This window comes from Perissodus microlepis, chromosome 16, assembly GCF_051167445.1.
Source record: "Perissodus microlepis isolate ML-2025 ecotype Zambia chromosome 16, ASM5116744v1, whole genome shotgun sequence".
Classification (NCBI taxonomy): domain Eukaryota; kingdom Metazoa; phylum Chordata; class Actinopteri; order Cichliformes; family Cichlidae; genus Perissodus; species Perissodus microlepis.
In genome coordinates this window covers 5973876-6036550 of record NC_140476.1, presented here as the reverse complement: position 1 = coordinate 6036550, position 62675 = coordinate 5973876, and the positions used below count along the sequence as shown (strand labels likewise).

General features: G+C 40.6%; 1 long non-coding RNA gene across 1 annotated transcript; it reads right to left on the bottom strand.

Annotated features, from left to right (window-relative positions):
* Window positions 1–19571: 19571 nt before the first annotated feature.
* On the bottom strand, window positions 19572–26916 carry LOC146370273 (uncharacterized). Its single transcript, XR_014802887.1, has 4 exons — window positions 26774–26916; window positions 24684–24760; window positions 20197–20306; window positions 19572–19997 (listed from the first exon to the last, which is right to left on the bottom strand). It is a non-coding gene; the product is annotated as an uncharacterized LOC146370273 (long non-coding RNA).
* Window positions 26917–62675: the final 35759 nt, after the last annotated feature.

Here is a 62675-nt window from a genome sequence, read left to right as displayed (position 1 = left end):
TATTCTCTGTCTGTCACTCATGTCCAATATGGATACATCCGGCTTTTATAACATATGGCCATATAAACGCACAGTGTGTGTTTTTAAGCCTGCTGAAGCCGCTGATGTTGATCCACACAAAATCATTTCAATGCATGCAATGGGCGTACTGCTGCAGCCTCAATCGTGGCACATAAATGTATTTTTAGCTTGCGGTTTCACTAGCTCCATACAGCCTGTACTCCTGACCATCTTCTTGATAAAATGACATGAAATATGATGTGTCCCTAATGTGAAACATACTCTGTGGGCGTGCAGGGAGGAAGGTTCCCCCACCTCCCCCAAACCTCCTGCATGCTCTGTTCTTCAAGAGTAAAAACAGTTTCCAACTTAGAATGAACGGGTTCATCTGTCGGTGTCATGAAACATGCATCTTCAGTGAACTTCCCAGAGTTAATCTGGGGTTCAACAGTGTATTTATTAAGCCACATCTGGGACTGTCATTAGGAGCAAAGCACTGGCAAAAAAGCATGGTGTGGAAAGCACAACAGGGAACAAAGAGGTGCAAGGAGACAAAACAGAAGGAAAGACATATTCAGAGCATCTTGTTTTCATGTCATGGTGTAGACGGTAAAACATAACTTCTTTATTTTACTTCCTGCAAGAATTTTGGATTTGACTGTTACGCTTTTGTCTTTCTGCAAAACAAAATCAAAATTATTCTAAGCTACTGTATGAACACATGGCATATATAATTAGATTCTAGACGTGGTCAAAATATACAGCATTGAGGGCAACTAAAAGTTGCACTCCTCACCGACGCGGCACCAAAACAGTCAGAAAGCCACAGTGTTCACAGCTGCAGAGGTCAGAAATTCAAGCCGCCAAACACAGGTAATGAAATCTATCCTTGGAATCGGTTTTGCTCTATGGCTAGCTGCAACTCTTTTTTTTTTTTTTTTCTTTTTTTTCCCTATTTGCCTAGCCTTGTGTGTATGTGTGTGTGTGTTTGTGTGTCCTTCTTTCCCTGTTGTCTGGAATAACATGAAAGGTGCACACAAGAAGTTCAGCTTCCTGTGCTGGGTGAGGTCCAAGGACCCACTGAGCATATGAAAGGGCTGCAGAGGAAAAGACTAAATCAACTACAGAAGTTGTAACGCATTAATTCCTACACAGAGCCAGAGGTCTGTGATGATGCTTTGACCCGGAACAGTACGGCAGACAGTTAAGAAGGTACCCTTTGAAGCGCAGCCATCAGACAGTAAAGTGAAATTAACTGAACAGAAGTGAAAAAAATGCTACTCTGTAGAGAAGATTCATATCTACTAGTGGGTTTGTATTTTTCTGGTTTTTCAAAACATCCAAGACTGATGATGGAAAAAATACACTCGAGTACTTTTTCCACTGGCTTACATCGAGCAGGCCCTTTCATCGTTTCATGCGTAGAGCAGCGATGCTTCTGGTTGCCCCTCAATTCTGTCATGCGGTTGGGTGCAGAGGACTGTTGATTGACCTTCCATAAAAAGCTGGCAAACTGGCTGTGTTAGAGTTTGACGGAAGTCTGGAATAGAGGCCTGCTCACATATTACACCCAAGTTCATTCTTTAAAGTGAGGAACAAGCATAGCTCTACAGTTCCAAGAGAAAGCAGAACACTTAAACTTGTTTCACACTGCATGTGACAACGCAGGTATAAGCCATTCCAGAAGCACATTTTGAGATGCTTTTGGTCATTTTGAAGCCTCTATCTAAATGAATGACATTTTTAATTTCATTAAAAGCTTCTTGGGCTGAAAAATGTGCTACAAACTGCAGTTTATCTAGATTCAAGATTCTTTATTTGTCACATGCATACAAGTACAACACGCAGTGAAATGTGTCCAAAATAAAAGGCTGGGTCGGTATGCGAATTAGAGCAGATCTGTGGTGCTTGGGATGGAGGAGGAGATGTTGTTCTTCAGCAACCTCTCAAACACCATCATTACCACCAAAGTTACGCAACCGGTCGGTAGTCATTCAGGCATGAGGGCTTGTTGTTCTTGGGCACAGGGACGATGGTGGATCTCTTGAAGCATGTGGGGATCACAGACTTTGCCAGGGACTCATTGAAAATGGAAGCGAGCTAGCTCAGTGGTTCCCAAACTTTTTTTTGCTGGGCCCCCCTTTGTTTTACAAGAAAAATGTTCGGGGGGGACAAATCGTGGCAGGATCAGCCTGATATTATTTGTATCCCACTGTAACTTTACTGTATAAAGAATAGTATAGTATGTATATCTCCAAAATGTCAGGAGTAGTTAGTCATTACAAGAAGTGTTTGTGAACTAAAAATCACGAATGTGGGATACTGTTTGTCCGTGATTTAAACAGCCCAGCGCTGCTCCCGACGAAGGGAAAAGCAATTCTGCAGGGGAGACCTACCTTGGCACTTGTGCAGGTGAAGCCAAAAGGAAGATATGCTTCACCATATTTTCTAGTCTTTGGCTTAGAATGAAGTTGGTTTGGAAACATATTCAGCGATGCTTCATCTCCTGCTTTGTGTTCCTGTAGGCGCCCGTGCTAGCAGTGTCCAAGCGTTTTGTTTTTTTCCCCCACTTTTCATCCCGCGACCCCCCTGCCATGGCTCTGCGCCCCCCATAGGGGGCGGGCCCCACACTTTGGGAAGGTCTGCGCTAGCTGATCAGCACAGCAACGCAGCCTCTAGAGGCTGGATCCAAAAGTGAATCAGTCCCCATACGCTACCATGTTAAAAACCTCAAAATCCACAACAGAAACAAACATGTTTACTGCCTGATACAAAAAACTGTTACACTGAGTAGCGATACAGGAAGTTGTAGCCACTTTAGTATCAATGGATGATATTTATATTTCATATTCAGTATATGCTTTAATAGAGTTGGGGGGGATGGATACAGCATAGCAGTGCATTATCTTGTGTGGCATAAATTTCAAACAGAAATTGATTAATTAATGATTGTAGCGCGCACACAGAGCGATTATTAACATCTGTATGTTTTTGAAAAACAGTTCTTATGAATCCACGATCTTTTTGTTTTTGTATTCATCATCCTCCTGCAAATGTCTTGTTACATTCTCTGTTTCCATTTGTTTCATGTGTCACAGCCCAAATCACCAGTATGCAAATTAACAGTCACCACTAAATATGGAAGGAATAAATTACATGCTTTTTAAATTCACCAGATAGCGCTGATGAGGGGTTTTTTTCCTCTCCTAGTGAGGTGATCTGAGGTAACACACAGCCTGAATGAGAAGTTTAGAGGCATCAGAGAATCGGATTCCCAATCAATACTGTAACATGACTCACACAAATATAAGACCACTTATGTGATTATCAAGCAATCATTTAGTCATTTTATTTTTCAAAAGGGAGACATCTGCTGTAAAATAATCTCTTGAAATCACATCATGAGCTAAATTGGAAGGGGAATTCTTTTTTTCTTCCTGTTTCAGAGTTTTATTTTGACAACCCTGGAAATACATTTTCATATTAGTAATTGAGCCATTACACCACAGCTCACTGTTGTCATTAATGAGCACTGTTCCTTCCTTGTATTTGAAAATCCAATTTTGAAAGCTGAGTGATGTCATGAGATGAGATCAAACTGATATGCAAATAACGATAATTACATTTGTGCATGAGGCAGGTCGGCTCGGAGGACATTTTATAACGTGTGGTCATGCAGTGGTCAGACAAATACAAGAATGACGCCAGTGCAAACAAGCGTAAGAGAACGCAAAGAAATACTGCCTGCTCCAAAGGGAAATACCATTGAACCTAAAATATATATTAATCAACTCTTGAAACTAAGCTACAGCACACAAAGACCTATCAACACGTGAAATCTAAAATGATTTTATACAAGGGTTATTTCCTCAGACGCAGGTAGCTAGAAAACATAATCTGATATCGCCAATTTAATTGTTCTGACGTGTCTTTATTTTGGAAAAAGTGAGGCTTCTACTGAAAACTGGCCACATGGGCTGAACACCAACATAGCCCTAACACACACATACAACAATTTTGTGTGTGTGTGTTGCTCTTTTGCACAGCTGGAAACAGAAGCATTTGATCTGATGAGGGAACATGTTTTGCCTTTTGTTGACGCTCAGTGTGGACAAAACTGAGAAAAGAATTACGACTGTCTTATGGCTCTCTTACAGATAATACGTTTCGGATTTATGTCATTAGGGTATCAGGAGTTCACTGGGAGTGGGAAAAGACCTCCCAGAAACATAACACCAGAATTATTTGATGATATTACTGGAAAGTTAAAATGATTGTTTCACTCATTAGAAATCCCTCCCATATTTATTTGATTAAGTCATCATTCTGTCAACAGAAAATTAACACTGACACTTGAGATAATTTGATGCTCAAGCCATTATGTTTGGGAGCGGGTGTGGATTTATGATGAAACAAATGACAAAGAATGCTTTAAAAAAAGCAAATAAAAGCTTTTAATATGAATGTGCAAAGTTTCACGTTACAGCTTCACTAAAAACTCAACCCAGAGTCTTCAGATTCGTCTCCGACCCCAAGGTCAAATCTGCTCAAAACCTCTAATGGGAACAGACTTCAGTGAAAAATGTAATCAGCTAATACGTTTCCCGTTTAAGCTGTTGATGGTGAGTCTGAGTGTCATTTCTCTCTCTCATAATGTCCAAACTATGATCACTGTTGGGACTAACATCCAAATCCTCAAATTTAAAACCCAATACATTTCCTAATGAATAAACTTCCAAATAGACACGCAAGTATTTGTATGAAAATCTTTAGAGGAGGACACATTTCATGCGTTCATTTCTGAAAACGCCATGCATGTTTTGGCAAGCAGATAGACTTTGAACAATCATGTCAGTGACACAAAACAGTCTTTCAATCATAAAGGCTCTGCATAGGGCTTTCATTCATGTCTTACACGAACACTGAAGCTTGCTAGTATGCTGGTACCTTCATTCGACACGACAATCTAAATCTACTCCAACAATATTTACACAAGTCTTATCTGCTAGGCTGCCCTCTTTAAACAGATTATAGTGTAGTTTGGAGCTTTACAACTTCTGTAGTCGTGCTTCTCTACAAAAGATGGCTCTATGGAAATGTAGCAGACACCAAAAATCTTTCAGCTGTTGAGTCTGTCTAGTTCTTTTCACCTGAGATGTGTGGATAGATAAGCACGCTGTAGCTTAAAGTCAAGTACCTTTCTGTTAAAACTGTAAGAGAAAGTCACATGGGAACATGCTCGGTATGCTCAGCTGCCTTCCAGAAACCAAGTGTTAAGGTAGAGCCAAGGAAGTGCCAAAGAAAGGGCAGTCTAACTTTAGAGCAGGTGAAAGAAATTTAGCCTGGCAGGACAGTCCTCTGTAGGAGTCACACGGTTCAGAGCTTTAGGGCTGCCAGCAGACCATGTCTGGAACTGAGGAAGAGCTGGTCTTAGAGAGCCCATCTCAAAAGGTCAGGATCAATTGGATAATTTCTCAGCTTGTATTCAGAATGACTCAACGTATGTCAGTGCAGATCTGCAATTATTTTGTCTTGTACACAAGAATAAAACCTTAACTAAAGCCAAGATCTTGTTTTCCATTCAAAAAAACCAAAAAAAAACCAACCAAAAAACAAAACTGCCACGGAGACTAAACTATGTGCTAAAATCAAAGTAGACAGTCCTAAGTTTTTAATAACCTCGGGGCAAAAAGTTAACATTAATGGAAGATAATTGAAATAAGCCTGCTTAAGCCCCCTTTGGTGGTATTGGCAGAACAAGAGAAATTCATTTAGTTCTTGGGGGAACGTGTGGAGTCGGGTGTTAACCTTTTGGCATAGAAATCAAAACCAGCATCATAATGAGAATATGATTAGATTGTAAAAGTGGTCTGTGTAGGATGCTGAGACATGCTCTTTGGTAACCTTATAAAAGCTTTTATTACTTCAAGTTTTTCAGTTCCCACACAGATGTTCTGCATGGCCACAGAAACATAGGGAGCACGTTTCATGCAAAAACACACAAAACTCACAACCCACACGTAGAATAGGACAAATCAAAGCACATAAAGAGTTTAAAGAAAGAAATTAAAAAATGAAATCTTGCATGCTCTGGTATTTTGTAGGAGGATGCATCCAGTGAGAGTAATTAAAACATGATCTGAAAGGTTCTAGCAAATGCTCCACATCTAAATCAAAACCCACACATTTCTGATTAATAAAATCACTTTAATGTGCAGTCTAGAGTCCAGCTTGGATAAGGCAAAACACATTAATGCAAGTTGTAAATGCAGACACACTACATGTACACACTGTCATAGGAACGCGACTGCACCGGCCAGACCTGGAGGTAATCTGACTCACAATGTGAGCAGATCTCAGCTGTCGGGTTTATTAATACCAGGCGACCCCGTCTTTTAAAACTTATTCCCATTCAACTAAACTCCACATTCCTAAAGTTAAAAAGAAGAACAAAGTCAGCATAAGGAGGCAGATGGCTTGGCAGAGGCATAACTCCCAAGTGTTTTAACTGAAACTACAATTTTGAGGTGCTTATGTTTTACTTTTATGCCACTTTATTTCACAGTAAATGTTGCTGGATTCATTTTAGCTATTGTCATGTTCAGACTTCCTGGTGACAAAGCTACAACATGTGTACATATAAATACACCAACACAATACCACACCAGAAACATAAGACATGATTACAAAAACCTTACATAACAGTATTTAAAAAGTAGCATCTCACTGCTCAGAACACATAAGGACTGTCCGAATGACAACTGGGCCAATACAAATATCAACATATTCTCCCATCTTTATGTTGCACCACAGCATCAGTGGGACCCAACAGAAACACAGACCAATGGAAGCAGTGAATAACAATTTACTGATAGGGATATCGAACTCGACCATAGCAGTTAAATCTACCACATTAAATTATTGCTAACATATCAGCAGGTATCAGCCAATGATCATTCTGATTTATTACCATTACAACTTTTGATCATTTATGGCTCAGTCACACTAGAGTAAAAATAGGACAGCAAAGTCCTTGTGACAGGTTACAATCTATCTGGTTCAGTCTGTGTCTTTATGTGTCTCTTTGCAAGGGCCTCAGCTTAACTGTTTGCCTACATAAAAGCAAGGTACCAAGCTTCTGTCATTTGAGAGTTACGTTGCTGTCCTGCAGCAGCTTTAATTCTTCTTGAACATTACTAGTAACTAAGAAAACAATGTAACAATTAGATTAAATACAATAAAAAGACTTGTTTTATAAGTTAAATGTATCCCCCCTTTCTACAGAGCTCGGGGCTATGGTTAATGATGAGTGGACCCTCTCAGCACTTACCTTCATGGCTGAGTCATGTCTGTGTTGTAGTGTATCTAATCTGAACATTTTTCATTTATTGTTGATTTGTCTTTTTATTTATTGTGATACAGTTCAACCTTTGTTTAGTCCAGTTTTCACAGTGCCTGAAGCTCAGCCCGCTGCTGTCATTCTGTCGTGTTTGGATTCTTGCATCAGAGCAAATGATCCTTCGACGTTCTTCCACTCCTGCATCTGGGTCTTGTTGTGGCCTATATACTGTATGCGCGCACACACACACACACACACACACACACACACACACACACACACACACACACACACACACACACACAGCAGGGATTTGTGGCCATGGACATTTTTGTTAATATTTAGCTTTAGCTGCTTTCCATTTAAAGGCAACTGTCTGCTTTGGTAAGCATACTGGAATAGAAAGTCTTCCATCAGGTCATCTTCCCCGCTGTATTTTCACATTGGCAACTCTTCATGTCCCTGACATGTCTGAGTGTCCACATTCGTGCTCGCACCACTGTTTCACTGTTGTATGTTTGTTGGCGAAGGACTCTGCTGTGTCTATGTGTGTGTAGGGCTTTGAGAAGAGTGTAAACAGGCACGTAGTAGTAGTGACCACCCTGCAGTGACGATATTGGTTATTGTCAATGTCACAAAGGGAACAGGATCATCAGACTGTTCTGCAGATCACCCAACCCTAGAAGCTACTGGTTATGCTCAGGCAAAACTAGCACACATATCAATGAGATTCACAACCTCACGTGCTACTTCTCTGAGAGATGAATGAATGGATAAATTAGGTTATGAGCATGTGTTGTTTATCCAAATATAATGTAATATGTGCTGCATTAGTCACACAAATAAGATTTTACAGTGTTTCTGCAGACAAGCACGTTGACACATTTAAGAGCAAAACCACTCGCAGCCACTCACGCACACCAACTGAAATTAAAACAAATGGCTCATTTACAAAGTCCTAAAAGGTATGCTTTCACCATCTCTCATGCAAAGTAGCCATGTGAATTAAAACGGAACTGGCATGACTGTTGCCTTCTTACGAGAAAATCAACAAACTCAAGCTCTGGTTTAAATCTGAGGGCTGGCAGGGCACTCGGTCGTCTCCTCCTCCTCCTCCTCGACTGCATGTTCACTGCTCGCCTCATGAAGTTTGGTCATGGCGCTTGTTTTCTTAGTGCTGCAGCGGTGCTGGCACAGTGCACTCGCTGTGCCCTTGTGTTCCTGCTGCCCTCTTCCCTTACCGTCCTCCACTTACTTGATCCGTTTTGCCAGAGGTGTCTTTCTTCGTTAAGAGTGAATGCCCTCAGAAACAGTAACACACACAGCTGGCCTCTCCAACCTCCCGTGAACCCCTCACTGCATGTTAGGATACGGGGCTTGTGTCTGCCGGCTGTCCCTGTGCCAACCTACAATGTGGCTGGCTGTGCAGTGGTGTGCTTTGCGGTGGACCACGCCTATGTAGCCTGATTTACACTCCTTTCTTCCTGGGCAGCCACGAGACAGCAGCCAGCTCCTGGAGGGACCAACGGCGGCTTCAGCTAAGGGGCCAAGCCCGGAGCCCATTTGGTTTTGGTTTCCTTTCGCCTGCCACTGTGCCACACCTAGCATGAGTTGGGCTAAATGAAACCAGTGTGCAGATTCGGAGACCGGCTTAAAGTGAAACCAATAAAAGGCGAGGCTGTACAAACGACTCCACAGCTACTCGCAGGTCATATGTCTGTCTGTCTGTCAATTTATTCATGTTGTACCCGACCCGCCCTGTCTCTAACTCAGTTATGCATAAATTCTTTATGCACGCTATCGCACTTAAGCATCGAGTACCAGGAGCCACGGTCCATGGGCAGATGCTAGCATTCATTCCTTTCCTCGCATTTTACATCTCCACTATATGCAGAAACCTACACATTCATTCCAGTGTACCTTCATTTTTCCATGTGTCAGCTCCCAGAGAGAGGAGAGGCCCATCTCTAGACTCTCGAGCTCAGTTCAAAGTACAAACGACCCTGTCAGCTTGTTAGACGTCTCAATCTTGTTTGGAACGACAGGGACGCTCTATGAGACGGTAATTAAGACAAGCCGTGTTTGACGAGCTGAATTCAACAGCAGTTTGCACAAAAAGACAGTTCAGCTTGGCTTAAGTGCAGTTTACACAAGTGCCTGGGGGCATAAAGCTTGCAACCAAACCAAGCACTTAGAATATTTTCTGTTTTACTGTTATATTATCATTTATATTTACATATACACTGTTCACAGAAAACACACTACAGATACATCAAACTTTATCAAGCCCAAGGTAACATATTTTCCATTCCCTGGCCAGCTTAAAAAGGACATGTTAGCATCCAGCTCCTCATCGTTGGGGTCCATTAGTAACTTATACTGGTCTTTGTTTAGCCCCTCACTTCATCCTCCGTCTAAAAAAAGCAGTTTTAGCTCATCCCTCTTTAAGGTCTTCCCATTAAGCCGACTCTCTTCTGACTGGATGCACTGCATAATCACAAGGTTTAAGTACAAATGTATTCAAACAATACTCAACACAGATGGTTAGACTAGACAGAAGCCCGAATTCCTCACACGGATTACCTGCACATACACCAACCTAAATATTTGAACCTTTGGTCATGTCTAGCCCTACCATCCTTTACCATGATGACAAATAAAAACTTTATTTTAACCATTTAATGAACTACTAAAACCGTTGCCAATTTGTTTTCTCATTACAAAACCCATACTTTGTTTCAGCATACTTTATAGCCGATGGACAAACTGGAAAGAAATATGATATGTGTAAAACTGATTACAGCTCTGTAAGGTGGCATGATTTACTGCAAGTATATAAATACAAAAATTCAAGCTTATGAAAACATCTGCTGTAAGCTTTCGGTTTATATTAATCCCAGAAATAAGCGATGTGATATTGTAAAGGTTAAAAATGTACCTCCTCCCATTCTGATTGCAACAGCTGGCAATATTTCTGCTCCTTTTAGGTTTGCCTTCTGGCACTGAAGGACGTTTTAAGAGTTCCACTATGCATTCCAAGGACTGCTTGATCATTTTATGACCTGCGGGTAAAAAACCCCCAAAAAAAACCTCAAAGCCAAAAACAATCCCCCTCATCATTTTCATGCGGCATGTTGATTCTTTTTGCTAATTGATAACCAGCCAGCACATCGAGACTCGAATGGGGGTACTTTTATGAATGGTATGATGCTTTTACAACTACATTGGCATAACTAATAATGCAAAAAGAAACTGTCAACTACAATCAGAGGCGCTACAGTTAATATCTTTAAAAACTGATGGGAGGGATGATGGGATAATGATTAATGACGTTTGGTGTGCGTGCTTCAGTAGATACTCATTTGAACTACTTATTTGGAGTGCAAATAGGACAATGCCATATACAATGCCAACCACATGTAAGCACATGCAAGCCCAAATACAAGTTGCAAGTTGCATGGAGCACACACAGAGATTTGAGAGTTTCCATGAAACTGCATAACAGACAGTTGAAACCGGCCCCAAACTTTTCCAAGAAATGTATTAATTTGGGTAAGAATGGTGCTGCAAGGTACAGGCCTATTAATTACTGCGTGGTCCAAAGGGATAATCCTCAGAAAATTGTGCTCACAATAACATTATAGGAAGGCATCACTGTGTGAAGGCTTGTGTAAAATTTGCTCTGACTTTGAATCTCTCCAACAGTCAAATAATAACAGAACTATGACAATGAGCTAAAGCAAACAAGAAACCCAACACAGCAGTCTTTACAGGAGTGAAGAGGGTGCTGTTAGGTTAAAAATTCAGAGCCCTACCCACAAGTTTAGGCCCTAATCACACTACCAAGACACTTGTCAACAACCCCCCCGTCAACCACCCGTGGAGAAAAGAAATGTATTCCCTGACAAGTAGCTTCACTGAAAAGTGTGACACAAAAGAGAAATGTGGACTGTTTACCACGTGAATGTGAAAATGTTTCAGTTTGCACTGCAGATTTTCTAGGTTTTACGGTTGCTGTACGAGTAGTTGGTTAGTGTTTGCAGAAAAGCACAGGTTAACAATCTGCTAGTGACTAAAGAAATCACAAAGAGATTTCACCTAGCTACAGCTAGCAACCTCTAGTAACCAGTCACCAACCAGTCAGGGAATAGACAATTTTCCATTGCGACCAGTGACTCCCATATGATTGCCAACTGGTCTCTTGAAGCGTGTGATTTGGGGCTGAAGGAGTCTCTTTATATGAAGTGATAATATCAAATATTTCATCTTTTCAGTTTTGCATAAATTTTCTTGTTTTTCTTTTCAGCATGGCCCTTTCATTTGACTCCCAGTATGACTGTGGCTAAATTAGTAAGTTCATATTTATTTTTCAAGGGAATTATAGTTAAAGTGCAAAGAAAGCCACATCAATGAAAAGATTTGGTTTTCCTGCACTTGAATCCACAATTATTTCAAAATCAATGAGTAATCATGTTGCTTTTCATGATCATGATTTTCCCTTTTTTGACCAGCCCCTCCAGAGAACCCGTCACCTTTTTGCCCTATGCATTCACACTTGAATGATTGTACAGGGTGGGCCATTTATATGGATACACTGTAATAAAATGGGAATGGTTGGTGATATTAAAGTCCTGTTTGTGGCACATTAGTATATGTGAGGGGGCAAACTCCTCAAGATGGGTGGTGACCATGGTGACCATTTAGAAGTCAGCCATCTTGGATACAACTTTTGTTTTTTCAATAGGAAGAGGGCCATGTGACACATCAAACTTATTGGTAATGTCACAAGAAAAACAATGGTGTGCTTGGTTTCAACGTAAATGTAATCTTTCATGAGTTATTTACAAGTTTCTGACCACTTATAAAATGTGTTCAATGTGCTGCCCATTGTGTTGGATTGTCAATACAACCCTCTTCTCCCACTCTTCACACACTGATAGCAACACCGCAGGAGGAATGCCAGCACAGGCATCCAGTATCCGTAGTTTCAGGTGCTGCACATCTCGTATCTTCACACCATAGACAATTGCCTTCAGATGACCCCAAAGATAAAAGTCTAAGGGGGTCAGATCGGGAGACCTTGGGGGCCATTCAACTGGCCCACGACGACCAATCCACTTTCCAGGAAACTGTTCATCTAGGAATGCTCAGACCTGGCACCCATAATGTGGTGGTGCACCATCTTGCTGAAAAAACTCAGGGAACATGCCAGCTTCAGTGCATAAAGAGGGAAACACATCATCATGTAGCAATTTCAAATATCCAGTGGCCTTGAGGTTTCCATTGATGAAGAATGGACCCAGTATCGTTGTACCCCATATACCACACCAAACCATCACTTTTGTTGTTCCAACAGTCTTGGAGGGATCCATCCAATGTGGGTTAGTGTCAGACCAATAGCGGTGGTTTTGTTTGTTAACTTCACCATTCACATAAAAGTTTGCCTCATCACCGAACAAAATCTTCTGCGTGAACTGAGGGTCCTGTTCCAATTTTTGTTTTGCCCATTCTGCAAATTCTGTGCACCGATCTGGGTCATCCTCGTTGAGATGCTGCAGTAGCTGGAGTTTGTAAGGGTGCCATTTGTGAGTAGCTAATATCCGCAGAAGGGATGTTCGACTAATGCCACTCTCCAGTGACATGCGGCGAGTGCTACGCTGTGGGCTCTTGCTGAACTAAGCTAGGACAGCCACTGATGTTTCTTCATTAGTGACAGTTTTCTTGCGTCCACATTTTGGCAAATCCAACACTGAACCAGTTTCACGAAACTTAGCAAGCAGTTTGCTAACTGTAGCATGGGAGATGGGTGGTCTCGTAGGGTGTCTTGCATTGAAATCTGCTGCAATGACCCGGTTACTGCGTTCACCAGATATCAACGCAATTTCGATCCGCTCTTCATGTGTTAACCTCTTCGACATGTCAATGGCTGTGAACAAAGAGAAACTTGTAAATAACTCATGAAAGAATAAATTTATGTTGAAACCAAGCACACCATTGTTTTTCTTGTGACATTACCAATAAGTTTGATGTGTCACATGGCCCTCTTCCTATTGAAAAAAAACAAAAGTTGTATCCAAGATGGCCGACTTCTAAATGGCCACCATGGTCACCACCCATCTTGAGGAGTTTGCCCCCTCACATATACTAATGTGCCACAAACAGGACTTTAATATCACCAACCATTCCCATTTTATTACAGTGTATCCATATAAATGGCCCACCCTTTAGATGTAGACTTATGACATGCTAACGTTGTCTTGCAGAGCTTACACTGGACCTCAATTTTTATGGAGTTTTTTTTTTTCCAAATCTTTTGAAGTTTGTACTAGTTGTAGGGTTTGCAGCAAAAAAAGCATGCCATGTTTAATCTCACCCACGCAGTCCGATATCAGTCTAATATCTGGTAGTTTACATGTTGTTCCTGCATTTTTGTTGCTTAATGGAATTTGACAAACAGCCTCTCAGTGAATGACTGCCTGCTTCTGACAGTATTATCTTGCATACCATTAAGCATCTGTAAGAACAAAAAGCATATTTATCCACTTGATAGAACAACAGAAGCAGGTTCTGCAGTAATGAAATCTGGAACACAAGTTACTGTGTGTTCTAAGGTGCTCAACTAACGTTTTAATATGAAACCAACATCATTTGCTCCAACTTATTATATCTGAGTTTTAATAAATAAAGTCTTCCACATAAGTGCCATCACTTCAGACCCCAGCACTGTTTTTTCACAGTATAGGCAAGAAGCAATTCCACCTCTTTCCACTTGCTGAGATAAAAAAAAAAAAAAAAACAGTGTGGGAAGCTTGAGATAAATAAATCAGAAAGAACATTTGCAGCACTAATGGCTTATCATCAAGACACAATAAAACTTACCTGTGTGATTTGAGTGGGTGGAGGTGTACGGTATATGCTTTGTGCACATCCATGCTCTGATCTACATCTCATGTGTTTGATCTTTCATGCCTGTTTTTGTGTGTGCATGTGTGCAAAAGCAAATCATGATAAGAGATCATCTCAGCCATGTGTGCAACAAAACAAAGTTGCTGGCAGTTTAGTTTGTACTTCTGTGTGCAGTCGTGTGTGTGTGTGTGTGTGTGTGTGTGTGCGTGCACGTGTGTGCGTGTGTGCGTGTGTTTGTATATGAGCTCTTCTGTGCACATCAGGTAAGAAGTGACATGACTGCTTCCAGTGGGGTTTTGAGTTAATCTGTAGTCTGACAGCTTCTGTCATCCCCCAGCTTTTATGACCACGGCACATTTATCACAGACAGCTCTGCTGCTCTTGGGCATAGTAAGGGAATGTGATGATGCTTTTGTGGATTTTTTTTTTTGGGGGGGGGGGGGGGGGGGGGGGGGGAGAGAGATTTGAAGGAAACAGGGAATTATTGTTCTCATGATTCAGCAAGTCAACTTTATATTGCTCTCTGCATCAGTAGCATTTAGATCTTTTCCCTATAAAAGTATTTAGGAAAAAAATAGAGGACTGATGGCCTGTGAAAAACTAAGTACAGGTTATTGTTTCCATAGTAATTAAGAGAGTAAGTCGCAGCCAAGTGCTGCTAATAAAATGGATGTGGTTAATTCATCATCAGCAAGCATGAGCATCTCTATAAAAGTAGAACTTTAAATAATTTGCTGATCTAGTGCATTCAGGCATGTGTTAACATAATGTAACATTTTTCCCAAGAGCTGATGGCCCAGTAATTTCACCTGAGGTCAGACTGTGCAATGACCTGAGAAACTGCAAGGCAGTTTCACAAACTGTGGGCCTGAAAAGAAGCTACAGTGGCAATTGGGCGTGTATATGTATATATAAGTTCTATTAATAAAATCAAGATCAAAATGCTATGATGTCCTTTGAACCTGCCACCTCAAAACCTGTTTATCAATACTCTATATGTCTGCTACTGCAATAGTTAAATTTAGCTGGTGTGCAAATGTCTCTAATCCTAGTCTTTGAATCAGGGGCTTGAAATCACTGGATCAGATCTCCATATTTCTTAGACTGTTGTCAACTGAGTGGCCGGGTGACAGCAGTCACCACTGCTTGTTCTATTCAGGGTGTACGTGACTACATGTATTTTATTTGGAAAGCTACTACTAAATTATGCAATATCCTGTAGTATATAAAGTAATTACAATAATTTCCTCCCTGGCTGGTAAAACTCTTATCTACTGGCATTTATTTAAAAAACAAAAAACAAAATGAGCAGTAAATGAGCCACAGGATGCTTTCAGATTGCCTCCAAGTAATCAGTGACGACAACAGGATAGTATGAAGATAGACAACTGTCTAACTACACAATCACATTTTTCCAAACCTCGCAAGCTTTTCTTTTTAGATAAGCCTTCCTTAAAGGGAACATCTAAGTTCAGTCTGTTGCTGTTATGTAGTTACATAAATCCTTCCACGGACTGCTTTTTTTGAGTCAGCAAAAGCCGGTCATATTAAAAGCCCCTGCTCTGTGACCCTTTGTAAAGCCACCGTCTTGGCCGCCAGCCCAGCACACAAAACATAGAAGGGAAAGTGCTCGTCTTAAGGAGGAAAGCACAGCACAGAAGGTATGTTGTGCTTGAGTGCCATGCCATTGGAACAGAGGAGTTTGATTCTAAAAATATCTACCTCCCACCACACTCACACTCCCAACACGCAACGCAGCCTTTGCACTGGAAGACCTAACAGCTTGATGGCAATTACTGCAAAATTGCTCTTATTTTCTCCAAGTCTTCATAATTTCCAGTCAACTTTCATCAGTTCATGTGTGTTTGTGAGTGAACCGGCAGAGGAAACGGGTAACGCCTCGTCGCTATTTAAAGCCCGGACTATTCCAGGTAGGCCCTGAAACTTTTCTTACTCTACCATGCCAAACATTTACCAAAAGTCTCTGCCTGACACCTGTGACCAAGTCATGCAAAAGCAATTACTGAAAACCAAACACAGACATTTCATGTGTGAGGCCCATCCCAAACCCATCAGTTATGCGGGACTAAGCAGTAAAACCATTACAAGACGATTAAAATTCACTCAGAGTAAATCACGTTTTTCCCTTTAACTTACATTGGTTAGCAATGATGGAGTAGGCACCAAAAAGCCTCCATGTGTGTGCTTAGTCTTCACAGACCACAGGGCTGACCACAGGCTCTGATGGATATCATCTATGTAAATCACTGTTCACCACCATCGTTACATCTCAGATAACCCTTTCTGGCAAAACTGAAATGGATGCGTGTGACAGTGGTTTGACCCCATCCAGGTGGTTTGTATTTGGAGGAAAGTCTATTTATAGGCCAGTTAAATACAAGCCAGGTGTTGTCATAAAGCCCAGGCAAAGCCGGTTGGTTCTCTGGTGTCATGAGTGGCATAAATAGAATACACAACTGAGACGTGGTTAGCAAAGGCAGCTGGGAAGAACATGTATGCAGTCTAGTGTAGTCAGGCTATCTAAGCTACAAATCAACTCATGAAAATTAGAATGAAAATATTTGACTACAGGGTAAATAAAAGGCCTGCGGCTGGTAGAAGAATAGCTACATTTACATGGCGCGTGGTATAATGATTCTAATCGCATTAAAAACCAAACACAAGATTATAAAAAAATGCTCCATATAAACACCTAAATCTGAATAAACAGCTGGGATTTCAATGCAACGGAGTAAATGTTTTCAAAAACAGATTAAAAGAAGAATACTACCACACAAGAGCTTTAATGTGATTCACTGCTGGCTGCATTGCCCCTTGCTCTGCATTCATGCAGCCCGTCTTGGCCTAAAATGCGTGGGGACGTATGCTTCTTTGCTTTCCAAGACTGATGGCTTCCAAGCTCAACTACTCTGTGAAGAGTTTGTTTTCAACGTAAAATCTTATATGTTGTGCTTTTCCTTTTGAGGGTGCTAACATGAACCCTGGGCAAAGTTTTAATAATGTAGCAGTGGTAGTTGGTGCTGTTCCCTCATAGCAAGACGTTTTTTAGTTGAGGATGCTTTCTTTATAGAGTTTCAATGTTCTCCCAATGCATGGGGGGGCTCTTTTCAGGCACTTTGGCTTCTTTTCTTTGCTTGTTAGGTTAATTAGAGAGTCTAAATTGCCCCTGACTCCCCACCTTGGTTGCCTCTTGCAATTAATCAGCACAAAGGTGGTTTAAAGGGAGAGGGGCCATAAAGGATAGGAGCTAAAACAGCTTATTTCAGACAGAATGAACTGAAGGACTGAAAAACAAGGATTATTTTGAACCATGAGTCATGCAAAGCATTTAACACTGTTCTGATTGAATGTGTTGTGACATTTAAACACAAGACTAGAATAAAATCACATCCCATGTAAACAGCTGACCTGAATTCTTTAGTCGGCAGGAAGCCGTTTGTATATTTTTAAGTTCCATCTTGTCTTTAGCTATTCAAAATTACATGTGACCCACAAGGGTACACATAACAAAAACTGTGGTTAAGAAATGGCTGCTCACTGGGAACATGGCAACAAAGCTGCATTTTTGTATGAAAGGTGCATTACAAATCAGATGTATTTTTATTATTCCAAGTTAAAAGCTGCCAAGTTAGAGTTTTAGAAAGCCTACTTTAAACAGACCGAGTCCTGGCTAACTTTGATCCAAGGAAATAAAGGCAATGCCTTGCTGACCACAGATGCCATCCGCTTGGCTGTCCTCTGGCAAAAATCTTTCACAACTCACAAAGTCTTCCAACCCACAGAGATCTGCCTGCTTCCATTCTCCACTCCATCACTTTGAATCTGATCCTTCGAAGCCCGATTCAAAGTGCGTATTGGTCAGTAGTCTGGGTTTTGGTCCACCACAATCAAACACAATCTCTCTCCTGCTGGTGTTTTGCCCCAGTGGCAGACAGGAACAGGAAAAAGGAGACAAAATGTTAAAATGTTAAAAATGAAATGTGAAAAAAGATGCTTATGTTCGCTCCAAGTCAAGATTTCCTGTTCAGTCGCTCAGGAACACATCTTGGAGCTGGAAGTTTCTGCACATGCAAATTCTTTGGATTGTTTTCTTTTAAGAACCGTGCGCCTTATCCCTGCTCACGATGGCAGATAATCCACGTTGTGTTTTCACAGTGCTGTTCTTACATTTTTTTGTTTTTCCTCTGAAGTTTAGACATCTCTTTAAAAATTCCTGGGAAAATCCCGAACTGACAAATGTGACAAATCTTAACATGAAGGACTGAGGTTGGGAAAGCTGTGGAATTTGGGATTTTTTATTTATTTTATTTTTTTGGCAGTACATCTCAACCGTTCAAAATGTCAACGAGCTCTTTAAAGCTTAAAATACCACAAATAGCAGTTGTGAACTATGCAAAGAATGAATGCCTAGCACTGACATCAACCAATTACATATTTCAAATATGATCCAATTACAAGAAAATAGTCCTTATTCACAGAAAAAAACATAAATAATGTCATTAGATCCGGTCAATTAAGAATAGCAGAAATGTGGAGAGCTTCAAACCCATTCTGCTCACACAAATATGATGACTGCCCCGAAAGAATCTCAACTGCATGGCTGTTCATCACAGCCAACCTTTGAAACAATTCTTAAAAGCTAAAAGAAATTAGAACCATTTCAAAAGCAGAACAATGCACAAACAATGTATGCTGATTATCTTTGCCACAAGCTAAAGCCCACTACATGTTCTGAGTCAGGAAAAAGTAATAGTGCTGGTATGTTGTGCTCAGCAGTCCAAAGACCTTGGCCGTGTTAAAGCAGTTAGCGAAAAACTAAAACAGAGCCAGTTATGAGTGTGTTGTCCAGCAATTGCGCCACTGGCGTGTTTTGTTTGGGGTGTTTGGGTTTTTTTTTGAATTCCAAGAATCTTTACTTTTCTGATTGCATGTGGAACTCAACTGCTCTAACTCTCACCATCTCAAAAGTGTTTCAGGAAATATCTTATAAGTTGCTTTAAAAAGTGTTAAATGGAAATGTTCCGTCTTGGAGAGAGTTCCTCATCATCACCATCAGCAGCAGCATATTGGCCGTAGTATTAACTTCACCCTTTCTACAAATAAAAAAAAATTCTGATTTGGAACTTGGCTTTGTAACTTGGGAATATTATTCTAAAGTTAGATGAAAATGTGTGTTTTTCCTACCACATTCAAACTTTAATATCTGTCAAACCAGTCACCTGATTTGGACTGTTATAAATAATATAATGTGCTATGTATATGAGAATATGCTAAAAAAAAAAAAAAAAAAAAAATCAGTCCCATACCTACAAAGCTGTGGTTTTTACAGGCCTCCAAATCTGCTGCCAGAGACTCTACATCTTTCAATCCATCATTCTGTGTTAACTTGAGCTACACTCCTGAGAGTCCATACATTTACCCTAAAACATTTCAAAGGTCTAGCACAACCACTTCTCCACAATGGGATATTAAAATGGACCCTGTAAAAACTGGTCAAGGAAGACAACTAGCAATAACCCTACTTTCATCAATTACACACACAAAAAATTAAATACTTTACATTTTACATCATTCCTATTAAAAAGTGCATCTAAACCTTGGAATGTTTTTTTCAGGCCAGGTGGGAAATCTTTTTTTTTTTCGTTACTTTAATTTGATGCATTGAGATAAACAAAGATGTTGTGAGGTCCATCTCCCTTTCATGCAGTGTATCTAACACTGTAAGGGAAACCTGGAAACAGACATAATAGGAAACTTTAATGCTAGTACATTCCATACTGCCATGTGCAGTTTAATTTGCTGTTGAAATGCGTGCTATTGCATCCATCAACACACATATTCATCAGGTCTGTTTATACATTTTGGGTGGTGCAGCTCAGCAGACGAGGAAATGGTAAGAAGTCTGCTTAACAGTATTTTTCTTTTTTTACCTCAAAGCATTCTCCGTCAGTGCCCCAGTCAGCTCTGATTTCCTCGGTTTTGCCTGCCCCAGGTTCAGGTCCAATGCATTTAAGGCGTGCTGGTCTTACGTCTGTGGCATCTGTTGAGGAATGTGATGAATGCTGTCTGTACCCTTCTGACAGCACTATACTCGCATGATTTAAGCCCAGACGATCTGCTCCACCCTGATGCCTGAGACTGAGGCTGATGTTTATACTTAGATGTCTGGTACTTCAAACATTTAAAACATCTAACACATTCACAGTATGGCCTTTGCATTCAAGTTTAAACAACTCGAAACGTAAAAAAAAAAAAAAAAGAAAAGAAAAAAACTAGTACATATGCACTTAGCTTAAAAAAAACCACACAACAGTAGTGAAGCTTCCATGGGAAGGCACATCTGAGTGATGTGCACCTCTTCTCACAAGAGAAGTCAACCATGCTGCTGCTATTACAGGTGCAACACACACAAATTTCCAAGACTGGCTGACAAGAGTCTGTTACTCTGATAAGAGTAACAGAGATTCATCATATGGTGGTGTTATCCCGTGGAAAAATCCAAATTAAAGACTCAAGGAATCTGCTTTAGCTATGACGGTGTTGCATTCGGTTTCTTCCCTATACGGGTTAGATTATTGGCACCTACCCAGAGCCATTTTTGCCATCATCAAAAGGGAGTGAGTGAGTGCACAGCGGACTAATAGCAATGTCCCCAGAGCAACACATGACTCACAGCCCACAACTCTCTGCTCTCGGCATTTTAATGCACAAAACTAATGTAAATTAGACTTCAGAACAAACCTCTAATCTCTTCATGCCTGATTAAAAATATAATCTGACAAAAAACCCTGTTCACATTAGGTAAAGTCTTGGCAGTTCTGTAAACTTAACTTATTAAATAACCCCTCTGAGAAAACATTTGAAGCAACATGTTGGTAAAGCTTGGATATAAAGGCCATGACAGACAACAGCTCTTTAGAGAACTGCACCAGTTCTGCGAGAAATCGGTAATCATTTTTAAATGCTAACTTCCAAGGAAGCAGGAGCAGAGGGTGAGATGATGTGCTGCTGTAATTTACAGTAAACGCACAATAAAAAGCATTTACTCTAATAGTCCCTGCAAAATATAATAAGCTAAATTCCCAGTTCAGCTGATGCCAGATATTAAAAACCCTCCAAGTTCAGAAAATTGGAAAGTTATTTGACAAGAAGGACTCTAAAACTTACAAAACTTTAACATTTTTAAATACAAACCGTAAATTTTGACCCTAAATCATGTCTAATACTGAGAGGGGGTCTGTGAACAGTCTTGGACTGTAGGATCTGTGAGCAATCGTTTTAGAAAGGTCACAAATAAAAAGGAAATACAACAATGTAGACTCGCAGGCCGACAGCGTTTCACCGGAGCGCTCCTCTCGACCAGCTCGTGTAACAAACAGCTTCTTTTCTTTGTCAAATTTAAGTTTCCTGATCTAAAGGCATTCATATGACCAAACTTTCGACTATCTCTGGAAAGAATTTCAGAAGGCGTTTATCCGTCAGGTGACCAAGTGGACTCACTTAGACACAAGCTGTATGTTTATTAGGGCTGCCACAAACGATTATTTTGATAGTCGACTAGTCACCGATTATTTTTGCGATTAGTCGACTAATCAGATCATCATCCATTGGACGTAAAACGTACAGCTTATTGTACCAGCAGCATCTGCTCTTATATAACTATCATTAGCTTACAGCTTAAAGTGTTTAAGGTATGTGCTAACTAAAAATAAAGACAAGATGATATTTTATTAAATTTTAATGAAATCTGCAGATTGTTTAGGTGAAGTTTAATAAACTCAGCCACCTGCTCCTTGCTATCTAAAATATAGCAGGACACCGGAGTATATTCTCGAGCATCTCAAACTTCTGATAATCAGCTGTCTGCTTGATGTTTATTCAGCTGTGTAAAAACTATAACTTTAATCTCAGCCAAACCGATTTACTCAGGAACAAATAAAATACTGAACAAAGCCAAACAATAACATTTTTAAGTTATCTAAGTTACTTATATATCATGTTTAACCTGAGTAGTGAAAGAAAGTGGTGGGTTTGAAAACGGGAGTCTGGTGTTCTCACAGGCTCTAGTGAGCCTTGAACCCCGGCTAGCTATCGAGCTGGTGGGTAACAGACGTCTCCGAAAACGTCGGAGCACTTTTGAAAATATGTGGTGTCTTGATAAACTGAGCAGATATTTGAGGTTTACACAGCTACATTCTCGCCTGAAAATATGTTAAATGTTTATTTTGTGACACAGAAAGAATAATAAGAGTAATAAAACTAACCAGCTGCCGCCATTGGTGGAAACTGAGCAGGGTCGCGCTATGAATTCTGGGATAGGTTGGGCCATGGAGTATACACCAGACCCATCCTTCAAATCTGGGGAAATGAAGCGCGCATTTGTCGGCCGCATTTGTCGGGATCTTCGAATTTGGGCAGTCTTCGTCGTGTGGTTGTAACATAATCGGCCTACAAATGCGGGCACAGGAGGATGCAGTTCCTGAATTTGGATACAGCTAAGATACCGGACACTGCTTCTTCTTCTTCGGGGTTTAACGGCAGCTGGCATCCTTGTACATGCAGTGCTGCCATCTTCTGTTTCAGTCCATTATTACACTCTTAAATCCTACTACTTATTCCTGCGTCTTTTGGGATCTTACAAAGCTTCAAACAACGTGTCGACTATTAAATTAGTCGTCGACGTAATCGTGACTAGTTGACTAATCATGGCAGCCCTAATATTTATATGCACAGTTGTGACCATTTTAATCAAAAGAGATCAAGATAGTGACTAAAAGACGCTAAATTAAGTGATGCTGAGCTCAGCATTAGAGGTAGGGTGCTCAGAGATCTGAAGTTAGCTGCATCTGACCAAGATATCTCCTGTGTGCATCCTTTGTGGGATTTTCAAAATACGGTAGACTCAGAATTCACTGGAGGGATTTGTTTTGTTTTTATTCCATCTAGACTTCCGGTGGGCAAAGCCTGAACAACACACTGTGAACAAAAGTTCTACTGTAGCCTTTGTGACTTTCAAGCAAATACCTCTGTATTAAAATGTCTCAATTCTGGGAACCTCATCTAACTTAATCTCTATGAATAAATCATGCTCGCATTGCAATTTCACTCGAGAGTTTCTGTCAAGTAAATCAGACCACAAAAAAGCTATGGTAAGGAAATGAGTTGTGAAGAGAAACTGATGGCTGTGAAAAAAAAAAAAAAAAAAAAAACCCAATTCAGTCAATAATGAAAATTCAGCTTTGGCTTCTGGACTGGATTTTTATGCATCACTTGGATTTATAATTAAAACGGGCAGGAAAAGAACAGCGTCAAAAGCAATATTAAGTTGTAGGCAGCTGTTGTGGCTTTGTGACATGCAAGTATTGCGCAAAAGCTGCTTTAAGACCAACATGACATCTTTCCAGAACGCAGTTAATCAAGAAACCAAGTCACCACGGGCTGTCACAGAGCAGCGCTTATTGAGTTTGTGGAATGCACTTTTCAGTTTGACCACAGTGAACCGACTACGCTGGACCATTTTCTTTCGCTTATGGTTTTAAGATGTTAGGATCTAATCTTGGCTCATTGCAAGTGGACATACTTATCAGATTAGTCAGTAGATCTCAGAGGGTTCATCACCCGACCCGCCAATAATTTTGCAGCAGGGAGCATGCAGCTCCAGTTGCCCTCCAGTTGAAGGCTTTATGGTCAAAAACACCCAATGTTTCGAGCCTAATGCCCCACCAGAGGACCCTGTGTCCCACACCACACTTCAGCTGTTTGGTTTTTGTTTAACTTGTATCAGAAGTTCAAGAAAATCTAAGGTGAAAAGAGAGAGTTTCATCTAAGAAATGCACAATGTTTCTCCATTTAATGAATAACCATGTCGCCATAAAGATCGCAATTCATGAGTAAAAATAGTAGCTATTATTAATTTACTCTATGAATCACTCTACATGATCACTGTGGAATTATGGACAACTTTTTCTGTGCCAGCCTAATCTGTGGAAATAGATATAGTCTGCTACAGAATCTATCTATCTATCTATCTATCTATCTATCTATCTATCTATCTATCTATCTATCTATCTATCTATCTATCTATCTATCTATCTATCTATCCACATATAACAAAATCAGGTGATGATTTTTCTACACAGCCACGTTTCACATATGCAGAAAACATCAGTTGTGAGCAAATATGGCAGATAACTCTGACACGTGTTCTATCCAACAGGTGACCTTTACAAGATGGGAAAACGGCACCAGCTCTTAAAGAGCTCTCTCCGGGGTGCTTCTGTGTAGGCACACGGCTTTACAACAAGCTCACACTTCAGACAAAAGCACTCCTCATTCAAACGCGTTCATATGCATAATACCAATCGAACGAAGCAAGGCCAGAAAATCAAACCCGACAAACAAGCTGTATGGGACTCACTCTGTTTGCAGGCTGTCTTCCTTTTCCCCATGAGCTGAATGTTTATTAACCTCACCCAGACATTTCCACTGGAGTTTCTGTGGTGGTAAATGTGCAGCTCAAAGGAGCTTGCAAAGAAAAGCGTCTGGACTTCTTTAAGTTACTTGAAGACGTTTCACCTCTCATCCGAGAAGCTTCTTCAGTTCTAAGGTCAAATGGTGGAGAGTCCCAGATATAAACCTAGTGGGAGTATCCCCCCACAGAGGGACAAAAGGACCCCCTGATGATCCTCTAATCGCCTGAGCCAAGGTGTGAAACTGGGTGTGGGTCCCAATCAGCCAGAGTTTCGGGTGTGTTCATTGTGAAACCTGGCCCCACCTTATCATGCGAATTCCTGAGGTCAGATGGCCCAGGATGTGAGTGGGCGTTAAGGCGTCTGGGAAGGGATCTCAAAACTGGATTATAGATGGCAGAGAGTTGGTGTCGTAAACCCCCGCCTCTGTTCAAAGATGGTCGCTCACAGTGGACATAGATGGCTTCTTTCACTCCTCTTTCAAACCATCTGTCCTCTCTGTCCAAAATGTGAACATTGGCATCCTCGAAAGAGTGTCCTTTATCCTTAAGATGTAGATGGACTGCTGAGTCTTGTCCTGTGGAGGTGGCTCTTCTGTGTTGTGCCATGCGCTTGTGAAGTGGCTGTTTGGTCTCTCCAATGTAGAGGTCTGGGCATTCCTCGCTGCACTGTACAGCATACACCACATTGTTAAGTCTGTGTTTTGGCGTTTTGTCTTTCGGGTGAACCAGTTTTTGTCTGAGCGTGTTGCTGGGTCTGAAATGCACCGGGATGTCATGCTTGGAGAAAACTCTCCTAAGTTTTTCTGATACACCGGCTACATAGGGGACGACAATGTTGTTGCGTCTGTCCTTCTTATCCTCCCTCGCTGGTGTCTGGTCTTCTTTTCTGTGTCTCTTTGCTGACTTTAAGAACGCCCATTTAGGATAGCCGCACGTTTTGAGTGCTTCCTTTACATGTGTGTGTTCCTTCTTTTTTCCTTCAGGCTTAGAGGGAACATGTTCTGCCCGGTGGTGTAGGGTCCTAATTACTCCAAGTTTGTGTTCCAAATGGGCGTTCTTAAAGTCAGCAAAGAGGCACAGAAAAAAGAAGACCAGACACCAGCGAGGGAGGATAAGAAGGACAGACGCAACAACATTGTCATCCCCTATGTAGCCGGTGTATCAGAAAAACTTAGGAGAGTTTTCTCCAAGCATGACATCCCGGTGCATTTCAGACCCAGCAACACGCTCAGACAAAAACTGGTTCACCCGAAAGACAAAACGCCAAAACACAGACTTAACAATGTGGTGTATGCTGTACAGTGCAGCGAGGAATGCCCAGACCTCTACATTGGAGAGACCAAACAGCCACTTCACAAGCGCATGGCACAACACAGAAGAGCCACCTCCACAGGACAAGACTCAGCAGTCCATCTGCATCTTAAGGATAAAGGACACTCTTTCGAGGATGCCAATGTTCACATTTTGGACAGAGAGGACAGATGGTTTGAAAGCGGAGTGAAAGAAGCCATCTATGTCCACTGTGAGCGACCATCTTTGAACAGAGGCGGGGGTTTACGACACCAACTCTCTGCCATCTATAATCCAGTTTTGAGATCCCTTCCCAGACGCCTTAACGCCCACTCACATCCTGGGCCATCTGACCTCAGGAATTCGCATGATAAGGTGGGGCCAGGTTTCACAATGAACACACCCGAAACTCTGGCTGATTGGGACCCACACCCAGTTTCACACCTTGGCTCAGGCGATTAGAGGATCATCAGGGGGTCCTTTTGTCCCTCTGTGGGGGGATACTCCCACTAGGTTTATATCTGGGACTCTCCACCATTTGACCTTAGAACTGAAGAAGCTTCTCGGATGAGAGGTGAAACGTCTTCAAGTAACTTAAAGAAGTCCAGACGCTTTTCTTTGCAAGCTCCTTTGACTACGATGACCTGGATGACTGAGAACCTTCACAGACTAAATGTGCAGCTGTTAGCACCAAAACAATCAACTTTCTAAGCCATCGAAGAAAAGCTTAACAGTGCTAAACTTACCTTCATTTGTTTAACTTCCCGTTATACGACGTCTGTTTTAATTCTTAATTAATTTCACTATCTGAAAACACGCGCTTGTTAGTTTATTAAACAATGCTAGCTCTTCTTTCTTCCTGTTAAGAGTTGAATATTTTACTGGTTAGGACAGCTGGCCTGTCCTCTCTTCTCTCTCCCACTGAGTTAGTGATACGCACTTACACAGCACCGTAAGGGGGCGCTATTTGACCAGTTGTTAATTGGAAGGTGCAAAGTATTTAGAAACATGTTTTTTAAGTAAATAAATACAGTTACACTGTGGTTGAAATGTAACATTGCAACTGCAACATAATATGGAACAGAAACACAAGATAACCTTTATCATGTTAAATACCTGACTGTTGTATATGTGGTTAAATCAGATATTTAACCAAACTGTAAATGTAAATATAATACAAAAATGACACAGAGGTTGCCCGTTGTTTGCAAGTGAATGTGTTGACCAACTGGTCACACTTTCAATCACAAGGCAGTCACAAAGGATACTTTCAGACTTGGACTGTCTGCAGTCCCGCTTAGACAGATTGGTGAAGGTTTGCAACTAATCACCATCCAATTCAAAAATGAAGACAGACTCCCAACATGACCCAATCAATCTGAGTCAGTCTGCACTGATGAGCACAACTTGTCTGCAACATGTCTTGCGAGTGGTTCCCAGCTGGTTATATTATGGTTACATAACTATATAAAGCAAGGCTGCCGAGCACCTGTGTCATTTTGCATGAATAGCTGCAACTATGACAACATAAACGGCAACTATGTCACCACTTGTGAAGGAATTTCTGTTTTAAATTCATGAGTTTATGTCTGGAGTCTGAATGTAAGTAGCAAATGTGAATTTCTGTGTATGCAGATAACAACCGACTGATTAATCACAGACTGAGTTCACTTTATTGCCATTTTATTGCATATTGAAGCACCAAACCTCCTTAGAATACAGCAACTGTCTGCAAGTGGTTGCAGAACTGGTCCTTGTCTTTGAAGCAAGTTTCAATTCAAGAAGACCGCAAGTTCATTGCATACAGTTGCAATTCTTTTCATCATGCGGTGGATTCAAACCTCTTTTTGGCTTTAGCAGAACAAGGAAGTATTCACTTAATACCTGAAATCTATTACTTTGGTGTCTTATTCTATCTTTTTGATCTATTTACTATTTAGCTCTCTGTTTGAATTTCCTTTCTGGGTATCCGCTTTTTCCTCATCACAATTTTACATTTGGACCTGAGGAACTAACTGGTGCAAACCTAAATTGAACATTCACACACTTGTAAGAATGAATGGGATATGGGAAAAGATTGTGATTTCAGTGTTTTACTTTTCTGTAACGGAGCACCATTATCATGTGTTACACAAATGTTCTGGCCAGAGCAGTGACCAATATATTTATGACTATGCAGCATAATATCTAGCTCCCCAAGGAGTGTTTACAAAAGGCAGGAAATTACACGAGTTTGGAGCTTGTATGGTTTCCCACGCTGACTGGGTGGCAGTGACAAAACGGAAAGATGTCCAATGGGAGCCCTGGATCTAATCTTAATTACTGAGAGGTCTTCATAGTTAATGTGCAAACTTGCTCCAGGTACATTCATACTCTGACTACACTTGCATATGTTTCTTTCATGCTGATGTGGAAAGTTTCCTCTGAGGTCTGTTTGAGTTGAGCTAAAAGAGTTTTAGAGTCAGACTTATGATTCATTTAGTTCTGTATGAACTGAGAATCACCAGTGTATTTCATCATCATTATTATTCATGAGAGAGTTGGAGCTGCACTGCCCTTAGTAATTTTCTTTATTGGGAAAATCCATCACAAACTCATTTAAGGATCTCTTAAGGCAAACCCATGATTTAGAATAAAAGGAAGGCTTCCTCTGGACAACATGACAAATTAATGACGTGTCTGCAGTTACTTTCATCTCCACTGGCAGCGCTGTGAATATTTCATCCCCTTGGGGAAACTCTTGACATACACTGGCAGCGCTAACTTATAGAACAGCTCTGCCTCTTTTTTCAGTCAGTTCTGGTTGGCATCCACTACAGACAACTTGGCCAGGGGCTTGAGAAGCCGGTCCAAAAGGCCCCTGCCATGTTTACTGTTCTGTACAAGCCTCAGCACGGCACAGCATGGGTGGCCCTGCTACGCAGTCGCCTTGAGTCTCATTGAAAATGCGGCAGTATTATGGAAACACCGCACCCGTCTGGCTCAGGTTTTACCCAGCACATAACAAGTCAGCCCTTATGCTTTACATGAACTATATGGATACTGTTCAGTGGAGGTTTGCTCATGTTCCTTTACATGGACGTGGGTGTACTTAAAGTGCTTGTGAATAAACATAATAATGTCTGACAAATAACATAAGTAGTGAGTTGCATAGCTTTGGAATCTGTACTCAATATTTACAAGGACCACAAAAATCAAATCTTCCATCTCAAAAAACTGAACTTAAGCTTCTTGTCTGTGTACACGTCATAGACTGTATGAAACAAAAAGACATGGCCACCGTAAAATTACTTGGCGAGTAATTTGTGAGTGTTTGCAGTCAGCATCCTCCATGTAAAACATAAGCGACTGCAGCAATTGACCAAAGTGATCACAAGGTCTCCTTGTGACCAGTTTCACCCTTCACCAGCCAGCAACTTCCAATAACCAACTGGTCAAAGAATACACATCAGAAAACTAAGGTTGTCCAATCTCTATGCCTGTGGACAATGCTTGTTGCTATGGTAGCAAAGTTTCAATCACAAAATTGCCTAAAACACACCTTGCTTTATTATATTGTATTAGATGAGGCCTGAAACGAATGATTAGGACCGTAAACTCATCAGTACATTGTTTGTCAAGGCCATGAGTGAGTTGAAGGGATTGTAGCGAAGTCATTTTCTTATAGACTTCCTCACTTATTGGCCAGTTGCAGTAGATGCAGAAGCTAACTTCTGCATTAGCATTTGTTCTTGTCAGTATGTAGTGGAACTGTTACTCATCGCAAGCTTTCACAGTGCCATTTTTTTAATAAAACATGTTCGTATTGACAGTATGCCAGGTGTGTGTATTTTTGGGTACAGCTCTGGCTGCTACAGAGGCAACACAGTCCAATAATTCTTGCTTTCCTTGGCTGTTTTATACTAAAATGGCTACAGGGAGCTGGACCCTATCCCGGGGGGAAAACAGGACGCATACTCAACAGGCCGCTACTCCTTCAAGAGCCTAAAGAGGCAGGCAACCAATCACTCACACATTCACACCTTTGCAGCCAGTTTAGAAACATCAGATAGTCTAATATGCATGTCACTGGAGTCTGAGAGGAAGCCACATGGAAAGACCCTATCAGAACAGCAGATTAGAGGGTAGAAGCTTCTTGTCACAATGCTAACCAATGCTGGATCTCCATGTCTTAACCTGATATATCGTAGCTATATGAACCAGAGCTAATCAAGCTCTTACGTAAAGGTCAGACACCCAAGAAGGTCCAGTTATTATGTAACTGTTCTACAATTAAAGCTGCTTGCCCTTCAGAGACCTTAACAGTGGCTCAACAAAACAATGTGTCTTATAGTCTTTGTTTGGTGTTCCTATCACCATGCATTTTGCATGTGTGCCCAAGGAAGTGTTTGCATTATAAATGTGACATGCTAGCCAACAGTGACGCACGACATAGCATATGGTGCTCCTCCAGTCTTAATAGTGCATTCCACGTGGACCTCAGACCTCAGTTACAGCATTTCTGCAAATGGCTGGCAGTCATTCCTGTGTCCTACTTCGGTTGGACTCTCGTGTACGTTAGGTCAGTTCAGGTAATGGGCTTTTTTGCGTTTTATCACTTCAGCTTTTCCGGAACGCTCCATGTTGCATCCCGGAGATGGTTTTCAGACTATAGTTTGGAACACAAGTGGGTTAACTCTGTGGAGTTTCAGACAAAATAAATCATTACAGTGTTACAACATTTGGATGAAAAATCGCAGACAAACATAAACGCACTCAAATATATGCACACACACGCTTTGAAAACAGTTTAACATGGTCAGTGTTTCTTGCTCCATTAAGAATTCAAGGGCCAAGATGACTCACAAGCGTTTCATCTGTTCTTGGTGTCCACTACAGCAGTGAATCCAGCAGCTTGCAAAATATGACCAACCGCTGAGCTGCTCCCTCATCCGCTCTGTCCTGTTTTTACAAGGGCCCGAAGCTTTCACTGACTCAAGCCCATCCTGTGACGGGTCATGGGTTACTGTAATTTAGCATGTGCGTTCAGATGGTAGTCATTCAATTTTCCTCTTCCTTTCATGTACTTTTCTGTATGTGTGGCACTTGCCGTTACTGCCATTTTCCAAGATAACAACTGTCAAACAAGACTAATTGAATTGGGAGTGGAGGGGTGTCCGCATACTGCTGGGGAGAAGGAACGACTGAAATGATTAATGGCGCAGTAATGGAAAAGTACGTTCCTGCAGCGCCAAGAATGTTTAATGAACTGAAGCTGAACAAAAAGGAAAAGTGAAGTGGGAACTTTAGGAAAAATGAAGAAAACAAACAGAGGATGAAAAATGAGTTTTCACAGGACACAACAAAAAAAGGGAGATAGTAGCACTGCAGAACATATAAAATGGATTATAACAGTGGGGCGTATGAGTGATGAGATTTTCAAAAGGAATATGTCAACATTTCTGTAAATATCCTTATTTGCTTTCTTGCTTTGCCAAGAGTTAAATGAGAAGCCTGAAACCGCTGTAACGTGAGAGACTGTTAGCCTAGCGCAAATACTGGAAGAGAAAAAACAGCTAGCCTGTCACATTTTCCACAATGAGAGCAGGAAGAAGGTGCAGATACAACCAGACAGGAAGAGGCAGTTTAGGTGGTTTATTTAAAAGGTGGAGTAGATGCTCAAAGACAGGTTGGCAGACAGGCAGGCATGCAGGAGACAGAAAATGGAAACAATCATAAATCAGACAACAAAGCAGAGCAGAACTTCTCGGCCAAGTTTGGGGAAAGGTGCGTGAGTGAGAACAATGGAAATATCGATGATTCTGGTGGATTGGGAACAGGTGCACCGGCTGTGAAAGTCATGTGACTGAAACCAGAAAGAGAGCATGAGGACATCTAAGTGGGTAGATGTGGCTTGACACGAGTTTGAAACACTCCCGATGGGAGATCGGATGAGGTCAAGGAAAGATGTGAAGGACAATTCTAAAGAGCTTAGGAATAAAAGGTGCTCTGACAATCCAAGGCGTCTCAATGGCTTATCATTCACAATCCCTTAGCTCCATCCTCATAGATTTCCTATAGAGATCTTTTTGCAACCACTGGTATCGCCCTCTGGTGCCCATTAAAAAGAATGCAGGTTTAGGGCACTTCAGCGTTCAATGTCTATGAATCTTCTAAACACAGGCTACAAAAACACATCTTAGATACTTTGCCTCATCTGTTCTTACTGTGTTGCTTCACACAGGCCGTATCAACCTGAATTCCCTTTTTGCTCTGTTCTTTCTCTTTTCATCACTGATAAGACTCCACTAATGTCTTCATCAACTCCCTAAATTCCTCCCCCCCATACATTTGGTGCTCCCTCACATTCTCCATAAAATTAACAGCTCCATATCTTAAACCTTTGGACCTGCATTTGCCTACTGGTTCCAAAAATATAAAACCAGAAGAGATGGACCTATGCTCCCAAATCAAACCTCAGAAATCGCAGGTGCGATAAGCCAGATGTTGCCTACTCATTTCAGTGTGTTGACTGGTAAAATCTGTCAAGGTGTCCCTGCTGAGATAATAAATCCATCACTGCACCCCTCCATCCATGGGTGTGAGCAAATATTTCGTTAGAGCAAAGGATGAATAACAAATGACGGCTCTTGTCTTGGAAAATATGCTTTTGCCTACAGTGAATATGGTGCGACACGGTTATTGATTCCCACATGATCCGAAGCTTCAAGGACAGGGAAAAAAATCACAGGCAAGAATCAAAATCGTTGCTGCCTGCATGTTATCATTACGCTGAAATTATGGTCATTATAAGACATATTGAATAATATTGACTTTCTGTTATGTGGTCACGTTGAAGGCTAAACAGATGCAAGCAGGGAGTCTGGAAAATTTGGAAAATAACTCTGCTTACATCAGCAGCACTGGGGAGTGATGTTGGCTATAACAAGCTACTCCCATGCACAGTTTGTTTACAGAGACGACACCCAGATCAGAGTCTCGCCTTCTCATTACATGAACTATGCAGCGGGGGAAAATGTCACGAGTTGTATTCAATCTGCTGAGTGTGACAAGGCAACAAAGCTCAGTGTGACAGAGACTAATAATGCTGAACTTTCACTGCGTGGGGATATTAATGACATTAGTAGAACTAACAACTGCGTGCCTGTGTGTGCATATACTGTCTTTGCATGTGGACACAAAATAATGAATTGACTCAGCATTTGAAGAGAATATTTGAGAGTGTGAGTGTTATTTTAGGCAGTCTCAGGGAAAAAAAACCTTTCACTGACTGATCTTTTTGAGCCTTAGATAAGAAAAAATAACAATCTGTAATATGTTTATTAAAGTTTCTGGCAGACGTAAGAAAGAAAAATGAATTCATATTTTCCCGAGACCAGAAATTATTCTTTGAGTCCTCCCAGTGTAGTCGATGTACTCTCAAGGTCGATAAAAAAGCCTCTGGAAAGCCTCAAAGAGTTTTTCTCTTAACAGTTTGTGCTTAGTTATTCAAAGAAAATACTTTGTAATCCAAAAGCATTTGGATATAATGTATCATTCTGTGAATTTGCTATTTATCTTTCAATTTTGATATTTTTGCATTTTTTCATTGTTTTCAGTTTTATCTGTATTTTCTGTTTTAATTGACCTGCTTTTTACCCACTTTTGGTTGTTCAAATACATCATGAATTCTGTTAACAAGCTTCAAGTGATTGATTTTTCAATTTATGTAAATTTTTTAATCGTCATAATGTTTTCTTCACTGAATTTGTCAAATTACTTCTCTTACAGCTTTTCATAGATTTTTAAAAAAAAAAAAAATTGTACATCCATCCATGTGGTTATCGAGACAACAGTTAAAGCAAAGACCTCCATCACTGCAGCTACCTGGCCTCTGCACAGTTTGATATGCCTGAAATGACTCATCTATGTTGGGGCGACCGTGGCTCAGGGGGTTGGGAAGCGTATCTGTAACCGGAAGGTCGCCGGTTCGATCCCCGAGCTCTCTGTCCTGGTCGTTGTGTCCTTGGGCAAGACACTTTACCCTACCGCCTACTGGTGTTGGCCAGAGGGGCCGATGGCGCGATATGGCAGCCTCGCCTCTGCCCCAGGGCAGCTGTGGCTACAACCGTAGCTTGCCTCCACCAGTGTGTGAATGCGAGAGTGAATGAATAGTGGCATTGTAAAGTGCTTTGGGTGCCTTGAAAAGCGCAATCCATTATTATTATCTAGGAGGTGTCCAGGATGTCAGATGACAAAACACCTCAACTCACTCCTTCACTCACTAGAAGAGTAGCAGCTCTACTCAGAGTCCCTCACAAATGACCGAGCCCCTCATCCTATCTTTAAGGGAAAGCCCAGACATGCTTTGGAGAAAACTAATTTCATGCTTTTGTATATGCGATCTTATTGTTTTAGTGGCTACCCACATTACAGGCTTTGTATTTTAATTGTAAGTTATTTTAAATTTTCCACTTCTAAAGACTACACTGTAAAGTTTGGCTGTGAACCATTGCTAACAGGCCCAGTGTAGCAAGATTTACTGCTGCAGAAGCCTTGCTGTAGGCACTTAAAAAACAAATGACAATGTAAACAGCCAAATGGACCGAGACGTGTCAGCATCAGTTAATGAAGATCACATGTCTGAGATGGTAATTCATTCTGAAACACAATCTCTCTATGGGGGTTCCTACCATAGCAGTGGTTCCTCGAGGAGGTGATTAGGATGTGCATGAAACGGGAGTCAGAGGCCAGGCTGGTGGATGAACATGTGGATGAACCCAAGGCCAAAAGCTGCCACCAGCAGACTAACCACATAAACAGCATGTGGTAAACATTGGATCAACTGTTTTTGATATGACTGGCAGCTTATACACAGGCAAAAATTGAATAACAAGGGAATTTTGAAGAACCATAGCTTGCATGCACGGAGACAACCCCATTTAACGAATGCAGGCAGTGGACCGAACCACTGTGAAAGTGCATGAGGGGGAATCACTTTTGCAAATCTGACTATTTCATTGCTTAACACTATACAACGATGCATCATCCCTGAAAATCAGTACTTGGGGATCTTGACCAATATGTCCTCCTGTAATTTCTGGCTGCATGGAAAGCTCATGCCATGGTCAAGGGCACAGCAGCTAAATACCAAACCAACACGTAGTCCTCTCTTGCTCCATGCCTCTTTCATTACCCTATTCACTTTAGCTTTTTATTTAACCACTAAAATTGCACATTGTGACTGAAACCATCCATCAAGGAATAAAAAAACAAACCTAATCCAAAGGTCCAGCTCAACAGCTGACTTAATCCACCTGCTATTTAAAATCATTCAGATCTTAAAACCAGATAAACCTTTGACAAGGTGCTGATCCAAAGCCAGCTTAACTGCACAATCATCTCCTGAATCACTCAAATGTGAAAGCTGGTTGATGTCCCAGATATTACAGGAAATTCAGAGAGTATAAGTAGCTAAACATGAACTCCTAACAGAAGTGGGGCTGACTGAGTAGGAATGTGACATTTTTATAAGGAGGCCATCTGTCATTTTTATAGTATCATTAATAAAGTGTCTGGAAGGAGCTTTTAAGAGAGCATCTAGACAGAGACTCATCCTGAGACAGTTCAATATAAAAGCTCCATGGAGCGATTCCATTTTATCAGAGGGCAGTCCCTGGAGCAGCACACATTACTTCATAACACTGTCTCATAATATGCCCCATTTATCATATACTATAAATATGATATAAAGCACAATATTGCACTGGTCCGAGAACATTAGATAATTGTATAAAAGTTATACTTGACCCACTGCTTTCAAAAGATCAGGTACAAATTTATTAAAGGCATAAATCACTTAAAATGTTCTTTTTACCAGCTATCAGCTTATAAGTGGATTCTTCTCCTTGTCTGTGTAAAGCGAGAGTTGGGTGGAAGCTGGCAACAAGCCTAGCCCAGCAAAGAGACTGGCAGTGGTGGGAAGCAGCCAGCAGAGGAACACCTCACATTTAATAATTATCATATGATCGACTATTTGTGTGGTCCCTGAATAGGAGAAATGAAATTTTGTGGTTTTTAGAGACTGACTTGCTGTAACTAGCCCATTACATGTCTTAACAGCTGGACAGAGATAAACCTAGAGCCTGGTTTGCACAGAGGTTGCTCAGTCTGTACGCAAGCAACCTGAAAAACATATGCAGCTGTGTTGCATTCTGGTACTGATTCATCAACTCAAGCTAATGCTTTTGAGTCCACCTAAACACTCCATTTCCCAAAAGCACTCATTGTTACAGGTCACTAAAATACACATCAAATCTGTTTTTGAGGACATCAGGAGAAAGCAGGAAGTCATACACAAATATAGCAGAGAGATTCAGGAATTTTTTCAAAATAAGAGACCGTGTGAAAACTAACAACTGAACAGGGTCAGCGTGCTTTAAACCTGCATGAAGGTTTAAAGCACAACCAGTTCAGAGATGTGATATCACACCCAGTGTATTACTAGGCTAACGCCATCAATAAAATCACCTGCCTAATGTTATTGTCACACTACAGAAAGCAGTGGATCATAATTAGAGAGACTGTGTGCACTGAACTTGTGATCTCATTGTTTGTCTTTTTTTTTCTCTCTGTGGTCTTTTCTTTCCTCCTTCCTCCTTCCTACCGGGCTGTCCCTACCTGAGCCTGGTTCATCTGCAATTGTCTTCCTGTTAAAAAGCAGTTTCCTTTCCACTGTCACCATGTGCTTGCTCATGTGATGGGTCACTGGATTGTTGGGGTTTATTTCTAATACTGTAGGGTCTTTACCTTACAATAAAAAGCAACTTTAATGAATTGGTGCTATAAAGAATAAAACTGCTGAACTGAATTGCCTTTGAAATGGTTGGTTTGAAGATGGGGACCAGGTCTGCCACTTCTCACAGTTTCTGTCTTCAAAGAAATTTAGGGTTATTAAAGACAGAAATAAATTGGCAATAAGATGGTATCAGTCTACCATCAGTCTGCAGCTGAGAGTCAAGTTGGCAGTTTGTTATTTGTGATAATACAGCAATTATTTATTTATTTATTTATTTTTGCTTGTCCTGAAACAGTGAAGTTCCTTCACAAACAGTGACGTCGTTGCTGCAGGACAGCGATTTAACTGCAAAATGGCAGAGGCATTTGGTGACCATGCTTTTATAAATAGGAATATAATCAGAATACAAGCAGTGGCAATCAGCTGAGCCCCCTGCAAAGAGACGCACTGCAAATAAGGCGCAGACTGACTCAGATCAACTGCAACGTGTTGAGTGTTGTTTTACAAATTAGATGGCAATTATTCAAAACACCTTCACTAGTCTGTCTTAGAGTGACTGCAGTCAGTCAGTATCTGGTGAATGGAATGCTGCCTGACTTAACTGGCATTGAGACGGCCAGTCTAAAAACAAATGTAAATTTTTTAAATTTAAGTTTAAATATGCAAAGCACAAAGACGCTTAATTAACTTCTGTAGTAGCACGCAGAGAGATGTGATAGCAGGGGGTTAACAAACCCACAGGGATGACTTGATGAGCCACAAGTGTGCATACCATGAGCACAACTCACAAACGTAATGACACTAATAAAGGCGGGGAAAAAATAGAAGACCAGGGAGAACACAAAGGACGCAGACGATTGGAAATTTGAATCAGGCTAAATGAGAAAATATCACACACCTGTTAAAAACATAACAACAATAAAATCTCACTTCAGTTCCATTTTGGCTTCAGGATTTTGGCTTCCTGACATTTTGGATCCCATTCTGGGAGAGCTACCCAATCACAAGCTCCAAAACAGTCCAACTTTTTGAAAAATGGCCTTTTCTATTGATGGGACAAGCTCTGGAGTTGGCTGAGCTAATTGTTGTGACTTATTTGGCCTCACAGTGGACCAAGCAGAATATTACAGTTAAAAACATGCAGGGGTTTGACATGAGACTTGGCAATCCTTAATACATCCCAACATATTTTATCACCCAGGTAGTCTCCTGTGAAGCATTGTCTCACAGCTACTTGGAAACTTGAAATGTGATGGATGCTACATTTTTTAAAGTTTGTTGTCAGCCTGGATTCGAACCAGAAAGTCTTTTCCAAGTTTCACTGGGAAAAGGATGCTTTTGTCATTATACACTATTCTACAAATGGCTTTAAGGGAAAAGCCCTGCAAAAAAATGTGTATCTATATTAAGTTCTGACATGTGTTTGTCAGGGAAGAAGCTTTACTACCTTAACAAAGACCTTTTAGCAAAACGTATCCTCGTTTTTTATTCTTATGCTTAAAAATGTCTCCTACTCCCACAAACCGGTTTTTCCTATACTCTCGGGCATGACTGACCACCATAGCTTTAATTATAAAAGAAAGCAGAGACCTTGGACAAGTTTCAAGTCACAAAGCACATCACTTGAGTTTTTAAGCAAGGATTTCTGTCTAGGGCAGCCTTGTGCTATACTGCACATTATATATCCTCCCTCATTTTCTCCTCTCTCTTTTCTCTTTCTCTATAATCACGGAGTGATGTTTTGACTGGCCAAATCCCCACCATTTCTTCCGAGGTTAGCGCACAGTCAATCTTAAAGGCTCGGGCCGATCTTTTTTAAACGAACCTCTAGATCATGTTACCTCCACCCAACAGGCAGCTCCATTGATCTTGTTGGGCTCGTTGTGGCCTCCACCAAGTGCGCACTGTTCGTGCAGATTTTGCTTCTCATGCACTCCCTGTCATGCTGCTCTCTCTTTTAAGTGACATGTTTAAGGTTGGTAATTAAGCCCAGATCAAAGTGCTTCTACTTCTTAGGTGTGTGAAAAGGCAAGGAGTCAAAAGCTAGTAGTTAGTAAACCTAACAGCCAAGGTATTACTAAGAAAAAGGAAAAGAGGTAAGATGCACCAACACTTTATTCTTTGCTGGAAACATGTAATCATTTGAAAGAGGATAAGTTTGAAGTTCGCACATTACTAAAGCCACACCTTATCAAAACAGTACCTAACTGAGACACTGGTGCCCAAACAAACTTTCCCCAGATGAAAAGAAAATGGCCTGGAAAAAAACCCTGTTCTTAAATGAAGTTTTGCACTGTATGTCTTTAAAGCAGGCTTTGGTATTTGTCCATCAGGGTAGTGAACACCCATGGACGTACAGTACAAACAACATTACTCAGTATTTCCAGCAATGTTAGGTATGTGCCTTACATTTCCCTCTTCATGCAACACAGATCTGAGAACATTGTGTCCTTATATCAGTGTTAATAACCGTGAAGCGATACCAGTCTGCACGTGAGGGGAAGTGCGTCCAAATCCTGGGACATGACGAGTTCCTCCTCTGGTTCATCATCAGTGTCCCCTCTAACCCAAACATAACATTTACAAAAGGGAAAAAGAAGCACATGACCCACTATGGACTGATGTAAATATTATTGGGAAAAAGTTTGCCCAAGCAGGGAAGAGATAAGCAATAAAACCGCAATGTATCAGAATGGAAATCGGCACAGAGCAGCTTCGGCATTGCACGGACTGTAATTTATGACTTTCAACTTGGCAAGATTTTGAACTTGGCGTCCGCTTCTGCTGACTGCCTCTTATGAACCCAGAGAGCATCCAGCACACACGGGTACAAACAATCTCGCCCTAATACTCAGGGTAAAATAAACATGGATTAGATTTCTGCTGAGCCAGCAGATTGTTGGAGATAAGAGTAAGAAGACACTGGAAAAAAGGGGTAGAAAAAAATACTCATGAACACTTTATTTCTTCTAAATAATATTTATTATATTTGGCTCCATCTCTAATTGAAAAAACAAGATAGGTATGACACCATCAAAGAAGAGCACCGTCAAGATGCCTCATGCTTGCCTATGCTTACTGTTTTAGGTTGTATGTTAATATAGTTGAAAGAGTCTTCTAGAGACTGATAAGAAAATGAGCTCAAACACTGCCACGTGTTACACTTAGAGAGCAAAACGGTACTCACATGCACAAATAACACTGGGTGTCTGGGTGTTATCAGATATAATTCTCAAGCATCCTTGTAGCAAAGCCTGGGTACTAATGCAATCCTAAAGGACTCAATAAAAATATATGCACTTTACTCAAGCCCTTTCTTAAGTAGGCTAAAGGTGCAACATGAAGTTTGATGACTGCACCCATAAAACTCAAAAACCATAATTGATTTAAAGTTGACAGATCTCCCCCTCTAGGCAGTGCCTATGATGTGTCAGGTAATTTTATATCGCTCCCTGGAAGTCTCATTCTAACCACGTGTAACGCATGAACTTCTTTTCAAGGAAGAGGACAAAGCCACAGAAACCAAACCTGGTTAGAATCATGGTTGTTCTCCAACAACTATGTTGGTGTGGCTGTAAAACTTAAAGTCTGCAGGGAAATTCACACATTGACAGGCGTACATCAACAGAACAGGACTTCACAGCATGACCTAAAAATAGAGTGGCAACCAGTTGAAGGTTTTGTTTTAGGAATATCACCGGCACAGGCCACAAAAGTTGTTGCAGATGACAACTTTGGTGGTCCCTTCACTTTGCATCTAGTGCTTAAAACAGGTTGGATTTCAATTGAAAAAAAATTATTTACATAAATTATTCCGATTTCTTTGTTCCTCAAATGAGTATCCAGTCTTTAAGTCTGACATCATTTCCGGGTCCAAACTCCGCTTCAGGTCCCAAAGTCAAACAAACACTGTGGCACCACTGAGAGTTACAAACTGTCTAAATTATTTCATCTTTAATAAAATGATCAGTGTAGCTGCTCTACCAGGTGTAACAATTGAGTTTAACATCCAGGCATCCATGAAAACAGAATTTATGAAGTTTAACAGAGTTTGACCTTAGCATTGAGTTAGCTTGCTAGTTTCCATATAAAGATGATGCACCATGTTCTGATTGAGAGATTTCCGAAAAATTTAAATGTACTGCTCTGCTATCATAAATGAAGGCTGAAAACTATAGAGCAGTGATGTTTGTGGGATTACTGAATTTGGGCTACCTGGTATAATGATGTGCTACATGGTGACTAGCTACACGGCTATGGTTAGCATAATATAAACACAGTGAAGCTGGAGGATGAACGCTAACTTTTTTCCACTCGATAAATGCAATTGCATGGCAGGATGCTATAAATGGACCAATCTTCAGTCAGGAGAACAACTGAGATAATCCATCCACAATATGAGGTTAGTCACTAATATACTGCTGCATGGGCTGGGCTGAAGTTACATTGTAAGGTTTTAAAAACTGAACGTCACTGACTTTTTTTAGGGGCTTGTTCAGATTAAATAGAACAGTGTGTTTCCCAACCTTTTGGAGCCAGGGAACATATTTGACATTAAGAAAATCACACGGCACACCACCAAACAGAAATGTCACAAAAAGGTATAGTGATAATTTTTCCCCACCCACCAGGTATAGTGGAATTGGCTCAGTTTTTCCCCAGTATACCCTTTTTGCTTTCTTCTGACCACTACTCATGCAAGGGCCTTCATCTGGGTCGGAATTTTCTCCAGCACCCAGGTCAGATTGACTACTTTTTCTTTTCAAATATGTATCTATTGCTATTATGCGCTGCCTCGTCTCACGTTGTCTTCTGTTTTACTGTCAGTTGGTGACCCATTTAATCAGAGCAGGTAGTTAAGCTGCCCTCTAGTGGAAGAAAATGTAATTGTTCTGCCCGTTACTCACACTGGTCGCTTAAGAGTACTAATCAGGTGGAACCAGATAATCTTCCACGGCACATCTGATCATTTCTCACGGTGGTTGGGAAATACTGAAATAGAACAAGATACAAAGCATTAAAAAAATGCTAAAAACACAACAGCCTTAATAAACACAGAGTAGTTTGGACCCTGAAGCAGGTTTCATACGTCATCACTTAACAACAGGATCGCTCACCTTAGTGATTCCCTCAATTTTACACACCACCACCAATCTACGTGGATAACCTGGTGCACTGGTGCTCATATTAATCTGTAAATTGTCATGATGCATCTGACTTTTGATCTAGCCTCATTATAAATTCAAAGTTCCAAATAATTTTTCATTGTATTATTTGTAATTCCATCATTTGTCTTCACAATAAGCATTGGAGCCTCACACACTCATTACTATGGTTGAGCGAGCAAAGATGAGAACAATGGATTATTTAGAGGCAATGTGGTGGATTTGAATGACAGGCAATCAAATCAGGGCCTCTCGTTACCTTTAACGTAACAGAAAAGTTAGTCTTACTGCACTACCTGTATTCATGATCCTTCTACTTGTAAAATTCTGTCAGTGACCCCAAATGTGTGGTTTGTGTATTTTTCTAAACATTACTTCACAGAAAAAATGTGACCTTTTAATACAGACAGAAGAACTTTTGCCTCTGGAAAAAAAAGGAAGAAGCAATTTCCGGTTGAATCACATCTTATAAAAAGTCCCCTTTGGTTTAATCACTTCACAGCTGGCTGAAATGGCTTTAGTGCCAGTTTTCCTTCCTGTAAAGATGCCCTGTCTTCTCTTATTTCGAGATGTGTCAAGTCTAGAAAGTCCAAGAGCAGCCGATGAACTTCTTTTCTGGTCTTTTATAGCATTAGAAACCAAACTCAGAGAAAATAAAAAAGAAACTATACACTCAGGAAGAAAGGGGCTTATATGCATTACTATACTTGCATTGAACCATCAAAGTCTGTATCTCTTTCACTGAGTGTGTCTCATATCAGAAGCCTATAATTTCATTTGGACAATAAAGTATTGCTTTCTTTGCCTTTGATCATCCGTATTTTATCTGCTTTGATCATTTTGCCAGTGTTGGATGACAGCATGAGATAAAATAGAGGAATACTTGACAAGAAACAGATTAAAAAAAGAGGGAGATTGATGAGCTTTTGTTGAGATTTGGATACAGTCGTTTTCACGTGACTCTGACCAGGCCTGTGAAAAATAAGTACACCCTTACTGCTGCAATAGTAATTCAGAAGTGGCAGCCAGGTGCTACTAAGCAAAGACACTCAATTAATTGATCACCAGCAAAAGCAGAGGTTTTGTCAGTTTGTTGGTCTGGAGCATTCAGGTGTGTGTTAACACAATGCAACAGTTTTTCCAGGAATAGACAACCCAGCAAATTCAAATAGCTGAAAGTCAGAAAAAATTCCCCAAGAGTTACATCTGAGACTCAACAGGCCTCTACAGGTTAAATGTTCACGGCGCTATAATTAGAAAATGACTGAGCAATATGACTTGTTTGGAAGGGTTTCCAGGAGAAAGCTTCTTCTCTCTAAAAAGAAGATGACAGCACAACTTAGGTTTGCAAAGTTGGATTCAATTCAATTCAGTTGACTTTATATAGCACCAAATCACCACAACAGTCCTCTCATTGTGCTTTATATTGTAAGGCAAAGAGGCTAAGGTAATCAATAATAATAATTTGGTGAATCTGAACAAATCACAAGACTTCTGCAATGTCCTTCGGACACGTTTGAAGGTGTTTGGCCACAATTCACAGTGCCACAAATGAAGAAACCCAAACAGATACCAGCTAATAGCATGGTGGTGGAGAGGTCATGACTTTGGCTTGTTTTGCAGCCACAGGACCTGGGCACCTTGCAGTCCCTGATTTGACCATGAGCTTCTCTGAACAGCAAAGTGTTCTAGAGTCAAATGTGAGCTCATCTGTCCAACTGCTTAAGCTTGAATCAGCCTGGGTCATACAACAGGACAATGCTCGAAAGGACAAAAAGAATCAAAGTATTGCGAAGGCCCAGTTAAAGTTCAGACCTCAACCTGACTGAAATGCTGTGGTTGGAGCTTCAGAGAGGTTTGCGCAAACGAGTGCCCACAAATCATAATGAACTGAAACAACGCTGTGAAAGAGAGTGGGCCAAAATTTCCACCCAATTTTGTGAGAGATGGATAAAATCACACAGAAAACCGATGACTGTATTTGTGTTTTCAAATAACAGCACCCTTAAAAGATGATGAATGTTAGAGCTTAACTTTCATATTATTAGAATGGTACATGAGGCACTCCAAATAACAAAATTAATCAATAACCTGATGAAGTAAGAGGCCTCATTGCTCAGCCTGTGTCTGTTCTTAGGTTTTACTGGCAGTGACTAAGCCTGCCAAGCTCCGGACACTGATCTGAAGATCAAAAGAAGACATTTCCTGATATTTAATTTGTCCACAGCTTTGATGTGTCATGGCTTTACCCCTTATGAATAATCCATTCATGGCTGATTGAAGACTGCCAAGGTTGTAAAGCTATCATAACAAAGCAGCAGGTTATCATCGACGAGGTCTGTGAGACCAGCTTCTCTGCAGCCAAGAGAGGGCAAGAGAGTGTGAACAATGACGCATGTGATCATCACAACTGGTAACTGGCGTTGTGGCGCCCAAACATGTGACCACAGCAGGAGGTGCACGTCTGTTTTCTTAAGCCTGCGCCGCTCAGACAACTGCATTGCAACCCGATGCTGTCTCACTGTTTGTCACATCACAGCAGCACCCACTACTTCTCCTTGAAAATCTGTAGATTGCCAACACAAGCAGAGGTGTATAGTCCAAAATCCATTAATTCTGGCTGACGGTTCCCTGGCTGCGCAAAGACTGAACAGCCAATTTTGATTATGACCAAAAAGTAATGTTCAGTCTGATGTTCAACTGTTTTTTAGGTTAAATATACTATAAATAAGTCAATATATAGCATTTTTATTCTTTTTTCCCATTTTTAATGTAATAATCAACAGACTTCTGTCATGAGGCAATTTTCTATTGCCAAAGCAAACAGGAGAAAAAAAGATGAGAAGAAGCCTACATAATGCCTTAAAAGCCATTTCTGACCAAAATGTTGCATTTATAATCAATAGCAGAGGCTGTGCTGTTTATTTCCACTCATCACTCATCAAGTTTTTATTTTAAGCTGGAGTGAATCAACAAGTATTAGCATTGTAAATAAACTGTTTAAACCGGTGTGGAAAGCTTGGAAAAGCTAAATTATTCCACTGATTAAACTGTTTATGATTCTACTTAACAGCCACTTTGGAAATTCAGCACTTTTATCTCTGTCATAGACTGTATATGAAATATAGACATGGAGCCCCAGTTTGATAGCCAAAGTCTGATAGAAGAAAAGCACAAATGAAATTTTAGTTCGAGTAGACCTGAGTTTATGGTCTCAGCCTTGATTTTCATGTCTTTTTAACAAAGCATGATATTCAGTTTTTATTTATGGTCCCATTTAGATAACGTGGATGATAAAGCAGGGTATTATGGGCAGAAATTTCACACCCACATTAGAAATTAAGGTTGACATCCACTCTTAGTTTCAGTCTTTTGGTAGAATTTGACATTCCCCTGACCGTAGTCTGGTCGTGAAACATACTAAATTGACAATCTAAACAATATATGCTATTAAAGGATCATTGTGCACAACCTGTCCTATTGCATGAACTTTGGAATGATTGAACTCTCAACTTTAGCTGAAAAATATAAGAGCAACTTAACCTCCATTGTTTCTGATAGCCAGGGGCGTGACCGAAAAGACATCAAGTTGTATATCTTGTTGTATATCTTGAACTGTGAGCTGTTTGTTTGATTTATATCCTCATTAAAAAATTTCCTGATGACTTTATCGGCTCAGTCATTAGTATCCCGGCTTTTTGACTGCAGCACGATGCTCATGTTGCAAATCACAGTCCTCATTAGTTTCCTGAAGGACAGTAAAGCAGAGTGTGTGTTACCAGGTTAGTTCAAAGTTGTTAGCATGTGTGTGCGGTGTCTTTTGGTTTTATAATCCAATCCTGTCTGCTGTCAAAAACCTAAGATAGAGAGGTTCAAAACTTTTCCAAAAATCTTGCAAAAAGAAAGTTATTGTGGCAAGCTGAGGAATCTCAACAACTGAGAACCCACAGAGGTTGAGCCTGTTATTCCACCCCAAGCAGGAAGGGGGCGCTCTTTATTGAACAGGTCACACAACAACCCCACACATGAACTCACTCACGGTGCAACATCTTCCTCCATCAAAACAACAACTATCAGTGAATTTACACCAGAATATCAACAGGATTGGTTCTAAGAGTAACGTAACAAAAACAAATGCAAATACACAGTTTTACGTCTTAACTGATAACACATGCTTCCGAGGCATGATGGGAGACAACTAGCTGCTACCAAACCACCACATTATGTTGTACCACTGTCTTTGCTTTATGGGATTTTCTCCTAGATTTCAGTCTTAGGACAGTTTAAGTATCTTTGTCATAATGTATCTAATCCGACCTTCTGAAGTAAAAAAGCTTCACAACGTGTTAGCAATGTAGCATAGTTTACCGCAGCAACTGACCTGTTTCAAACTGAGCTTTGTGATAAAGGAAAAACCTGGGTAGAGATGGCTGGATAACTCACGGTGATCTTCTCAGGCAATGTGAGCGTGGAATGATAACAGCCCCATCCGACAAGTTTTGAAATATAAAGCAAGAAGGAAGATCCTAAATCACCTAAAAATGTAAACAATAGGCTAACAAGTGGACAGCCTATTGACCGTGATTAGAACAGAGCTGTGCAGAACGATAGCTGACATCCATCCAAAGGTAATGTGGTTGAGACATTTCTCTTAAATCCAGAAACATATTCAGTGCACACATCTCAGCAGATTTTGTGAAACAGAGGAGGCAGATTGAGCAGCTGCTTCCAATTTTTCTATGAATGAAGTCTGGAAAAACACAACTGATCAATAGGCTGTAATACGAGGAACACACCCTTACTGTAGACAGTCTATACACTCTGTCAACATCTGCCAAGGGTGTGGTTTCCAGTCTTTACAGCCCCAACCTCTTTATATTCATTTTCTCTGTCAATTGCATTCACAAAAACTTAAATAACAGTTTATTAAAGACATTAAAGATGTCAAACGGCATTACACAAGTCAATGATAATCATCGCCTCCTTGCTTGAAATTCATAGTTTACCTTAAGGGTTTAAAGACTTGGAATGGCCATAATGTTCCTGCCAACCAGGTCCACCCACAGCACAAGAAACATTCTCTTTACTTGAGCATTATAGATTTAATAGATTTTCTAAGCTAAATAATAGGAACTGCTACTCACCCCATTTACACTCCAGTGTTTTTTAATAGCACATGTCTAATTATAAAGAGAAAAATGGGGTCTTTTCACTCCCCATTCTCATGTTGCCGCAGCCCAAAGAGACCGAACTACTGTGCAAGGTTCAGGTCATAGGACAGCTGCAGTGATAACAAAGAAAAGTCTCACGGCTAAGATGCTCTCAGAGGGTTACTAAAAACACATTTGTTAAGTACCTCAGGGCCAAAAAAAGAGAAAAACATCTCCATACAATACTTTGCTAATTCCCGCTTGATTCATGTTTTACAGTTTGGAAAGATAATGAGTCCAAACAGACCAGATTTATGACCAGAGGAAATGGTTTTGAACAGTTCGCAATCAGGTTTTGGACTTCACTGATGGCCGCGGTTCAGACTTCATTAAGAGTGTGAATCCAGAATAGCATGATGAGAGGCTTTCGTATGTGGCTTGATAATAATGCTTGGACAACTGTGGTGCTGAAGAATCTAAGGGTGGCAGGTTGTGGGCTCATACGCTGACTAAACTTAAAACTTTCTGTTTGGTTCAAGTACGTGAAGCAGAGCAAAGCATAAAGGGGCTGACTTAATGAAATTTAACTTAGAGGGGTGTGACCTGCAGCAACAAGTGCTTGACAAATGAAGAGGGGCTTTTTCCCCCAGATATGATACTGTGACTGTAAATACACAGGACCACATTCGGCAAAGGCAGAAAAAAATAAAATATTTTACAGTTCAGTCCAATGATATTTCAGTTTTATTTGACATATTCACATCAACAATTTAGAGCATTTAACCATAAAAAGTGTCAAAATCATGTCTGAGATCAGTTTCCAGTTTCTCACATAATCAACAGGACATTGACTCATCAAAAACACGGGCAACATCTGCTTTGGAGATAAAATTTGAAACTTTGCTTATGGACTTTTATGTGCTGAATCCAAATGACAGATGCTTCACTGTGTTTTAAAAAAATCAAATCTGGACTCATCACTCCATCAGACCTGCTGCCACTGATTTTAGTCCTTCATTGTGAGAATCATTAGTTTAGAGATCAGTGCTTTCCTTTATGTTTACCATTTGATGCCATTTTAGGAATAATAAATTGCAACTGACTGACTCTGTACTAGAAACTGGTGTCGTTCTGCGATGTTTGTTCTCAGCAGTGTTATAGGTCACAATTTCCGCTAACAAGCTCAGCTTTGTGCTGACTCATACAAATGAATCACCCACCTGTTAGCCTCTTTCCTACCACCTCTCCACTGTGTGCTTTCCAGACAACTATCACACCAGTCCTAAAATTTCAAGGATGGCAAATGGTCAAAATGTTGAGTGGTGCTTGTGCTGGTTATTGTGTTTACTGTGGTGAAAATAAGACATTGGCTTTAAAAAAAAGTTCTAAGTTATTTATACAAAACTGGAGCATCTTTAGAAAAACAGCCTTTATTTTATTTTTTTTTTACAATGAATAACTTCCTTTTTAGTAAAATGATTGCTGACAATCCAACTGAGAATCTTCAGCTTCAGCTACGAAATAAACAACTTTCAACAAACCAGGAGAAATGTTTGATAGACGCTATCATCTTTTAGGGGACTGTCATCTGACACAGCCCAAGGTGCCACTAGGCTGGGTTTTGGTAGTCTTGGTAGCCCACTAGCCCAACAACAAGCCTCGGTCACTCTGAGCTCAACAAATAAACAGTAAAAGAAGCTTTAAATGTGCTGCATGTGTAGGAAAAATTGTACACTCGTAAGTTCAGGAAGAAATATCCAGTCTTTTCAAAACGGTGGGGATAAATTCATCAGTGCGTCAAAGGAAATGGAGGAGAAACTTGTTGTGGATGGATGAAGCTTGTTTTCTAAGACGTGGGGTCAAAGTTTCTGACTTAAACTAAAGGATCATGTTTTTCTAACCCTACTAACTAAAATTAATAAACCTAAAACCTCTGAAAAATAAGTTGCCAAACAAGTTATGAACCACATGAGCCCCTATGGTTGTAAATATGAATTACTGGCAATCAATTCAGTGTGTAGCTAAGGTCCGAGGACATGCTGTCAAACTCTAAATGATTAAAGAGAAAAACACAGAGTAAAGCCTTTCTTAATCCAGTCACCTCTGCCTTCAAATAAATGTGGACTGAAAGACTTCCCAAAGTCAGTTTTCACAATATCTTCCCAGCTGCAACTCCTTCGTGCCCTAACGTTAGACCTTTAACATTTGTCTAAAGAACTGTGAATAAATATGAAATATCCTGACAAAGTAGTTTAAAACCTTACACATTAACACAACTTTTCCATGGAGACGAAAGCGAGGTGTGTTCTGTTCTGTCTAAATCCGACAGCTGCACTTGGATACTGAGGGAAGTATTAGGAAACTATTAATTGGACATGAGTAGGAGCAAGAACTGTAGGCCAGGAATGGCTCTCAGTGTGACCTTTCCACAAAATTACATTTATACACTCAGGGATTGGTTTTCTGCACTTCACTGGACTTTTTCTTGTGAAATATGGGCAGTCAGAGTGAACCCAGCCTTTTGACAGGTATACACAATAACACCGAGTCACTGTGAGGAACAAGCAGATTTTAGAAGTACTTCCCTTTGTACTTCCCCCATATTTATAACAACTTCCAAGCACCACATTCCTCACTTCAAGTACACAAAGTGACGTCCTGACAGACAGAATCATTCGCCAGAACCTTTGTGAAACCCAGTTAAGTGAGTTAAGTAAGACATTTAACATATTAGCCCAATATGTGCCTCATAGATAAAACCTAATAGACTCTTAGTTGAGACAATGAATTAATTAACAAAATCTGCATGTGTTTGGTATCCTTTAATTTGGATTTTTCAACCTGCATGTTTTGTTTTGCAGTGTTATTTGATTCAAACAAAGTAAAAAATGTAACAAAGCCACATTTTTATAGGGAATAATTGTCTGGTTCCTTCTGGTTAATGTTGTCTCATTGCCTATTTACCAGCATGCAACTTGGGCTCTTGGTGTTTTTACCCCCTAGATATAAAACAGGATGACTCAGTGGATATCTACCACAACCTGCTTTTAATGCCCATTCCTCAGCTATATGGTATCATTTATGAGATCTGATCAAGTACAATTGGCTAAATGTAGTTTTTGACTGAATTTACTGAAGGAGGGTGTGGGTGGACATCTTTGCCCTGGGCCCCTGTAGACTCTAGGATTACCTCTGCTGCTGCTGAAGGGGGTTTCCAAAACAGTGAGGAAAAAAAAACAAAAAAAATCAAAATTTGTATTAGTTTAAATCATAAGTGAGACTTCTTCTATAATACATTTATCAATTTTTCGAGTAAAGTAAAATGATATGTGGAGTTTTAAATGTGACAAACAGGCAATATGCTTGTCTCCAACTCATGCTGGAGTCCATTGTACTCTGCTGGCGTGTAGTTTATTATGGTGATGGAATACACTTTATATTATTCTTGTCTAACATGCAATCTGTAATTTTTATGAGGAGGACTTGAAACCATATTAAGGAACAATGCGTGTTCCTCGAAATGGAATTTACTGGGTAAGAAAGCCACAGGGGGCCCTCCTACAAGCTTGACTATTTGTTCTGGGGGTTGTGGGGAGATCTGTAACAGTTGGAAGAATTGTAGAGCCCACCTATGGACTGACAGCCCGAGACCAACCGGGCCTTTTAAGGGCTGCTGGGGATCCTTGGCCGTGTTCGTATCAAGCACACATGACCAGGGCAGATACACAACTGCTAAACACACTGCATTGTTCTAGGCAATGCTGTGCCTAGAACATGAGATCACATGTTTAATGTTAGCTGAGCTAAGTCCCATTCCCTCCCTGCTGCAGCCTTTGAGAAGCCTGTCCCAGAAGAATTCTTGCAAAATAATATTAATGATGATGATGATGCAGATGATATTAACAGGAGGCAAGGGGAGGGTGATGGGGGCGGGGGGGAAGCTTGCCTGTGTGAATATTGGAGGTGGGGTGCGTGGGAGTCCGGTGTGATTGTCACCTTTTCCCTTTGACTACGGTCCATCTCAAACCGCACAGCTGGACGCACACAGGCCTTCCCATCAGCCAGCAGCTGGGCTTGTCAGCCAATCAGGCACCTGCGTGATTACCAACAGCTGGAAAAGTAAAACAGACTGCTGAGAGGACGGGGGTCGAGGGAGGCTCTGTGGTGTGTGGTAGTGAGGGAAAGGGGCAGAAAGAGGCAGCTGAAGAAAGAAGGAAGGAAAAAGAGGGAGCATGAACTGAAGGCTTGCTAAGAGAAAAAAAAAAGAAAGACAAATGAGCAAAACAGTGACATCTAACAAAGTAGGGCATTGTGGTGTTTTTTAATATGTTTCTTTATGTTTTCACAAAAATCACATTGTGCTCTCACAGATGTCCTTTATTGCTATGTTGTAGGATAATTATGTGAGGTCACACATTTGAAGGGTGAGGACCCCTCAATATGAAACACATGCATTGGCCTTTTGGGTGTAATAAGTATTTGCTTGAGTTAATAAATTGGTGACAACAACTTGGGCTATGTTCGTGGATGCTCAGACATTCTGTCCCTTTTTGAAGCCATCATAGTTTCATCTCACTATGCATGAGTCATGCATGCCTTTTACAAGCATGGATGGCACAGGGGTGAACTTCATTTCAAAGGCTATAACCGTGTTCGCCTGTCGCTGCCTGGATGAACTGGAAATAAAAAAAACAGCCTGAACTCTGAGTAGCCTGAAGAAGCTGATTGCTTTTGCCATCCTCCCGGCTCAGAATGGTCTGAGGCTCAGTGTTTCCTCCCTGACCTCTTGCAAACTTTTGTTTCCTTAAAGTGCATAATAAACATAACACGTCTACTTCGCTTTCAAGTTCTTAGCCATAACATAGTGAGTGTTTTAATGACACTTCTTTCAATTGTCAGACGATAGGCAGCACTTTCACCTCGCAGCGGCTTTCTGAACCGTCTTGGTTTGATTGTGCTTCCTCTGCTTCAGCTCTGAAATCCTCTGCGGTTATGAGAACATTCATCACTCTCGCTCAAACAGCTTTAAAGCTTTCCAAGGGGAAGGAAGGGGAACCTAGAGTCAAGCCAAGTGAATAATGGGGAGTTTCTTTTCTTTTTAATAATCAATACTATAATTTAGCAAATTTCCATGTCCTGCTTTCTGTAACCTAAAAGACAGTTTTGTTTTTTTGATGCTTATTTATTTTTGTTTTTAAGGCTAATTAACTCATAGTACTGTCCAGGCATTTTTGCTTTTTCTGAGTCGTAAGTGACCTTATTTGCAAAGTTATTTGCTGTGCGGTGAATTTGTTGGTCCTTGAAAAGCTGAAAGCGACGCAAATCCTTGGATCAGTTTAGCATCACATGACGTCACTTTGTTCCAAGTGAATGAGACATATGTGTGACCCTTCCTTACTGAGCTATAGTTATTTTGATATGCACAGAGCCCATCTCCTTCAGTAGATTTGGCCTGATGACATTCTTGGGGCGGTATCACAGAATAAGTGAAAGAAAAGTTCTCTAATCTTTAATTGCCCAGATGGTTATAAAGAAATTAAGTAGAATGGTTATTATTATTATTATTATTTTAAAAAGGTGTCTTAGCACAATCTGAAAAGCTATTTTGACCTTTTGAACTTCAGCTGTTAAGATGCCTCCCAACACAGAGCGCTCCTGAACAGCTTTCCACCCTAAATCAACTGGACAGCATCTCTGACTTACATGCAGACATACTTCAGGTGTTTCGAACAATGACGGCAAAGGCTCCAAAGTAATGCAGACGATGAAATACTGACGCTTCCTGTCATCGTTTCCTTTAAGTCAAGGCGCTTGAAGGGTTAAACCTTTCAAGCCTAGAAAAATCCAGTATAGGGGTGAGAAGAAAGCTGCGGAGAGGAAGAAGACACAGTGGCAGGACAGCAGCCGTTTTTCCTGTATGCATGTAGTCTGGATGTAAACACAGCTGCTGTTTAGGAACTCATGCATGGCCCGTATACTATCTAGGTGTAAGAAATGAACTTTGCCCCGGCAATGAGCCCACTCCTGCTGCAAAAATGAATTCCAAGTCATGCCAAGGGGACGGGCTTTGCGTATGAGGCTATCACTTATGTCTGCTTTGCCTTTGTTTTTCCCCAACCCACGCCTTGGCTCACATGTATTATTCTTATATATTCTTTCAATCCCCACAGCACGCCACCCAGATCAGACCATCTGGCCTTTAAGCATAGAACGAACAAAGCAAGACCATTAGTGAAGGAGAGAAAACAAGGGGGGCGAGTAGGGCTTTGCAATTTTAAAGACAGTCCTAATGCCACTCTGTGTTTTTACTGTGGAGTGTACCACGGGTGAATGCTTTAAATCAGGTAACTTTTCAGCAGCATTAAGGGATGACATCATTGCTTTTGAAAAGAATGACTCACTGGCTAAGAGTTCACCACCATTACCCCCCCTTAGTATCCCAACCCTCCAAGCAGAAGCATGGCCTAACACGTGCGTTTTTCTGCTTACTGTAGACGGTGTGTGAAGTAGACATGCAAGTAATGGCGATAAAGCGGAGAATGACTCAGAAGAAAAAGGCACAAAAGCAGGGGCAGGAAACAACAATAAAGACAAGAGAGATAAGGAGGAGGTAGTTAGAGGAAGGAAGGGTGGAAAATGGCTCCGAAAGGTGTAATAATAAAAAATATAAGAGGGCAAAAGCTAAGAGGAAAGATGAAAGAGTGGTCAGTAGGTTTTCCCACGACGCTTCGACTCTTAAAACCTGAGAAAGAAAACTGTGTGAAGCTGGAGGAACATGAGGGCAGCTCTCAGCAAGATCCGGTATATCAAAACACAGCAAGGACGGCATAACATCCAAAACAAATCTAGCACACAATCCTGCTGCAACATTTAAAGCAAAAGAGAGCCGGATCAAGAGAATGGATGGTTACCACAGATTGGTAATCCCTCAGAAGTTTCATAAATGTTTTGGTTTTCGGTTTATTGTGTCTTTTTGGCTGCCGCTCCGTTTGCTTCGTATTGTTTTGTGAAGGAAGATGCTGAGCAAAGACCAACACTAATCCGAAAACACAAGATGTTTCACGGGAAATTAAATAATGTGGCCACTCCGTGTTCACCTTCCCAGAAATCCGGGTTTATCTTGTGTTGAATTCACAAGAGCATAACAGTGCTGGTAGAAACTTGTGCTTGATGTGAATAAATAAATAGCTGATTAGTTTAGCTCAGCCAGTAACGGAAAATCCCCGATCCCCAAAAGACTGCATTGTACAAGTGGAGTCTAACATTGCTTATGATTGATTATGGAAAAATAATAATAGCCAAAAAATTTTTATGGATACTGATGGAAAAGCAACGTGTTTTGCAAGCGATGCCTGCACACTCCCATGAGTACATGTCAGTTGTGTGCGAGACTGAGGTTTCAAGCTTAATAAGAGGCGTGAATTTAAAGCACATTTATTTTTATTTGGTGTCACCCACAACTTAGCAAGTTTTCCATTTTAAGCAACTGCATTGTTTATTCATTCAAGCTTTTTGAGGCATGCGCAAGTTTACTGGTGGTGGTAGGGTTACATAAATTTTGTCAATTTCTTTTCTTTTTTTTTTTTTACAAATTTTATCCAGGAAAATATGACTCAGATTGAAAAATCTGCTCTGCAAAAGTGCCCTGGTAACGGCAGACAGCAGTAAGCACAAATGTACACAGCAAAAACACACGAGATGAAGAGTAAAATACAAAATTACACACATCTTGGCTGAGCAAACTTAAAACAACACAATCAGTAACTGTTACTGTCATCGCGCCAAGCAGGATCAGCAATGTTCAGGCATGATGGTTTGAGCCTGGAGTAAACTGCCTCCAGGTTATTTAAAATGACCTTTAATTCGTTCTTCCATTTGTCAACAGCTCTCTAACATTATTTGATTTCGCAGTTCATTCCAAGTGTAGGGAGTGGCATATTTTCTCCACTCATTACAAGCTTTTGGGATAGTTGGAAAGAATGTGACTTGGGAACAAAGACTGTAAGTTCCCATACTTTAGTGGATGTTGGTCAGTTAGTGATATGAGAGACTCTAGAATAGACTGAAATATAACAAGAGCATGCAATGTGCAGTAGTAGAAAAGATCTGGAAGGTTTATAAGTAATCTCAGTGGTCCATAGTAGATAGTCTCCATCTTGCATAATACTTGATGTAATACGTGATGCGCATGCATACAAATGCCATCACCATAATCCTTTGGAATCCTTATAAATAATGAATATGGTAGTAAATAAGTGGTAGCAAATATTCTCCTTTTGTGTCAATAGAAGGTGAAACTTGATTTTTGTTTTAAGCTCATTTTCTTGACTAGTTGCTGATAAAAAAAAATGAGCGAGTCACTGATTGAAATGATTTGTGTTGGGACTCTAACACCGTCTCAGGGCTTTCATCTAGGTTCGGCTCATGTTTCAGAAGTGAACTTGGTGAATATGTTTTTGCAAAGTGCAATTAAAAGAAAAAGTGTCCAAATAAAACTGGAAGTTGGTGTTCAGCCAGTCTGAAAACCACCCACTTTGTGGCAGTTTGCAGTAGAAGCATTGCAAAGTGGCACAAGGTGGTGCCTCCTTCCTTTTTTGTTGCAGAGAGCTCAGAATTGTACATGGAACAGGCAGAGATTCTCAGAAATCCCTAGCGACTGTAAACCTGCATAATATCATCAATTAAGTACTCTATACAGAACCACCAGCATGGAAATGTCCATTCCCATGTCCAACAACTGTCTAACCTAACAAGATATCCTGGGCTGACGCTATGTATGCTACTATAGCCACACAGCAGTGCTAGCATGGGTGTATTGGTTAGTCCACTGATGTTAAAAAAATCAAACTGGGCACCCTGAATGGTTAATTTTTTTATTTTAGCAATCTCAGAAGGAATCAGTTTGTCTGGGCTTTTGAGATCTTTAACACAATGACTGACTACCAACCAGTAATAATCCCTTTTAATTTTCCTTGCTAGCAAATTTAAGTCAACGTGCCAATATTGAAATCTGAGAAGAAGAACATGTGATATCAGATAAACTGCGTTTATAGGATCATTAGTTTAGCTGTTGGCTCAAGAAGGTTTTTTTTACTCTAGTGAATACTAATAGTAATTACTGCACATATTTTTCTGGGGCGGAAGTGGGTTGCAAAGCAGTTTGCAGAAGTGCAGCAACTGTGGACAAGATAAAGAAGCTTAAGTGAAATATTCTATACGAGATTTGTCAATTTAAATATGAACCCGAGGCATCAGCTGACGTGATCATGCACTCAGATCTGCGGCAATGCGACTGAGCTCAACTTCACGGGCTGCCTGAACTATTGCGTGTTCGATAAAAACCATTCGTGCGCAAACATGCTGGCAAACAAAACACTGAAACTAACTGGAGCTCTGCACTTTTAAGATTTATATAGTTAGAGCATATGCTCAAGACACACAGCATGAGAAGATAGGATTGTTTTACCAAGAAAGGCCAGTATAGGTGAGAAGGAGTACAGGACCCACAGTAAAATTAACGAGGTAGAAATTCATTCAGGGCCGCAAGTTTGACCTAGAGTTAACCTCTTAACTCCGAAGGCCTCCCACTAGATGAACAACACTAATTTAGAGCTACGATTACTCACGGTTAAGAGAGATGCTAAGACATAATTGACTGTGGTGAAACACAATATGAATAGATTGTTTTATTATAGCAGCTGGAAGAAAGTAAGGGCAATAAGGGTTGAATGACTAAGCCTCTTGAGCTGAGATTAGGCCTCCATCTCCTCATCCTTGTCATGGATGTAAATTACTCTGCTCCCACATTAAGGGAGGCTTGTGTAATTGCTCATCTTATTCAGCGGGTGAGGTGGGATAAAATGTTCATGTTGGCCAAAAGTTAAAGAAGTGAGCATGTGTTCCTGAGAGCAGGCAGCATGTGGTTTGTGGTAACTCTGATGGGGAACATTATCTGTTTGTGCCAGCTCCACATTTCTCAACATAAAGTTTGGGTTTCGAGTTACCAGACAAGGTGAGAAGGGTTTTTGTAATTCAACGCCCCTGGACTCGGTCCACATATTTGAAGTAACCTACACTGCTCACGTTTAATCCTTCTCAGTTAAGATTGTAATAAACGGCCTTGGCTTGCATCACTTTAGTCAATCAAGTTTATTGCCACAAAGGTTCATGATGAGGATAGCAAAAACATAATAATATGGTCTGCAGCAAATGATTTAGAAACATAGTGCGGCCAAAGATCTTATGCTTTAACTCATCCGATTTCTGTCAAAGGTAACAGATATTCAGTCAAATCATTATTCATTCATATCGCCTGGAATCTTTTCACTATTATCCCACACAACAAAATATATTTACCATCTATCACACTTTTATTTTCACAGTGTAATTATTTAATATTTAACAGTGCAAACTAAGATGCAGTACTGTGTTATCTTGCACACAGTGGAGCCTCAGGGGCTCCGGTTTCTTCCACAGTCAAAAACATGCAAGGTTAATTCTCCTGTCACCTTCCCCATGATGGGGGCACTGGTTTGTGAGTGGTATTTATATTCTCATATGACGACTGCTTCAGAAAATGAATAACTGTATTTACGTAACGTCAAATTATTGCTCTGACATCCATGTAAATATCATATATCCGTGTGATATGACGATGATCTTAAGTGAGAATTCAGCTACTACAGAAAAACATGTCCTATCATTAGGTCTGTGTCCTGCTGGTCAGGTTTTCCCCATGTGGCCTGATTGTAGACACTTAATCCAGCTGAACGGCTTCTTTCTCAGTTTCTACTTGCACTCGGGACCAGCAGAGTCAACCATGTGTTAGCTGGATTGCTTTGAAAGCTATAGCAACCAAGTAATCTAAATATAGCCCAATAACACGCTTTAAAATAAAGAAAGATGCTGTATGTGGTGCTTTGCAAAATGCACATCTGGATCCTTATGATTTATCCAAAGCAAACATTACACAGTTCAAAACAGTGACATCATCAGCAGTGAGTATCCAAACGGTTTAGGGCTTCATCTTTTAGTGTGCCAGTTCAAGTCAGTCTGAATGAAATATATAACAGTCCTAATGCCCCAAACCACAATCCATTTCCCAAGTACTAGAGTGAGGGTTATGCAGTCAAAGTACTTAATTTCTGATTTATTCATCTTGGGAACATTGTGTTAGTCTGTACACAGGGTTGTATGAAGAAAAAAAAAGTATAAAAAGGAATATTTTGTTTGCTTGCTGGGAGATGTGCTTACCACTTTAAATTTAGTGTGGTTAAACGCTCTCTTGTGCCATTCTGTTATGATAAGTGGTGCTGAAAAGCATTATTGGCATCCAGAGGCTTTTAAAAGCACCCTGAACCACCACTGGTTAGCATACGTATTAAAATAGGTCACGACAGTGATAGGGGAGTTGAACTCATCAGAAAAATGCTGCCTTTCTACCCCCTCAAAGGGCATATTGGTTTGGTTTCACAAGTGCAGAAAGCAATGAGGTGAATAAAATCTGTAATTGTTCTGTCAGTTTTATTTGTAAGCAGCTAACCAGGACTGAGTTGGCTGCACTTTCTGTTATCTATTATCCTTTATGGGGACATCAGATGATGAAATCTTAAAATTGTAGAATTCTGGTTACAGCACAGTTCAGAGTGGAGGAGTTGCCACCAACATGGTTGGACAGTCTATTTGACGAGAGAACTCTGGGCTAATGCAGTTGAGACTCTTCCTGCTGTTGGTTAATAAGACTTCTCTGCTTAAAACCTACCAAATACAGCAAATAAGAAACAAAACAAAACAGTAACCTTTTAGTGACTAGTAAAACTTGTGATTGCCTCAAATTTTTTCACACTTGGTGACTGATTGGAAGTAGCTGTGGTGACCACCTGTTTGCCCAGAAGGTAAAACACCAAGTCAGACTGACTGTATTCACTCTCACACAGATTTGTAAAGGTTTGCATATAATCACCATCGAATTTATAAACACAGACAGATGCCAACACGTTCCAGTCAGCTGGAGTCAGTCTGTGACTTTGAGTGCTACTTGTCTGTGTGTCTCTTTGCATCAAGGCGCTCGACTCAAGTGGCTGTTTTCTGGTTATGTACCAAATGCTTGTCTGTTTGCCATTAAATTGATGTCCTTTAACAACTACATCACCATTTGTGGATGAGTTTCTGTTTTTAAATCGTTGAATGCATCTTGTTAATATGAATTTCTGTGTATGAAGACTGCAACAGATATGAAGTTTTCCCCTATTTGTCACAGTTATTCACCATGTTGTAACAAATATATTGTACTGTATGGACTTACTAACTTGACCCCACGTGACTGCAGATGGACACGTCTCATTAGTGTTTTTCTCTTAATGCACCAAAGTTGCTTTGACCACTGACTGAGTGGTCCCAGTCCCCATCTTTGAAGCAATCATTTCACTTCAAGTACACAACTACAATTTAATTTTATTCCTTCTGTGGTCTCCACTCACCGTTTTACCTCGAGTAAGTGCAGCATAAGTGTGCAAAGGAAAAAGTTTCAGGTTTAAATGATCTGCTTACAATTACAAGAACACCAGTTTTTGATAGTTATGCTTCACAGTGCATTAATGCACTGTGATTCAAAGAGAGGGCCAGGGTATCTGCTAAACCTTATACCGTTGTTAATGTGCTCTATCTTTTGGCCATTGCCAGGATTAAAATTGATTTTTAAAATTATGATGTATGCAAAGCTTTGTGAAGATGGTATCCTACCTCTCTCTGCGTCCTATGGTATATTTATATAGTCACAAAGGTACAATCCTATCGGCTAATCCACCTACCAGCACTTCTGAAGCTCACTGATAACCATATTAGATCGAGGAGCTGGCAAGCTAGCATAGCAACGTCTAGGTGTGGCAATCAAAATAAATTTGCTAATGAAGACAGAGTTGATGTGCTGTTTCCAATACTCGTGATATGTCACGGCTTCCTGACATGCTTCTGACCTCATGGTGGGAGAGGATGTAGATGAGCAGAGGAAGAAGAGGAAACAGAGCCACCGCCCACTCACAGGCTTCCACAGAGCTCCTAGGGCTGTTATCAAATGTCCAGCTGTGCCATTCAACCTCAGAACAGCTCTGCTCTGCTCAGTGTTTAGTTTTCTGGGTCAAAGGTTGAGCTGAGTTCTCTAAATATTTTATGGACATAGAGGCATAAAGGGAGCGTGAGCAAGCATGTACGCAGATGTCTCAGGATGATTAGAACAAGATCCCAGTAAAGATAAAAAAGGAAAAACATTATTTTCTTCAAGGTCGTGTGATTGAAGACTAGCACGCGCAGATTTACAACAAATGACCTAAAGGATACATTTGTATGCATGAAGGCTAAAGGAAAACGAACTCAGGGAAAGAACTGCAGTGTTAGAACAGATAAATAACATGATAAAAATATTAAGCAGTCATTTTTTTTACTAAAATATGATTTTTGATTATGGTTTATTATGGTTGATTTTGGTTGTCTGGAAAAGAACGAGTCCATCTTGGACTAACAAAAAAAGAAAACATGCATTGCCAGAATAGTAGTCAAATTGATGCAATGTTACCAATTTAAAAACGTTTAATTGTGCAGTGCGGATCTTGAAATAACAAAACCTTCACTTTGCTTTGCTCTCTGGGCGACGGGACCTTGAAAACCTTTCGGTAAACTTGACATGAGGACTGTGTAATGTCTGCAATTGTGGATTAAACATTTGCGTCTTTGTGGGTTTGCCTCCAAAATACACTTGACTCACCTCTTGGAGATGGTGGGATACTATCCCCCGTGGACCTTTGATGGAAATTGATCTTGGCGCATGTTTGAAAGACTTTCTCCAGAGGAACGTCATTTACACACATGCTTGCTTTCTGTCTGTGAGAATATGCTCTCCACTGTCCATGCAAATGTTGTAATAGGCCTGGGAACCAATGAAGTGTGGTTGCTACTAAGCAACAGTATCAAAGTAAACTCAAACAGACTGGCACTTAGTTACCAACTAAGCACGTCAATGGTTTATTTTGACCTATACTTAACAGTAAAAGCTTACCATATTGGTACAAATATAAACTGCAATCTGTAGGCCACAATCCCAGGAAGCAGAGGGTTAACTGCCACAGTAACATCTGTTTCTGAGTAGTTCAGCACTTTTGGAAATGGATACCGCTCTCATGTGTGTGCTAAGAACATTACCACCCCATCACCACCTCACAGCTAGATTCTTCTCCAATTTCAGTTGGCCTTTACACGTTTTAAATTAATAATTTTCCCCTTTAAATGTACTTTTACCATTTTTTTTTAACAATTAGACTATTAGATTGGCACCACTGTCATATCTGAGAATATGAAGCTACAGCCACGAGTTAGCAGAGCTAACCATAAAACTATAAGTAGGGGAAACATCTAGCCTCGCTCCATCTACATCAGCATTTAAGAAACTCTAAAATTCACTTTTTTAACACAGTATTTTTTCTTATTCAACAGGCACAAAAACACTTAGGTTCATAAATATAGTAGTAGTAGTAAGTATTTATTGTCATTGTCAGAGAACAATGAAATTGCGTTTGGAGCTTCCGTACAACCCATAAATACAATAATAAAGAAAATAATAAATACCCCTTAAAACCCAAGTGTAAATATTTAACCCAGTGTGACTCCAGTGCAATAAGACAATCCTTAGCAACAACATGAGAACATGACAAGTAATGTTCATAAGAAATTCAGACAAAGACCTGAGAAACATGACAAAGTACAACAATGCAACCCATTCAATATTATTGTACTGTGAGATATGATGTCAGATATGATAGTTATCTATTTAAGAAAGAGGGGGGGGACAGGGGGGGGAAAGAGAATAAAGATATGATGCACCAATGCAGACCAGTTCAGTGCTATTAAAAAGTTGGATATGGTTATTGTCCGTGAGAGGGGGACAGAGAGTTCAGAAGCCTCACAGCCTGTGGATACAGGCTGTTGGCCAATCTGGATGTTCTGGCCTGTATAGACCTGTACCTTCTCCCTGAGGGCAGCAGGTGGAAAAGGTGGCGCGCAGGGTGATGTTGGTCCCGCAGGATACTATGCACCCTCCTCAGACAGCGAGTGGGGAAGATATTACTAATCTCTGGCAGACTTGTTCCAATAATTCTGCCAGCTTCTTTCACCACCCGCTGGAGTGCTTGCTGATCGGCCTTGGTGCAGCTGGGGGACCACACTAGAAATCCATACGTCAGAACACTGCTGATGGCACAGTTGTAGAAGTTCAACATCAGAGATCTGGGAATGTGTGCGCTCCGCAGTCTCCTCAGGTAGTAGAGGCGCTGTTGGGCCTTCCGTGCAACTGAGGTGATATGGTTGCCCCAGGACAGGTCCTCGGTCACAGTTACCCCCAAGAATTTAAAACTACTCACCCTCTCCACCGCCTCACTGCCAATGAAGAGAGGCAGATGGTTGTTATGACCCTTCCTCCAGAAATCTACAATGATCTCCTTGGTCTTTTTGGTGTTTAAGACCAAGTTATTGTCGTGCATATATTTATGAACCTAACTATATATGTTGT